This window comes from Lutra lutra, chromosome 18 (assembly GCF_902655055.1).
Source record: "Lutra lutra chromosome 18, mLutLut1.2, whole genome shotgun sequence".
In the NCBI taxonomy this organism is placed as follows: Eukaryota; Metazoa; Chordata; class Mammalia; order Carnivora; family Mustelidae; genus Lutra; species Lutra lutra.
Window position 1 is genome coordinate 28,770,170 of NC_062295.1, and position 72,089 is coordinate 28,842,258.

Genomic DNA, 72,089 nt, shown 5'->3' on the forward strand with positions numbered 1-72,089 from the left:
AATCGCTCATGTCTTCATAATACATGATGCGGCCACAGTCATTGCCATTTTGCAGACCGAAGACAGTGCATGGAGGCTTAAACCAGTCATACCGGTCAGGGGCAGAAGGATGAGAGGTGCAGTCCAGGGACCATGTCAACCAGTGTCAACCATGACATCGACCCTTTCTGGAGGTCAGCTCACAGCAGCAGATCGCCGTCTTGGAACGCTGCTTCTGGAGCACATGGATCCCAGATCCAGAGGAACTTGGTACCTCATGGCTTTAATGCATCCTCCCCTGTCAGGAGGCTGGGCATGGGAAGCCCCAAAGGCAGAGAGTGACTCTCACCCCAAGGTCACAGCAGTATCAAGATCAAAGTAGCACCAGGTCTCAGGAACTCCTACAAAATAATAAGAAAAAGACAACTTTGTAAAAGGAGAAGTCCAAGTAACCAACAGATAGGTCCAAAAGTGCTCACACTTACTAGTAAGCAGTGTGATTTTGCTAGATGCCCCCCCAGAATGGCTAAAATGTAAAGACAAAGTTTTGGCAAGGGTTGGGAGCTACTGAAACATCACATGCATTGCTGGTGGGAATGTAGATTGGTTCAACCCCATTGGGTGTCCGCTTGGCAGTGTGTTCTAATATGATATTGGCACCCTCGATCATTTGGACCTTCCGTGTCTAGGTGTATTTGCAATCGAAATGCGTACCTACATTGGCATGGGCACAAAAATGCAGAACAACTTCCAAAGGTCAGGCAGAGAGAGAGGTGGGTTGTCTGCTCTGAATGGAGTCCCACCGGGCACTTTGAACACAGCAGGGAATGCCACGTGTGAATATGTCATGGCAGAATTGAGTGACAAGGAGCAGAGTCGGAAGAGGAGGGCCTTGAGTAGTGGCTGAGGAAGTCAGTGGGATGTAAGTGCTGGCTCATCCAGGGACAGGACTATGAGCCCCAAGTTCTGTTTCTGTGTGGCCTCTGGATGGTATATGGAGCCCAGTATGGGTCCAGAGCACCTGCGGTAAGAGACAGAGAAGGAGAGGAGGAAGGAGGAACTGAACACTAGACCTTTCCGGTGGGTCGCGGTGTAGGCATTGGGAGGGAAGAAATGTGGTTAGCGGAGACCAGACTCATGACTTTCTCTTTGCAAATACCCAGTACCTTAAGGATATTTCCTAGGTATGAATTTGAAATATGCCCAGTAAAGATAAGCTGAAGCTTTTCAAGAAGGGGAAGAGGAGGGAAGCCGCCAATAGACTGGCTGAAGGAAACCAGGCAGCCTTGCAGGTGACATGGTGACATTGGTCATGGTGGCATCAGGCCTTAGGAAGGCATCAACTCAAGTTCTCAGGATTAGACTTCAGCCCTGGAGACCGTTTTAAGGAGAGATACTAACACAAACAAAGCAACCCCAGAATCTTTGGATGTAACATTGGTATATGGTCCCCTCCCCCATATAGGACTGAACTGATGTTGTTGAAAGTAGAGCTTTTCTGGTCACTTAATCTGTACTTTCTACCAAGCAGTGTGCTCTCTCCTTGGGCGGGGTGGGGGGGGGGGTCTGTCCCCAGTAAGACCTTGTGGTGTATCTAGGAACCAAGGGATCTCTGTGATCTTCCGTCTCCAGCCGTGAGTGGAATTTAGAAGGACGGTATTAGCTCCTGTTCTAAGACCGCAGAATAGTGATAAGATAGCTGTTGTTGCCATCATGGGCTAAATGTTTACAATTTAATCACAAAATGTACAGCTCTAATGTGCTTGTCGGGCATCTTAAAATACTGGAAAATGCAGGGATTGCTAGAAGTAGGCAAAGTGGCTCAGTGGGTTAAGCCACTGCCTTCGGCTCAGGTCATGATGGTGGAGTCCCGGGATCAGGTCTCACATCGGACTCCCTGCTCAGCAGGGAGTCTGCTTCTCCCCCTGACCTCTCTCCTCTCATGCTCTCTCTTTCTCTCAAATAAATTTTATATATATACACACATATATATATATATATATATATATATATACACACACACATATATATATATACATATATATATGTATATATATATATCTGAGCAGGCGTGTGTGTGTGTGTGTGTGTGTGTGTGTGTGTGTGTCTCACGATGACTGGGGAGCATTACTGACACTTCTCGGGTAAGGCTAAGTGAGTCTAAGTGATTTGCAATTCTCTGTATAGTCCAGGAAAATGCAGAGTTTTGTTGTCTAAGTGTCATTCTATTGAGAACGCCGGGCATGACCATAAATTGCAGATATAGCACAGGAATAAGGTACGATGCCCCTTCATGCTGGCCTGATGAACCGACAAAGCAGCAGATAGATGGTCAGGTGGTGGCAGTCCTAATTTTTTGCAGTTTCTCTGCTGAAATCTACTTGATGCCTGAGACCAAGCCGTCCATAACTTTGTGCATCCATAGGGCTTGGTGAACTCTTGAAAAAGAAGTATGCTCACCAGCACATCTCCTGTCAGGTCAGCTGGGCCAATACTGCAGGGGTATAATAGTTTTTATTTCTTATTCGTATTTATTTATTTTTAAAAATATTTTATTTATTTATTTGAGAGAGAGATTGCGCAGAGGGAGGGACAGAGAGAATCCTCAAGCAGTCTCTATGCTGAGTGCAGAGCCCGACCCTGGACTCGATCCCATGACCCATACTACTGGGACAGTTTTTAAAGATTGGATGCATCTGGGGTGCCTGGGTGGTTCAGTCATTAAGCATCTGCCTTCGGCTCAGGTCATGATCTCAGAGTCCTGGGATCGAGCTCCGCATCGGGCTCTCTGCTCAGCGGGGAGTCTGCTTCCCCCTCTCTCTCTCTGCCTGTGTCTCTGCCTACTTGTGACCCCCCCCTTCTCTGTCAAATAAATAAATAAAATCTTTAAAAAAATAAAGATCAGATGCCTCTGCACCACATGGAGGAGAAATGACAATAGTGCATAAAGTGCAAATGGACGGAAGGAGATTTGCAGGGCCTCATAGTCTTAGAATTACCTTGTGTTAGGAAAAATAATGCTTCTTATCCCAGGACCTGCCCATCCTAATCCCTGGAACCCTCTTGTATCTTCTTTACATGGCAGAAGGAACTTTGCTGGTAGGACAAAGCTAGTAGTTTTGAGATGGGAGATTATCTTGGATTATTTGGGAAGGCCTGATGTAATCACAAGGATCCTTATGAGAGGGAGACAGAGAGTCAGAGTCAGAGTCAGAGATGGGAAGATGTTTTGCCGTGAATGTCAAAGATGGAAGAAGGGGCGGTGGGCTGAGGAAGGCAGGCAGCCTCCAGAAGCTGGGAAAGGGAAGGAAGCGGATTGTTTCCTAGAACCTCCAGAGGAAATGCTGCCTTACCAAGCCACGTAGACGTCTGAATTCTAGAAGTGTAAGAAAACACATTTGCATTGTTTAAGCCAGTATGTTTGTGGTCATTTGTTACAGCAGCGATACAGCACTAATACACACACAAAAAACATGAGTTCAAGAAAAGTTGGGTTGCTCAAGGTCATGCAGTGGGTTCAGGGCAACATCAGTGAAAAAAACAGGGTCTGTTGATCATGCCTCAGAGCTCTGATCTCCCACCAAACACTGTTATGTGAAGCTGAGGTTGGAACCCCGGTCACAGCCAACCAGGGCACATCCCGTCATGTCATGCAAGGGAAAGCCAATTCAATGCCTCCCCTCTCCCTGAATTTCTCTTTGCTTTCCCTAAGAGCAGTGACCATCACAAGTGCACCCCAGAACTTGGCACTTGGCGGCATCAGCAAGACAGAGCTGGGGGGACGGTTTGGCTCACAGCTGTAGCCAGCCATCCTACCTCATCTGGGTCTTTCTGGAGCAGGAGTCTGAAGGGAGATACAGCCCCTAGCCCTGCCTGTGCCCTTCGGATCACTACACAGGTCTGTAGGGCATATTCTTGGTTGAATTTCACTTTCAGGGTATTTTATGTTTAGTGTGGATGGCCTGGGAGTGCAGAGAGAGATTTTTCAGGGGAAAGTTTTCTTAGTTTGCCTGATCTGAACCTTTTCTGTTTCCTCTTCTCTGTGCATTGGAAGCTTCAGCTGATTCAGTAGAGCCTGGAAGTTATGTGGCTTAATAACAAATTTGTTTTATTCAATTTTTTAATTTTTTTAATTTTCATTTTTTCGAGAAGTGGAAACCAGGAAGAAGAGAGTCCTGGGTTAGTTGGCCGCTCACTTCATCTTCAGGAAATTGGTTCCTTCTAGTTTCTCTTCCTGTCATCCTTAGCACATGGTTCCTCATCTTCAGAATCACATCACGACCCACAAGGGCCATTAGAGACCCAGCCACCCCCTAGGCTGAGGCTACATTAGAGCAGGGGAGCACACGCGTGCCCCCAGCTGTCCATCCCCATCGAAGGAATGCTCCTGGATATCCTGCTCAGTAATTTCGACTTACTGTCATGATCAGCGCTTAGTGAAGGAGCTGTTCCTTGCTGTGAGCAAAGCTGGAATATTGAGGTTCTGTTACTGAGCAGAAGAGAAGCATGGATGCTGGCTAGGCCACCAAGGAGGGTCCCCTTTTGTGCCTGCATCTGCCCCCAGTGGGTTTAGAGCCCAAACTGTCCCTAAGGCTCTTCGGGTCCCACCCCCCATCCCCAGCCTCCACTCAAGGCCTGAGGGTTTAAATGATCCACTCCTTACCTACAAGGACCCCATGGAAGAGTAGGGTGGGAGAGTTATTCAGATGTTGCTGGTGCAGGGCTACCTTAGCTTATGAACAGACCCCAACCGTGTCTAGTTGTGTCCAATCCCCACGCTCCTGGAACAAAGAGAAGGTTAAAGGCATCTCATCGCCCTTTTGTGTTCTGGAAAACGGCTACTGCAAGGAAACACCCTTGTCTGCATGCCTTGGAGAGGACTCACAGGTGCCCCCATTGTTTACCCACAACGGGGCCAGACACCGACCCTCCAAACCCCCATTCTTTACCTTGTAAATGATTAGCAGAACTGTTCGGTTCCCACCGATCAGTTGGAACAGAATGCTTGTTCCCTGAACTTTAGTTCAGCTTCTCTTCCCAATCCCCGCACCCCCACCCAGGGCCAGCGGATAGGCCCTCCTTGCAAAGAGGCTCACCTCAGGGTCCAACATTCCCAGATTCCCAGATTCACGTCCACAGTCAGGCCATCTCTTGACTCCACTTCCCCACACCTGGTTCTTTCTTGCCCTGCTTACCATCTCTGATCTCTTGCTGCCCCTAATTTGTACATCAAACTTGGTCACAGGTACGTATGCGTAGGAGAAACCACAGTATTGGTAGGGTTCGCATTGGGCAGTCACTGATTTCATCTGCCAGAATCTTCTTCCATACGATGGCCGTGCCCCACCCCCAGTCTGCAGGGGTTCCTCCAGCAGGTGCGTGAGGGTGCTCTGGACAGGGCAGGCAATCCCCAAGCCCCGGAGTAATGCTCCTTTGCTCATGATCACTCCTGTCCCTCTCTAGAGAAGAAAACCCCTTTCTGCCTAACTCTGAGTGGCTTACAAATTTTGTGATCTGTGTCCCCCCATCCCCCGCCACCCTAATATCTGTGCTTTGCAATAATCCTTGTGAGTGACAGGCTCTCTTTACTAAGTCCAGATTTGATTTGATTTGGCAGCCCTAAGCATCGGGGCACCGGACAGGCACCGGACAGGCACCGAGGATGCTCGTGGACGAGAAGGCTGGGGGCTGTCGCCAAGTAAGGGTGACTCCCTGCTCTCCTGAGCAGCTTGGGTTCTGTGCACCTGCTGTCCTTACGGACTCATGGGAGCGGGAGGGGAAGTCAGCAGGAGGACCTTGAAGAGCCCCGTAGTCACCAGTAGCTCTAAGCACACTGCCACTCTGTGGCATAAAGGGTACAATAGGGCTTGTCCTCAGAATGCCTGGGCGCCTCTGGGTTAAGCAGGATAAACAGGTTTCTTCCTCCTCGCAGGGTTTTTCACAGTTGCCTTGCAAGCCTCTCAAGAATAGGATCCGGTGTACACGGCTTGGCCCAATTACTTGACCGTGGAATGCTTTTATTAACCAAGCACCTAGGCACATCATGTGGAACGGTTTGGGAAATGCATTTCAAAGCTTCTCGTACCTTCTTGGGCAGTTGCCTAATGCACCACGCAGAAGACAAGCTTGCCTCTGAGTGATCGCGGGGACGGGGGATTGACGCGTCGGGAGCCGGTGGCCGATGGTGCTGGTCAGGCATTCTCTCTCTTTAAGCGGGAGGTGTGCTAAGTAGCCTTTATCCTGGGGGAAAACACACGATGGGTCAGATTTCCCAACAGGAAGACGCTGTGTTGGAGACACATTTGATTTATGACAGCTTCCGCTGTGACCTTGGCTTTCCCGTTTGCAAAGCAATGTCACCAGGGCATTTTACTAATGCACGGTTGTGAATTTTTCATGGCGAGGCACGTGCTTGTGCTATTGGCCTCCTGGGCAAGGAAGAAAGCATGGCGTGTCAAGAGCAACATAAATTGTTAGGTAAATCTTCATTCCCCCCAGACCGCCCCGCAACGACCCATTATTCGTGTCCCACTCAACCGTTCATTCATTTACAAACACTTATCGAGCAACTTCCATTTCTAAGTACAGTGGGGGATACAAGGATGTATAAAGCAATGTGGGGACATAACTGTTCAGGCAGCAGGTGTGAACGTGGACAGGCTGAAGAGGGTTTCAGGTGGGGGTCCCTCTTTGGAGCAAGTAGGCCGTGTCCCGACAGTGTGCGATCAACACGCTTATCTTGTAAAAATACATATTCTGTGTCCTTGAGGGTCACCCTGAGGGATCCAATACCACATGTCTTGTTGGGTTCAAATCCCAGTTGTGGGATCTGAGGCGAGTTTCCTGAGGCTTTGGGACTTCATCCCCTTTTCTGCAGAAGAGGGAGATTGGAACAGATAGTTCTTCAGGTTTTTCCAGCTCAGAACAATCTAGAGATAAAAATACACCCACACGTTCAAGACAGAAGGTACGCACGTGGTACAATGTGTACATATGTGTACACATACCTACATAGACAGATGCACGTATCTTTATGTGTTTATTTAAAGATTTATTTATTTATTTATTCCAGAGACAGAGCAAGTGGGAGCCAGGGAAGGGGCAGAGGGAGAGGGAGGCAAGCAGACTCCGTGCCGAGTGGAGAGCCCCACACAGGGTTCGATCCCAGGACCCGGACAGGGATCATAAATTGAAGCGAAGACAAGAGTCAGACATGGACTCACGGAGCTCCCAGGCACCCCCACAAATACATACACATTTGAAATGGACATGGTAGGGCACTTGGGTGGCTCAGTCGGTGAAGCGTCTGCCTTCAGCTTAGGTGATGATCCCAGGATCCTGGGTGTGAGCCCCGCATTGGGTTCCCTGCTCAGAGGGGAGCCTGCTTCTCCCTCTCCCTCTGCTGCTCCCCCTGCTTGTGCTCTCTCTCTCAATCTGTGTCAAATAAATAAATAAAATCTTTTTTTTTCTAAGATTTTTTTTAAAATTTATTTGACAGAGAGGGAGACAGTAAGAGCAGGGACCCCTGATACGTACCCCCATACCTCACCGCCACCCCACAGCATTGTGGGAGCAGGTGCCACTGCTCCTTCTGTTTCATGTATGGCGGGGTGGGGGATGGAACTCAGAGAGGTTATCTGTCCAATGGCATGTGGCTTGGGAACCCACTATGCTCTCCGCCTCCCAGTGGCGTATGCAACCAAGGGCCCATGAGGCTAGTTGACCCTGCAATTCCTCTCCACTCACCACCAGTGTAGAGAAGTTAAGACACACTTCATTCGTCAGTAGGGAGAGTGATGATTTCCTCCCCGTCCTCTGGGTGCACTTGTCCCTGTCACCGTTGGGTGCCCTCCAACTCCCGACATGAATTTCAGACAGATTTCTTTCCTGGCTTCTATGAGCATCTGGAAAAGAAGGCTTTTGGCCGGCGTACAGCTAATGCCTAGTGCAGACCTGTTAACTGTCTTCTGGCCCTAACCAGCCCCTGCCAATAATAGCTGTAAGGGATTCAGATGGGGGGAAAGACCCCTGTTGTGGGAGAGGGTCATTTGCCCCTGGGAAACCGCATGGTCTCTCGCCCTCAGGGTTTTTGCCTCAAAAGGTATCTCTCAAAACAATTTTTTTCCCTCTCTGTCTCTGTACTGAGGTGGTGGTGCCATTTGCTTGTTTTGCTTTTCCCCCTTCCCTCAGGAATAGAAACTTGAATTGCTTTGTGTAGAAAACCAAATTATTGAATTAGAGCAAAAAAAAAAAAAAAGAGATCTATTACGCCTTCAGAATGAAGACAGATGTACAGCTTGTGGTATAATGCATCAATTTGAGTAGTAAATACAGAAAACAGAAATGATATTTATATAGAGAAAAGGAATAAAGATATCACATGGCCCCAGAGAAGAACCCACACGAAGAAGGCGAAGAAGGCGGGCTGGGTTGTACAACTGACAGAGTTAATCCTGGGGGCGAGGCCAGGCCCACGCAGGGGTGTGGTGGGTGGATTTCTACACGCTAGGAATGGAGATTGGAGATTGTCCGAGCCCATCAACCACACTGTTGCCTCAGGGCCAGGAATTCAGCTCTGGAAAACTCACTTCTGTGGACAAGTGTTGCTACTTAAAACAAGTAACAAAAATGAAAACAAACAAACAAACAAAACAAACAAAAACAAATAGTAATGCCTAAATTTACCTACCACTTAGGACAGAAGGATTTTGCACATCTTTCATCTAATCTTTACAAGACACTTATGAAGTGCATACTGATATTACCACTGCTATTTTAGAGATGGGGAAAACGCACAGAGAAGTGAAGTAACTTGTCCAAGGTCACACAGAAAATAATGCCATAACCCCAGTGCTGTAATGCTTCTCCTCATTCCTGGGAGGGTCGGCCGGTCGATGGGCATTTGCTTCGCAGAGACAGGAGGGGCCTCTCCAGGTGTGCTGGGAGTGGGGCAGGGTCCCTGAATGCTGTAGGAAAGTGATGATGAGGGCCACTGTGAACTAACTTCTCCAAGTTCACCATATTGTCTGGGGTCGTGTGTTGGGATGCCAGGTCTAGAGGGAAATTGATTTTGGAAGACATTTGGGAGGACGGACAGCTGATCTGTGAAATCATGGCTGCAAAGTAGCCACAGTCTGACCACTGTGTGTCAGGGACAGAACGCCTCGGAGTCTGCAGGCCATGCATTTTCTTTTAGAACTGGGTGTTGTCTGGTGTCCATGAAAGGAAGGGAAGAGCATTGCTGGGATGGGGTGGGGACCCTTGCACTTGGGTCTCAGGTCCTGGGAAGGAAAAGACTTCAAGAGTCTTGGGGCGCCTGGGTGGCTCAGTGGGTTAAGCCTCTGCCTTCAGCTCAGATCATGATCTCAGGGTCCTGGGATCGAGCCCCCTCTCTCTCTGCCTGCCTCTCTGCCTACTTGTGATCTCTCTCTGTCAAATAAATAAATAAAAGCTTTAAAAAAATAGTCTCTGTTGGCCACAGGAACGTGTCATCACACTCAGAACCAACTAGCCTCAGCAGGAAGCCCCAGTGGGCGGAGCGCGGGCTCTGCCTGCAGATGAGGGGGCTTCCTCCTGTGTTCTTGTGCTGACCCTTACCAGCTGCTGTACAGAGGACTCTGCTGCCTTGTCCTGCAAACACCAGATTGCTCAAGACCAGGTTAAATATGAGCCTTTGTCTCATTCCCTTCCTGGATGGTGCCCTGCCCTGCAGAGCTCCTCTGGCCACCTTCTACTGGATGTCATGTTCCGTCTTCCTGAAGCTTCTCTCTCCATAGGGATGGACCAATTCTGTACCACCTCCCCTTGGGGAAATGTATCTTCCAAGTGGACAGTTTCTTCTTCCAAGTGGACAAATGCCTTCCAAGTGGACAATTTCTAAAGGAAAACCAAAGCGGTCTCTGCTGATAGGATAGACCTCAGGATGATTCTACAGTGGCCTTCTGGACACCCCGTGGGTTTGTATCCAGCACCTTATCGGGTTAATTAGTAGGAGTTCTGAGCCTTGTAGGAGGGATGTCATCTACCCATGCACACATTGCTGATAGCACTACAGAGGGTTGATTTCAAGGTTAGCTACTGAGTTGGGTCATCCCATTATGAACTCCTTGGAGGAAGGAATTATGTCTTCAGGTCTTTGCTAGGTAGAGATAATACACTATCTTGCCCTTAGCAGATGTTCCTAATAAGTAATTTCGTGTCAACTTTTCATAAATGTGTCAAGTGCCAGCCAGCAAGGAAAGGGCAGCATGTGACAACATCCTCTGGAGGAAAGGAATGGACCCAAGCATGACCCCAAAGGGAGAGGAGAAGCCAGGATAGACAAGCGTGTCCCAGATGGGAGGAAGTGGAAGGTTCTCCGAGTGTGAAGACAGTGAGCTCTGAGCGGACCACTCTGGCTGGAGAAGAGGCTTTCAGAGGGGATCGCTGGAAATACGCTTGAATATAGAATTTAGGGCTAGGTTTTTCAGGCCCTTTGGTTTACGCTTATCTTAGAGATGATAAGTAATTAATTTTAAGTACGAAAGTGATAAAAGTAGTATCTTTTAGGAAGTCAGGGGGAGAGAGGGATCAATCCTTGGAGAGCCTCTATTTTTTTCCAGATCAAAGCCTTTTCTTGAAAAAATGCCAGCCTGTCTTTGCTCTCTGTGCCTCTGTCTGTCTGTCTGTCTTTCTCTGGAAAGGAAACTGGTGCTGGCAGCCCAAAAAGGGTTTACTGAACAAAACCAAGGGATAGAGCTGAAGGCTGAGCGGGAAGGAGCTTCTGCGAGTGATGGCTCTTGGGGAACTGAGCTCTCCTGCTGTCTGTCATCCTCCTCTGAAGCCCCGTGAGGATGCTCCTAAACTTGACCCTTCACGGGACACGCGATGCCAATGGTCGTCTGGGGTGATGAACCTGCATCCTCTCACTTACTGAGGAGGACAGTCTGATCCTACCTCTTCGGGAGACACAGTCACCCTGTTTCTTTCTGGGAAAGGCGATCACAGAGTCTGGGAAGAGCCACCCTGCTGGGTTGGCTCTTCATGGTTCCCTTGACATTTTTGGGTCATCTCCGGTGATGCGTGTTTTCTGTCTCCAAATGTGTGAGAGCATGGATGGCATTTTGTATAAAGGAGGGCTCTTCGACATAGCTGATTTGCCGCAGGTTCCGGGATGTATACGGCCTTTCCCATATCCCTTACGAATTGGGCTTAGACATCCCCAGGAATGGCGATGTCTCTAAATCGCCCACGTCCCCAATGATCACCATCGCTTTATTTCAGTGGAGCACTTACTCTGTTCTAAGCACCGTGCGAAGCCCCTGCTGTGTTGTACCGCATTTATTTCTCCTGGTCTTGCACTGGGTCTGTAACTGCATTTCTAGAAGGGAAGCTGGGCTCAGGGACACCAGGCCAGTAAGTGGCAAAGTCTGAACTCCAACTCAGATCCCACGGGGATGTTGGGCCATAACTCCCGCCCGCCCGCTGACCACCACCTCCGCCATCCTTGACTGCACCTGTTTTGTTTCTGACTTGGCTCCTTGGCCCCCTCTGTGACCCCACCACATCCCTGAGTCTGAGGACAGCCCTGGAGGGCTGCTGAGATCAGTTAGGATGAGAGAGAATCAAGGCATAGAGCGAGAAGGACTGACATATGCCGAACATAGGAAAAGTGAAATAGTAAGAACCTGCCCTGTTAGTGCCTTCTTGTTCCAACTGCCTCAGATAGTCACCAGGGCACAATGGTAGAATAAAGGTGTACCTCGGAGTAACCGAGGCTCTCAAGGCAGACGTGAACGGGGCTTTTAAATAATGTGCCAAACGAATGACCGCTTTTTTGTTCGCTGTAAAGTGAATTGGTCCCCACGTGCCCGAAGACGCACTCAGCCCTCTCGTTTTCTTGTCGCCGTTGGGAGAGGGTTGCCACCACCTGCTGGGAGCGGGCAGCGGCGTGCCATCTCTCATCTCCCTGACTCCCCTGGCTTGGACAGCGGGGACAGAGGAGCTAAGGACAGGGCCAGCTCAGAGGGAGAAAGGCGTTGATAGACGCCTTCCCTCCTACTGGTTTTCAGTAGCGTGACCACCCCCACCAATTGCCTCTTGTATTGACGTATTTTTGCACATGGTGGCTTCTGTGTCAACAGTGAGTTGTATCTGTCGGGCCAATGTCAGAGAAACGGACTATCTCATCAGTAACGTGTACAGAACCCGGCTCTGGTGCCAGAAAACCCTTTTTATATGTGGGCTCACCAGGAAGCTGTCCAAACACAGTGTGATTAATCTGGGCTGCCAGAGAGAAGAGAGAGGGCTTGAGCCACGGGACATGACACCAGGCAGCGGGACTGTCATCTGACCCATGCCAATGATTGCCCCGTAAGATTCAGATGTGAGTGAAGCCATGCCTGGGCCCTTACCAATGAGGGCATCCTGATGCCCAGCTAGCTTGGAATTCTGGAGAAATCCTGATCAAAAGTCCTTTCCTAGGGAAACGGCAACCTACCTTCTAAGCAGAGGGACTATGTGGGGCCTTCCTGAAAATTTTCCCTGCGGCCCAGAATTTAAAGTCTCGCTGGTACTGAACATAACATTAGACTATGAAGTTATGAGAAGCGCTCCCGCGCCCCAGGCAGAAATCAGTCTGCTTTCATTGCTCTTGTCAGTCCTTGGGGTCTAAAGTGAGTCATTGCTTAAGAACTGAGAAACGAGGGAAATAAGGATGCCTTCTGAGCGTTAAACTTTAATATGGATACATAATAGATCAGAGCAGAACACTGCAAAGTCACCTTAAAGAGACAGGAGGAGTAGACAGCCACCTTATTACGACTCTTCGAGTATGCAAAGAAAGACCTTGGCCATCCACGGAGTCCTGGCAGGAAATGTAAGGTGTCTGCAGGGGAAGGGACCCTCAGCCACGGTCTCTAAGTGTTTCCGGTGCTGGAGGCAGCAGGCGACCATATACAGGGGGTGGACGTGGGATTTGTGGCTCCCCAGCTCCAGACGTTTCCGTCCCATGGCTAAGGTCAACTCTGCTTGATTTGGGGGCTCTCAAACTTCAGTCCAGCTAACGAGTTGTTAGTTCTGAGGATTATATGCTTCTCCAACACTCTTTTTTTTTTTTTCTCACGTGGGAGCTGTACATTTTCTCACTGTGACTTGGGCAACTGTTATGTCTAGTTTTAGACATCAGGCCTGCAAGTTTGATTAACGTGATTCTCCCCCTGATAGCGGAGTCTGCTTTCCATGAGTTGGAAATAACACATTTCTGGGTAGCAGGGAAAGAGGGCAGGAGAAGCAGAGTCGTAGATGGTGGTGTATTAAGTAACGTCAGGATGGGGCCACATTGTAAGGGTAGTTCCTTGAGGAGAGCCGTCTTGACATCTATAGTGTGGAACATGTCCCAGCTTCATTCCATTGAGGCCAAGAGCGGAACATTGTTTTCCTTTTAAGACACTGCGTGATAGGCCTACACCCATAGGTACTCCTTGAAGTGTCAGCTGTGACAAAATGTATATAAAAATGCTAAAGAACAAGGGCACCTGTGTGGCTCAGTCCATTGAGCATCCGACTCTTGATTTTGGCTGAAGTAGTGATCTCAGGGTCCTGAGATCAAGACCCACGTTGTGTTCTATGCTCAATGTGGAGTCTGCTTCTCTTTCTCTCTGCCTCTGCCCCTCCTGCCTCTCTCTCTCTCTCTCTCTCAAATATAAATAAAATCTTTAAAATAATGCCAATGAACATAAATCAATGTGTATATATGAGTTAAGACTGCTCGGTGCCGTCTGGGGGAGTAGATGAAGGCAGACACAGACAGAATTTTCTTTCTTTCTTTCTTTCTTTTTTTTTTTTTAAAGATTTTATTCATTTGAGAGAGAGAGAGAGAGAGTGTGTGTGTGTGTGTGTGTGTGTGTGTGTGTGTACAAGTGCAGGACCAGAGGGAGAGGTAAAAGGAAAGGCAGAAGCAGATTCCCTGTTGAGCAGGGACCCCAAAGTGGAGCTTGATCCCAGGACCCTGGGATCATGATCCAAGCCGAAGGCACATGCTTAATCCACTGAGCCAACCAGTTGCCCCACAGAGAGAATTTTCATCCTGGACTGATGGATGCATTCCTAGAGGCAGTTCTGCCTCATTTAACTTACCCTGGATGGACAAGAGAGATTTAAAAATAAAAACTGCCAAACCTTAAATTCTGTGGTTCAGCGGTTCTGTTCTGTGGCAAACAGTGAAAAGCTCTACACTAGACCAGAATAAAACGGTCCTTCATGTTATGAAAATTAGACCGTTTGCTCTTCCCACAACCATCTTCTTGTTCAAACAGCAGCCGCTTCTGCTGTCCAGGGCTAGCGCCATGGTTTCGTGCGGTCGTCAAGAACCAAGTATTTTTGCCTAGCTCTCTTCCGTGGGTGATCCCCTCTAAGGCTCTGACACGGCCCCTGCATGTCCCCTCCAGATCTACTTTCCCAAGCACGGTCCAGGTAGGAAGAAGGAAGAAGGGTGAGATGAGATTCTGTGTTCTAGCTGAGTGAACCCCTCTAATGAGCTTTCCAGAAAGTTCCCTTCAGCACTTATTTCTTGTTAGCTAGAATGGTGTCACATGGTTATTTTTATCTGCAAGAGGGTCTGAGAAGTGTATGTTTTTATTTTTATTATTATTATTATTTTTTTGAGAGCGAGAGTGCATGAGTGGGGGAGGGGCAGAGGGAGAGGGAGACAGAGAATCTCAAGCAGGCTCAGTATGGCACCTGATGCAGGGCCCGATCTCAGGACCCTCAGATCATGAACTGAGCCGAAATCAAGAGTCAGACCCCCAACCAACTGAGCCACCCAGGCACCCCAAAAGATAAGCACAAAGTAGCTAGTTTCCTGAAGCACGGAAAGAAGGGTTGGCAGGTTGGTAATGGGAAAATGGCCATCAAGTCAGAGACCTGGGACTCCATCTGGACTCCTCCCTCACTCTCTCCATCCAAGAATTCCCACCAACACTCCCAACACGTCACTCACCACCAGTGTCCCCTCCTATCCATTCCCGCCATGCTAACCTTAGCTCAGGCCCCAGTATATTCCCACTGTAGTGCGTAAGGATTTCTACCTATTCCTCTGCACTCAGACTGCTGCTCAGGTCTGCACTCATCTGCTCTTAGCTCTTCCCTGGCTCCCCGTTGCCCTCAGAGAGAAACCCAAGCTTCTCGTGCTCAGGTTTCTTCAAACTCTGTACTTTGTGTCTCTGCCTTCACCTCCTTCTTTTCCTCTCCCTGCTCATGGTGTTTCCACAGCAGTGAAGAAATCATGGGCTCCTGATCATCCTGGACTCTTCTCTTTCTCCCACATCCCATATTGATCCCCCCATATATCCACCACCTTCAAAATACATGCAGAACGGGACCCCGTCTCGTGGTAATTCTTGAATGAATGAGTGGGTAAATGTCAGCATGACGTGTTGATGGACACTTACATGTCCTTTTTTCCTGTGGTTCGATATTTTCCCCTAGAAACATTGAAAGCCTTCGGGATTACTAGAAGTTTAAGACTTGGAAAGGACGGCGCCTGTGTGGCTCAGTCGGTTAGGTATCTGTCTTTGGCTCAGGTCATGATCCCAGGGTCCTGGGATTGAGCCCTGCGTTGGGCTCCCCACGAGGGGGAACCTGCTTCTCCCTCTACCTTTGCCTCCTACTTCCCCTGCTTGTGCGCTCTCTCTCTCTGTACCAAATAAATAAATCTTAAAAAAAAAAAAAAAACTTGGAAAGGAGACAAGGACAGGAGTGAGGATTGTCTTCAATAATAAAAATGTTTGGATGCTTCTTTTCAGGTCATTGTTTTGTTCTGGTCCCCAAAGGAGACAGACAGGGAAACACTGGAGTCAGGCTATCTGCTTTCAAATCCTGGTTCTTTTGTGGTCTTGGACGTGTTCCTTTGTTTATCTGTGCCTCAGTTTCCTCAAATGTGAAGTGCTGGTGACAGCTGTGTTTCTGTCCTAGGGTTGTCCTGAGTCAAAATCATAAGTAAAAAACAAAAAACAAAAACGAAACCCCTCCAAAACAAAACAAAAAAAAACACAACAACAACAACAAAACAATTAAAAAAAGAAAAAAGCAGTCCATAAATGCCAACCAGGAGCAGTGATGGTGGGACTAGCAGCAGCAGGCGCAGCCATGGTAAATAGTACGGACAGTGTGATATTTATTTTTTTTTAATTTTTTAAAGGACTTTATTTATTTATTTGAGGGAGAGAGAGAGTACAAGCAGGAGAACTGCAGAGGCAGACAGAGAAGCAGACTCCCCACTGAGCAGAGAGCCCGATGCGGGGCTCGATCCCAGGACCTTGGGATCACGACCTGAGCCCAAGGCAGAGGCTTAACCGACTGAGCCACCCAGGCACACCCCCCACCCCAGTGCATTTCTAACCCTGCATTTCTAACATTTCTAACCTTGCCCGGTTTGGCCTCAATCAGAAACTGTGTCATTAAATGTTGAGATTAAAATGGATTTTCTTCATTGGCACCACTTGCCAACATCAGAGGAAGAACTTCGGGCACCTGTGGTGTTTTGCTGCTCATTTCAAGAGCATGAATACTTCCTTGAAGATTTATTTATTCATGAGAGAGAGAGAGAGAGAACGAGTGGGAGGTGGTGAATAGCCAGTATTTGTCCCTCGTAATCCGTTCTTTTCTCTTCACAGGAGGGGCCAGAACTTTCTTTGGAAACTTGTTAAAAATGCTGATTTGTAGGTCCCACCCTAGGCCCAGTGTGCCAGATATCCTGGGGGTGCGGCTCTGTCCCAGATGGACTGAATAGGAAGACCCCACTGTAATAGTGTGTCCTGGTGATTCATGGGGGCATTAGCATTCAGAAACACTGATCTGGGCACTGGTTCTCAAGCTTGCCTGAAAACTGGAATTACCTGTGAGCTTGAAAATCCACTGCCAGCTAGGACTCACTCCCAGTGTGGAGCAAATGATCTGGGGGACAGCCTAGGTACTTGGAGGTTCTTAAGTGCCCCTCCTCACCCCCCTTGAAGCGCTGTCTCAGGGAACTCTAGAATGTAGCAAAGTTCGAGAATCACTGAGCTGGGGCAGGGTTCTCCAAGTGTGGTCCCTGGCCCAGGAGCACTGGTCTCAGGAGCGGGGGTAGGAGGGAGGGTAGGAGGGGCTTGCTAGAAATGTAAATTCCTGAGGCCCACCCCAGACCCACAGAATCAGAAACAGAAGGGCTGGAGCCAGCAAGCTGTGATTTACCAAGTCCTCCCAAGTGATCCAGGCTGAGATCTGAGAACCATGATCGAGGGCCCCCAAGCTCTGTCTATAGCTGGCAGGTGACTCTGGGGATCGCTAGGATGATGAACCGTTCCTGTTTGCCAGAGACGGAAAGATTTCCCAGGACACCGTGCTAAAATCCGTACAGTCCTGGCCAGACTGGGGTGGTTGGTCCACCCCAATCAAGGACGAGTCCATTTTTATGGAAGCGGCCCATGGCCCATTCCATTGGCCCAATCTTAGTCGTTGGCCACACCTTGGTCCAATGGAGGCTGTCAGTTATGATGGAGCTGTGTACCCAAGAGGAAGAGGAACATGTTTTGGGGAGGACCTCGCTAGTCTCTCCCGCAGCTCCTGACCATGAAGTAATGGTCTCACCCTTCAACTATGCATGGCTGGGGTTGGGGGATGGGGAGTTGTGCACCAAGTCTAAAGATGCCTCTAAAAAGGGCTCCTTAAGATAGGGTAAATCCTTGCTCTCTGGGGATGCTGGGCTTGTGGCTGACGTTTCTCTGCCACTTCTTGGCTTGTGACCTCAGCATCTGGCATTAACAGTCCACAGGAAGGAAAAAGAAAAACAAAAAACAAAAAACAAAAAAAGCCCAACAACAACCCCAACGCTTCCCCAGCGAGTCTGCTCCCTGATCGCGGGAGGCTGCAGCTGGGATGGGTTGGAGTGAGCATATGGCTTTAGGGAGGCCCATTTGGTTCACTTAGCGGAGTTCTGTGGCGTGTGAATGTTCAACACGTTTTAACATTAAAGTCGTCAAGCAGCTGGCCCAGTTCCTGGTGCCCTGCACTGCCGCTGAGGCCGGCTGTGCAGAAACAGAGGTGTGGGGCAGGCAAGCTCCGGCAAAGCTGACGGCCGGGGACCAGAGCAAGGGGCTTTCTGAATGCATCACCTGCTTCTTATCCCTTGCCCCAGAGCATCTCAATTCAGGCTGTATGCAAGTATCATGTCATTTGCCAGGAAACGGAAGGTTGCATTTGTCTGAATAGGAGAACCAGCCTCCTATGGTCAGGGGGCTTCTTTGAGGCAGAGGGAAATTAGGACACGTGCCAGGCAAGACTTGGCCAGCAAGGAGGGAGAAAAGACACTCTCTGTAATACGTTCTGAGCAGGATTTACAGAGGCAAGTACAGTGGGGTCACTCTGGGGGGCAAGGTTTTAGTTAGGGTCATCTTTTCCCCCTTCCCTAGATAGAGCCTGAGACATCCTGATCTTTCCGACCTGTAGACATCCTGCCTAGTGCCAGGGCCGGAGGCAGAATCTTGAACCAAGATCAAATCTTGAATCCAACAAAGAATCTTAAACCCCACCCCTCCCCCAGCACACTACAGTCTCCTGGAGAAAGGCCCCTTTTCAAGGACAGTGATCCTTACCTGGGTAGACAAGGTTTGATCTCTGGGAAAGACCTTTTCTCTTAGGTATTTTTTAGGTCAGGTATTGCTTACCTTTCCCCAAAGGTTCAGTGAAGACAGCAATATCCTCTTTTCTTTTTCTTTCCCCTTCTTCCTCCCATCTGTATGAGTTTCTTCTGGCGGCCCTAACAGATGGCTACAAACTCCACTGCTCAAAACAATGCATACTTACTACCCCACAGTGATAGAGGCCAGAAGTCCAAAAGAAGTCCAAAACCCACCTCAGGGCTAAAGTCAAGGTGTTGGCAGGGTCAGGATGGGTTCCTTCTGAAGTATTTAGGGGAGGATCTGTGCGAGGGCCTCTTTGCCTTCTGGAGGCTGCCTGGTGGTTCAGGACTCCTTCCTGGAACCTCTCCAGCCTCCTGCTTCTAACCTTATTCCTCCTCTTCTGTCCTTTGACCTCCTGGCCTCCGTCTCTTTTGTAAGGACCTCAAGACTGCCTTGGACTCCCCTGGATAATGCAGAGAATCTCCTCATCGCAAAAGCCTCAACTTAATCCCATCTGCAAGTCCCCATTTGCCCTATAAGATAACATTCACAAGTTCTGGGGGTAAGGATGTGGATAATTTTGGGGGGGGGAACCTAATATCCAGTCCCCTATACCATCCTTCTTTCTTTTCCTTCACAAATACTTACTGAGGACTCTCTTACGTGTCAGGTCCTCTGCTTAATGCTGTGGCTTGGATGAGTATAGACAGGCATGGTCTCTGAGCTCACACTCTACAGTGAAGGCAGACTTCTATCAGAGTTGCACACAAGCATGTGAAATTACAAGACCATCGTAAGGGTACATGGGACTATGAGACCGTGTCCTTAAGGGATATGCTTGATCTAGTCTGGGGAGGGCAAGTAAGGGACAGTTAAGTGGTTTCCAAAGTATTACTGGAAGGCCACAAAGGTCATGTTAGGAATTTTGGTCTTTGTCCCGAGAACAAAGGGGAGGCATTGGAATGTTTCAAGTAGGAGAGTGTTGGGATCAGATTTACATTCCGAGACTCCCAGCAGATCCTGCATGGAGAATCCGCTGGAAGCAGGCTGTGGCAGTGGTCTAGTGAGAGCTGAGGGTGGTGGAGACAAGCTATGGGCACCAAGCAGGCAGGCTGCTGAGGCCTCAGAAATATTAGTCTCTCTCTTTTGCTCGCTTTCTCTCAGTGATGGATGGTCTCAAGCTGGTGTTGTAGAAGGACGTTGTAAGATTGAACACATTTCTATCAATGCACTTTGAATATTAACTAAGACCTCGACGGCAAGTGAGAGGGTGGCTGGGCATGGGGAACTCAATCCCAAATGGAGGGGGACGTTAGGATCTGTAGCTCGAGCCTAGGAATGCGATGATGCAGGGCTGGTCTGGAGGGAAGGTGGTCTACATTCTTCCAAAGAGCTGAAGACCTCATGCGGGTGCAGGGCCCATAGAAGAATGACATTATCTGAAGTGATTTCCAAGAGAACATGACAACAGTTGGGCATATCTGACTACCTAGGAATCATGTTCTATGTCAGGCGTGATTTGAATGGGAAGTCCAGTAGATGTAGAGGGTAGGTTTTCGGAATGGGCGCTCCTTGAATGGGATGATGGGCATTACGGAGAGCCCAAAATATAGAAGGAATGATTGAGAGAAAAGGAGATGCAGGCACAACCTACTACCTCTATTCAAATATCTCAAGGGTTGCCAAGTAGAAGAAGGAATAGAATTATTCTGTGTAACTTGAGAGGAAGACCTAAGGCAAATGGATGGACCTAAGGCAAATGGATGACATGATAAGATTTTAGGTCAAAAGAAGGAAGCACACTCCAAAAAATAACGCTACCTAACAATAAGATGATTTAGGGGAAAGTCTGAAGAGAGATATGGGCCCTACCAAGATACCATGATACCAACACTGTTGCAGCTAGAGGTCAGGAAGTCATGATTCCTGTATTTTGCTATGTCATTTTGGAAGTCAGGCAAGACCCAGGATATAATAAAATTAGAGTATTTTGCGTGAAAAAGGGGGCCTGAATGTGGCATGGGAGGGGCTTGGGTCAACCCATCTCATCCCATCCCCATGTCCTTGCCAGGCCCGCCTTCTGTAAATGGCAGCTTCTGGCCGCTGAGTCACTGTAGCAACACAGAAAGGGGAAAGCTGTGATGAGTCTTCTGGAAGAGGCAGACTGTCTCCCAGGCCAGATTAAGATGTGATTGATTGTGTTAGCCTATCTAAATAAAGAGTTTCCCATTAGCCAGCCATGAAAGCATGACGGATAAAGTCCCTGAGCAAACACCAGCTGTGCTCCTGTAGGTACAGTTCCGTGGAGACGGGCCTTGACCCAAAGATGAGGTGGATCTGGTTTTGATGGCATGTGTGGCCTCGCTAGGGACCCTACGGGATCCTGATGCCTGAAAACATATTGATCATAAAAGAGGTTCCCTCCACCGGTCCTGCTTCCCTGCTCCAAAGAACCTGCAGGTGATTTGGATTTCCTAGCAGTTTTCCTACGGGAAAATCATGTTCAGGCCTCTCAAATGTCCCATCTGCTAGAGATTTACTCTGGTTTTTGACGCATCACCTTTCCCGATGAATGTCATTGGAGTGAATGTTTCCATGAGACAGTTACTGGGGGTCAGAGAGTGACTCTGGGTCATGACCCTGAGGACCAGATCCTATACTGTAATGAACTCACTGAGGCTCTGTCACTCTTGTTGGCCTCTTGGGGGCCACCTGGATGGACTCTTTCTAATAGGAACAATATCCTTTAATGGCCATCTATGGCAGTCATTTGCTTATTTGCCCTCAGACCTATCACTAGCTCTTACTTCTGTAACATGCAACAAGACTACAATTCCCAGGCCCCTTTGCCACTGGCTCCTAGCAGGGCTATGCCAGTGGGAGATTGGAGGGCAGAGGAAGAGAAGCCTTGGGAGCTACATTCACTCCTCTAACACCCCAGCTCATCCATCTCCCCCACAGACCCACTGTGACTCAAATTTCTATGGGATGGACCTCAGCTCCTGAGTTCTAGTAACCCTGCCCTTTCCCTTGGTCTCTGGCCCTGGGAGGAGGCAATGGGGAGCTTAGCAGCTTCCTGCTCTGGAGACATCTTAGTAGTCTTACCTTCCCCTCTTTGATGTCTTCATTCTTCTGTCCCCTTTTTAATTAATCCTCTGTATAAAATTCCCTCTTTTTAGATTACCCGGAGTGACTTCTCTTCTGTCTGGGCCCCAACTAAATCAATGTCCATTCAGTTTCTAGGTTGTTCCTAGCACGGACCCTCAGACGCTAGCCTGAAAGGTTTAGGACTGAACCCATGACCCCATCTTTCTTGTTTTGGAACACAAAATAATTGTTGTACGTTTTCTTGGGGCATGAATTTTATCCATAGATTTGGGACAAGCAACATAGCTGTGGTTTTTATAGTAAGACACACAGAAATAGTGGAAAAGTCACAGGATTTTTAATATTAAACCAGAAAACATCAGGCTTTTGGCACTTGTGAGAAGCCCACAGATAACCCTTTTCCTTTTGAACTGCTTTTGATGAAAGCTGTGAAAAATGCCGCCATAGATCATGGATTGGAAACCTTTTTCTCCAGGAGGGCCAGAGAGTAGTTATGCTTCATGAGCAAGTGATCCCTGTAGTCACCTCTTAGCTTGGTCACTGAAGCACCAAAGCAGCCAGGGACCCGGCATATATGAATGACAATGGCCCCTGTGCCAATAAAACTTTATTACAAAAACGGGCAGCAGGCTTGACATCCCCCTGACCTTTATGAAAGGTAATGTAAGTGGTGGGTTCAGAGGGTGTTAGAGGCTCCCAGCAGATAATTACCTGATTGAAAGTGTGGTATGGGGAGATCCACAGCTGTGCACACATTTATTTGGAGAAGGGAAAGTCTAGGGGTAGGAGGTCAGTTGAACAACCGTCCTGGTGTGCACATCGAGAGGCCTGGCAATCCTAAACCAGGTGTGGACAGGCAAGTTGGGATAGACCTTGACTCATCATTAACTCCCATGGAGAGTGATCCAATTTCCTCTCCTTGCTATGAATTTCGGGAGCCCTCAGGCCACCATTACTCCATTCTTTTACCCTTGGTTCCCGCAACACGGTGTTGACCCACCGTGTTCTCTGGGACACTGCGTAGAAGAAAGCAGAGCTCTGAGCCACTGACCTTCCTATTTGATTGATGGAGTGACTCGGGGCTTCTCTACCCCACTCCGGTGCCCACCACATTCCTCACTGGGCCTCCCTGAACGAATGCAACTAATTAGTATTTGCAAAATGATTCCTGTGGCTGAGGTGAGAGCCACCGAGAAGGGCTAGGTATAATCACTGTTATATCCGTGGCTTACATAATTCCTGGTCCACCCCGGAATGATTTTTTAAGCCTTGGTAATTGGCCAATTACAGTGTGAGTGCTGAGAACCAGCTGTGGTTATAAGGGTCTTGAACATTTCTATAGGTGGTAAGGAGCTGGGCATCAATGTTGACGGATGGTTTAGGGAAATTACAGCTCAGGTTCCTGCGCAGCTGCTTCGAAAGAATCCTGGACAAAGGACATGTCTAAGCAGATGTGCCATTAGCAATTAGATGATTTAAAAAGCCGTCTGATCAATATTTATGGCTGGATAAAGAAAAGATATTTATTGTATTTCTGCGATTGGAGTCAAGGCAGAACACCGATCTGGACTGCCTTGTATCAGCTTTGGGGCTGGAAGAGGAAGGACCCAAAAGGAACAAACTGGGAGTCGCCTGTCTTGGAGCCAGGCTGGTGATGCATAAGGGTCTGTGAATGAATGAGTGAGACAGCTGGGCCCCTCTCTATTCCCAAGCTCTCTTCTTTAAGAAGGAATTTTTTCACCGAGGGCAGTTAAGGAGGATCCTTCTCTGACCAGAGGCTCCTGGATTTCCTTCTCCAACAGCTCGATGCATGCAGGAAAGTTTGTTTTCCCAAGCCTTGTCCACCTCTGAACCTTCTGTCCAGCCCCAGAAGGTATCTGAACTCACAGCTCCCATGGAAAAGGGCAGGGAGGCTCCTCCTTTTCCCTTAGTGAGTCACATATCTCTTGTGCCGTGTCTGGAGCACTTCTTCTGTCCTCCTGTCCCCCGTCTGTCCCCTTCTCATGCTTCTCTCAGAGGCCCGCATGGCTCACAGCGCCACGAGCAGTGGGCAGGAACCCTACCCGTCTCCACTGCCTGTCTGCACAAAGAAAGTGATTGCCCCTCCGATCCCGTGGGCTGGGGTGCTGTCCCCTGTGTGACGGGGCTGCAGTGCCAAGATATCCATCAAGGCGAGAAAGAAAACCTTTGTTGGAGGAAAGCGGGCCCATCTGGGGGGGTAGGGAGGGGTGGGCTGGGGGCGGAGATGGGGGCAGGGAACCTGACAGGGTGAAGAAGGGGTGTTGACGGTTCTGATGTGAAAACAGAGGAGAAGCCATGAGCCCGAGCGTCCAGCTGGGCCGTGCCAGACAGCTGGGCCGCTGACAGCAAGTCGCCTGCCCTCTCCCTCCGCCCTCTGCTGGGACAGGGAGGTTGGCGCCCAGGGTTCTGACAGGTGCAGGGGGAGGGGGAGCGATGCGGGAGCTGAAGGAGAGAGCGCGTACCTTCGACGTGGCTTGCCCATAGCCAACACGTGATACTGCGTGGATTCCGTGAATCAGGCAGGCTGACGCCTCTCAAGGAACCCAAGGCCCTTCATGGGTTCCCTCTTTTTGAAGGGAACCATCAAGAGGAAGCAAAGGGCCATGGGCACAAGTGGACAGTGTCCTCGGAGGCACTGGTGGCTTCTAGTCCTTTGGCTGTTTCTTCCCCCTAGGGGAGGCCCGGCCCTGCCTTGTTTACCTGCATTCCTGACAGGCCTAGAATAAAGCCATTGTCAGCTAATCAGCTTTGTTCTCTATGCAGACATTCTGGCTTAGGGCTGAACATGGACTGATGCCCATAGGGGGACAGAACAATGATGACATTCATGAGTCAGCATTAGGTCAGTCCTGCTTCGGTCAAAGCTCATTATTTGTTGCTTTTAAGAAGGGTGCATTTTGCCTGCAGCCAAGACACCAACACCCACAGCTAAAGGAAAATTCATGCGGATTTGCCCTGGTGGGTCAGAATTTTACATCCTACGTATCATGGCAGCCCAGGCAATCAGACCAGAAGGACTCCACCACAAAGCAGCCATCTTCTGGAAAGGAGGGAACCAAGCCTGCCTCTCCGCTCTTTCTTCGACACACCCGGGGGCTGCCCAGGGCTGGGCCGGACAAGAAACTTGGTCTGGAGTCCCCATGGCTCTTGGTGCTAAGAGGAGCCATTGAGGAACCAGCCAACAGCCTCGACAGGGAGAGTCACTCTTGACCTTGCAAAAGAGTTTTTTCAGGGCCATTGTTCCAAGATCGCATTTGCAAAGTATGTCAGGTCCACCGACAACGTCGTGACACTTGGACCCTTCAGTCTTAGGTCTGTGTGGTGGAACAAAGGCGTGGTATGCTACTACCAACCACGAGGGCCCCCACCTTTTAACTCCTCCTGCTGAACCTAGGGACAGAGGCTGGATGAGACTCAGAGTCCTTCTTGGCCAATCTGTACTCTTGCTCCCCAGAATTGGCAGCTGCCGGCAGCTCAGCCAACCCCTGGATGTGGGAGCTGCACATGGACCTCCCTTAGCAAAAACTAAAAATAACTGTCCACGGTGGGCTTCGAAGAGAACTCTACCCCTTTGATCTTATAATTGTTCTTCGTGATTATGGACCCTCTCTGGTGTGAAACTCACACGTTCAACAGATGAAATGAGCTAAGTATTCAGGAAAAACGCTTTTTTTCTTTTTTTCAGAGTTCTGTTCGAGCTCGAGAAACAAAACCCACAGCAAAAATCAATAGAGCTCGTGCCGATTCGATACCTGACCCCAAACGGCATGTTCATCAGCGCGCGCACATGCGGTCGGCTTTGTTCTCGAGCCTTCTCCCTTTTGCAGAGTGAAATACTGAAGCAGAAGGATGTCAGGCCATTCCCCGGGGCGCCGGGACCCAGCAAGATTGCAGTCGAGGCCTCTTCTGCTCCGTCTCCTGGCAAACAGCTGCTTGTCAGGTGTTTACATTCCTCCAGGCCAGGAGAAACTGGAGCAATTAAAAACAAAAGACTTCTATCCATCCGTAGTGCTCCCCGAGCCTAGCTGGGTTTGCAGCTTGTAATGTGTTATTTATTTTTGGTTTTAATTGCTGGCAGTCCCAGAAACATTAGCGTTATATATAGTGCTAGGCTCAGCAGGAGTAATTAAAAGGCGGGGGCCCTCGTGGTCGGTAGTAACATACTGAGTGCTGGCTGTTTAGAAAAACGTGCCATTGATTTGCCATCAGCAGAACGCAGGGTGGGAAGGGAAGAACATGCCAGGCAGAAAAATCTCACCGAACGGGAAAGGTTTCTGCGTCCACCAACATTACTGAGTTTTAGGGGGAAAAATGTGACTGATGAGGATCAACCTTTTCAGCAGGTTGGGAGCCATGGCTGGGAAGAAGAACTGAGGTTTATTGAATACAGTGCTGGGCACCTACAGTTGCATAATCTCATTTAAAACTCAGGAGACCCGGGATGCCTGGGTGTCTCAGTTGGTTAAACATCTGCCTTCAGCTCAGATCATGATCCTGGGGTTCTGGGATTGAGTCCCACGTTGGGCTCCCTGCTCAGCAAGGAGCCTGCTTCTCCCTGTACCTACTGTTCCCTCTGCTTGTGCTCTCTCTCTCTCTCTCTGGCAAATAAATAAATAAAATCTTAAAAAAAATAAAACCCAGGAGACCACTTCCAGGCTGGTGTTGGCATTCTTCCCAGGATCTGTTACACTGGGGACAAAACCAGAGTGCAAACATTTCTACCTTGTTTGAAAAGAAAATATGGCACACAGTGTTTCCTGGCCCTCTCCAGGAGGCAGATCATGGGGGAGTTTTTATTTTGTGCTACTTTTGGCTCTGACGCTTTAGGGGAGAGATGGGCAGAGGGAAGATAAGCAAGAGGGTGGGGGGTATGAAGAACAGGAGTTGGTATAAAGACATAGAAAGAGGAGAGCGAAGGAACGGGTGGAGTCATGAAATGTATCATCCTCTTGTCATTATTGCTCATTTCACAAATATGGAGTGTCAGGCTCCAAGAGTTGAAAAGAAGCTTTCCGTAGCAGGTAAAATGTGGTCCCATATTTGTGCCCATAATACATCCAGTAGCATACACATGGATGAGGGGGCAACATTTATCAGGGCTCCACCTCCGGTACTAATGCTAAGTAGAAAGGGCTGACCCCTGTCCCTCCCTTAGAATTATTCTGTGTTTCCCAGATCCTTATTTTGAGCAATTTTCAACCACACAGGAATATTAAGGGCATGTCATAGAATACAGCAAGTGTTAAGTATTGCACAGAACAGTTACCACTAGAAGGGCTTTCCATGTGCTACCTCAATTAATCCTCCCCCAAATGCTGCAACATTATCACTGTTACTGCTAAGATTACCATCTTCGCTTTAAAGGGAATGTGACTGAAGCACACGCTGCTTAAGAAACTGGCTCAAAACACTGTGTTTGAATCCTTTGAATAAATACCCAGTAGTGCAATTGCTGGGTCGTAGGGTAATTCTATTTTAAACTTTTTGAGGAACCTCCATACTGTTTTCCAGAGCGGCTGCACCAGCTTGCATTCCTACCAACAGTGCCAGAGGATTCCCTTCTCTCTGCATCCTCGCCAACCCCTGTCATTTCCCGACTGGTTAATTTTAGCCATTCTGACTGGTGTGATGTAGTGTCTCATTGTGGTTTTGATTTGTTTTTCCCTGATGCAAGTGATATTGAATGTTTTTTCATATGTCTGCTGGCCATCTGGATGTCTTCTTTGTTGAAATGTCTGTTCATGTCTTTTGCCCATTTCTTGACTGGATTGTTTGGTTTTTTGAGTGTTGAGTTTGATAAGTTCTTTATAGATTTTGCATACTAGCCCTTTATCTGATGAGACATTTGCAAATATCTTTTCCCATTGTGTAGGTTGCCTTTTAGCATAGTGATTCAAAAGAGGGGCAACTGCACCCCAGTGTTTATAGCAACAATGTCCATAATGGCCAAATTGTGGAAAGAGTTCAGATGAACGGATAAAAAAGATATGGCATATATGAATATTACTCAGCCATCAGAAAGAATGAAATCTTAACACTGCAACAATGTGGATGGAACTAGAGAGTATTAGTCTAAGCTAAATAAGTCAGAGAAAGACAAGTATCACATGATTTCACTCACATGTGGAATTTAAGAAACAAAACAGAATCCGAGAGGAAGGGAGAAAAAATAAAGTAAGACGAAATCAGAGAGAGAGAGACAAATCTTAAGAGACCCTTAACTCTAGGAAACAGAGTTTCCTAGCTGGACAGATGGTGGGTGGGGAGATGGGGTAACTGGGTGATGGGCATTAAGGATGGCATGTGATGTAATGAGTACTGGGTGTTCTATGCAACTGACGAATTACTGAACTCTAGCTCTGAAACTAAAAAAAAAAAAAAGAGAGAGAGAGAGGAAGAAGGAAAGAAAAGAAAGAAAGGAAGGAAACTGACTCAAGCTTATGCACCTAAGAGCAGAAGGAGTTTGTCTCACAACATAGACAGCCTAGTTGCAGAGCAAGGTTCTTGACCACTGCACTGTTTTGGTTCTGAACAATTATTAACAATCTTTCCAGGAGCCTAAATATTAGCATCTCAGGAGATTGGAAGCAAGGCAGCATGGTAGGCTTGCTCCAGCATGACAGTGTTCTCCAGGGAAGTCCGGGTAGGCATGTCCTAGGGAAGGCAATGGGTTACTGAGGAGTAGAGGCCCAGGTCATTTTGGAGGCCAGAGGCATCCTGCCAATGGCCATCCCCAGAGAAAGTCCCAGAAAAAAAGTCTTTAGCAAGGAGCCAAGAAGCGTAGCCATTCCCTGAAACAGGACCACAGGTTACAGCTGAACTGGCTGTGACCCATGCAAGGGCATTTGACTGAGGGCTGAGTGGAGCTGGAGTCAGTCCAGGCTCTGCTTGCCAAGATGTGTTCTTGTGTGTCTATCCTAAGGAAGCCCAAAGAACCAGAGTTGCCCAAGCTGTGGACCTTTGGAGCTCTGTCTGCGCTGAGAGGCACTGATCTAATTTACACAGTGGAATGTTACAGGCTAGCTCTCAGTCCAGATGTACCAACAGAGTTTGGGTGTTCCCCTTCAACCCACAAAGATGCCCAAGACCTAGGCATTCTCTTTCCTTGATCTCAGCTCTTTGGATCAGTCTGTCCCTATTGGTGGCTTATGTGGCTAGTCTGGGGCCAATGATGGGCTCCTAACTACAGCTATTGAAATAATGGGAGAAGTAAAGGAAAAGAGACTTGGACTTTGCCTGGAATTTTAAAATCTCCCTAGCATATGTTGAGTCTCTCTAAATTTTGATGACCTGTGGAAAAGCCCATATAGGAAGCTGAGAGTCTAGTCTGCCCAGGTTTGGTCAATGCCAAGATATGGAAGGAGGTAAGACACTAGCACCAACTTAGTGCACCAAGAAAACATGGATCAAGTGCATGGTCTGCCACATATCAGGGAACAGTTGTCCCCAAGAAGCCCTAGAAATTCCTGGGGTACATACTGATAGTCAGGGCATCTATGGGAGTATGGGAGGGAGAATGAGGCTTCCAACGTCAGAGTCCTGCTTCTCAAAGGTCAATCCTCCAAAGAACTTGAGGGAATGGAAACCCAGCTTTTAGAAGGCTAGGGTACCACTTACTCCTGGCCCGTGAGATCTGGGTCTCTTTCCTTTCTTTTTCTTTTTAAGGTTCATTTATTTCTTAGAGAGAGAGAGAGAAAGCATGAGCAGGGGGAGCGGTAGAGGCAGAGGGAGAGAGAATCCCAAGCAGATTCCCAATTGAGCACCAAGCCCAAAGTGGGACTCGATCCCATGGCCCCGATATCATGACCTGAGCTGAAACCAAGAGTTGGATGTTCAACCAATGGAGCCACCTAGGCGCCCCTCTTTCATTCCTGTATCCTTTTCTCCTCTTCTTCCTCCAGCCAGTGGTTAGCACTGTGGCTGGCACAGACAGGCATCTCTTGTTCTTTGCTGCCTGGGTCGTTTGTGCTTTGTTGGTCCGCAGCAGTTCTGAAAGGCTCCATTGTGCTTGGGCCTTCCTGGTACCAGCCCCGGCAAATGAGAGAATTGAACACAAACAGCATTGCCCACAATTGAGTGTTTGAGGCTTGTCTATCTGGGGCCCTTCACAACCCAGTGGGGAAAAGCAAATGTAATTTCTCCTCTTGGTTTTGCCTCAAATGCATCACAAATTGGAATCACTTCATGTCCGAAGGCTCATTAGAAATGTTCCTGAAAGGCAACGCAGCCCATTAAGGCTCATTCTGAAGAGTGATTTTTATGTGCTTCACATTTGTGTCTATATTTGTTAAAGATCAAGTTCAATTTTTGAAATCTCCAGATGTCTTGGCTCAGCTACAGATCTGAGTCAGAACTCTTGGGGGATACCCCACTTGGTAATAATAAAGTTTCCCTCCCCTTCTAAAGGCCCAGCATTTTAACCCAGGGGATCGTTATTGCCGCTTTAAGCCCAGAATTGCAGATTGAATTCGCTTCATCAGAATCATTTTCTGTAAAATGACTGATCTCGAATTTCAGTGAACGTAACTGATCTCAGCTGCCTCGTTTGGTGCCTGTGGTAAAGGGTAACTTTGCGGATGTGCTAATTCTGGAATCCTCATCTCCCTTCCTCTTCTTTATCACGCTGGATCACTGGCATCTGGGTCCTGAGTTGTCAATTTTGGAGATTGAATTGTTATGCCAAACTAACACGGTGTATTGTGATCTCTGCTTTTCTTTTTCTTTTTTTTTTTCTTTTTAAGATTTTATCCATTTATTTGACAGACAGAGATCACAAGTAGGCAGAGAGGCAGGCAGAGGGGTGGGGGGAAGCAGGCTCCCCACCGAGCAGAGAGCCTGACACGGGGCTCGATCCCCGGACCCTGGGATCATGACCTGAGCCGAAGGCAGAGGCCTTAACCCACTGTGCCACCCAGGCGCCCCAGTGATCTCTGCTTTTCTATGAAGAAATGAAACCAAAGTTACGAAATAAGACTAAGCCTTTTGACATCAAGTAACTCCACACTTCTCTTATAATGGGCCAGGTTGGATGCCACATAGCATTAAGGTGGGTGGGTGGCTCCTCAGAGTGGCCAGAAACAGATGAAGCCAAGAGGAAATTGACTCCAGAAAGAATCCCGGGGGTCAGAACTATAGAACCTAACATATGCTTAGGACCAATGGCAAGGAAGGCCTGGGGAGGGTTTACTGAGCCGGGACATTCCAGAAGACCAAAACAGCCTGAGAAGGAGAAGGGTCGCTAAGAACAAGGGAAGATTGTTGCTGTCTGCGGGCAGATGTTGGGTAGACTTGTGGGAGAGTGTCACTGGCTCTTTTTCTGTGTCCTGGCCCTGCTGATGGGGCTTCCTGGTTTAACTCTCTTGTTAGATGGGATGGCATCACCGTTACATAATATTTATGACAGAAACAAGACTTGCAGGCCCTTGGAGTTTAGGAGCAGTCATGGGATAAGTGACATGTTACTTGTTCTCCAGTATTTCTGTTGGTAGATATCTACTATTGTTCTTAGGAGTTGATCATAGAAATGTCCCAGGAGGGTAAGCCCAGAAGACTTTGGGTCCAACCAACCAAATAAATGAACAAACAAACCCACAAACGAATCAGCAAATATTGCAAGGTCTATGAGACTTCCGTAGGCGATAGATATTCTAAGGATGGTAGAGCTTAATTAGGCCTTCAGCAATTACTTCCTCCAGTTAAGCCCATTTCAATGCATGCGGGTAGCAAGCCCCAGAGACCCAGTGACACCAGCCGGTCGGTGGTGCTTCCTGGACCCAAGACCAGCTCTCCTGCCTAATGTGGATTTCTGTATTGCTGTCTCTCTTAGCAAAGTTTTGGGTTTTTTAAAAAATTTTTATTTTATTTAAACTCAATTAATGAACATATAGTGTATTAGTTTCAGAGGTAATTTAGTGATTCATCAGTTGCATATAACACCCAGTGCTAATTCCATCACGTGCCTCCTTAATGCCCATCACCCAGTTACCCATTCCCCATTCCCCTCCCCTCAGCAACCCTCAGTTTGTTTCCTTATGCTCAATAGTCTCTTATGGTTTGCCTCCCTCTCTGATTTTGTCTTATTTTAATTTTCCCTCCCTTCCTCTCTGATTCTCTGTTTTGTTTTTTAAATTCCACATGTGAGTAAAATCATGTGATACTTGTCTTTCTTTGGTTGCCTCATTTTTCTTAGCATAATACCCTCTAGTTCCATCCACGTTGTTGCAAATGTTAAGACTTCATTCTTTTTAATGGCTGAGTAATATTCCATTGTGTGTGTACAATCTTCTTTATTCATTCATCTGTCAATGGACTTCTGGGCTCTTTCCATAGTTTGTCTACTGTGGACATTTCTGCTCTCTTAACAAAGTTTTAACCCTTCCCATCTTTACATTCTGATGATGTCAATGTTCAAAGAAGCTTCAGATTCTCAGTGGGAGCACTGATGAAAAGCCCTGTCCACCTGGGGGACTGTATTTAGCAACTCCTGTGATGTAGGCGTAAGGACTCAGTACACCTTTTCAGAGGCATGGTCTTCAAGAAGGCTCATCTCCTTCTCCACGTACTTTCTTCCAAATCCAGATCTGAAGCTGGAAATGTTTGCCTCATGGTTAAATAAAGAAGAAGGGCACACTGGTTAATGGTCTTGGAGACAGCTGTTTCTGGATTAGAAATGTGGCTGTACCTTTGCTAGATACTTGTGAGCAATTTTCTTAACCTTTACCTCACTGCAAAGTAAGGACACAGTGCCCACATTTTAAGCATTTGGGGGAGATTTAGACGTAAGACATGCAGAAGTCCTCAGCATTCTATCCGGTATATAATAGTGTAAGGACATCAGGTGGTTCCTGTTACTGTTTGTTCATTGGGGAAATTTAAGTCTCGTAAGGATATAAAAAAATTGTCTCAAAGTGGTTTCCGTAAGACAAAGACTCAGCAACAGCTCATTTGCTTGTGGCTTGCCACTTGCATTAACTCTAAGCAAATTCCAGATTCTGTCTGAAACTCAGCTTTCTCATCTGTGTAATAAGGAAGACGTTTCCTGCAGTATGAGAAATTTCAGTGAGGTCAGTATGTACTCTGGATATTCATAACCCCCCCTCCCTCTCTTGCCTCTTTAAACTCCTAAAGTGACTCCCCAAGTGATTTTTTTCTTTGCGATTTATGATCTTGAAAGATCCCCTCCTGGCAATTTGTCTTCCTTGCCCCCATACATGGTGTGATTCCAGGATCACCCCATTGGCTTATCCTATGACTCCTTGCAATGTGGACTGGCCTATGTGGTTCTCCTCTGGTCTGGCCCAGGGCACTCTGTCTTTTGGGACAGGGCCCCAGAAAGCACTGCCATCCCAGTCCTGATTGGGGTTTGGCCATGGAACTCAGGCAGAAGGGGTTGGCAGGACTGGCCTCCGGGGCATGTGACACAAACAATTTCACAGAGCCTGGAAAGGGCTTCTGCTTGGTTTAATGCTCTGCTGATGCTTTCTTGAAATGTCTAACAGTTTTTAACTTGTATTAAATCCTTAATAATTTTCAAACAAGGAGGCCCCCCATTTTCATCATGCACTGGGCCCCACAAGCTACATCGCTGATCCTGAGCGAAGGTGTGATGCAAAGATTTGGTGAACCTGAATTCATCGATCACTCCTGGATGAATGGCTTATGCACGGGGGAGGGATTTGGTTCTGGCAGGGGACATAGCATGCTTTGGAACCTGTAGTGAGGCAGAAACTTGATAGCCATAGTAGGGAACACTTCAGGGCAGAGACCCATGAGATCGGAGTTCCTCTTGGAAAGGCTTGTGGAAAACAAGGAAGGAGGCAGATTTCTCAACCACTAGACAACCTGGTGTTCATAATGCCTGATCCCATGTTCTTTGGGGCCACTTGAAAGATTTCTCTTAGGAAGACTTAAGTGAGTTCAGGCCAGGCCCAAAGACCTTCCTGGATTAGGGCTTGCACAGTTTCCTGAGCCCAGACAGATTACAGAGCCAACGCTTATCACAGAAGCCAAGGGAGGTTGGCCATTTGGATAGGAGGTGGGCTCATTGATGCTGATGGGACCCTAGGCATCTTGGGATACTATGGCCCTTGATACTCTATGTTACTGTTGCATATGGGTCTCTGTGACCTTGAGAGGACTCCCTGGGCCCATTGGGCAAATCGAGGATCATCAAGTTATCTCTGAGGACTCTGAGAGCCTGACTTTATTGAATACTCCCTGTTAGAATGGCCCAAGGAGACCACAGGCTCCTGCCTTACTCAACAAGGCAGCCCCTAGAAAGCAGGCTCTCCCTCCTTGAGGTGATTTGCACACCACTGATCTCATTCCTGCAGGAACTATCTGCAGTCAAACCATCCATCTTGTCCTCCTGTTCAGGATTCTTAGTCTCCAGAACAAGATGATGATACAAGAGAGGGACTGTAGAGATGGATTCTACGTGTCTGAAAGCATGGCGTGCTTAAGGACAATCAGCTATGCCTAGTGATAGATCTCTCAAATCAGATGTGTTGGGGGAGGGGGTGTGCGCACGTCACGTGGCATTCACTTGACAAGTGCCTTTCGCAAAGTTTCTTTATTGAGTTATTTCACCTAGCGTATTTAAAATGTAGTTTCATTTGCAAGAAAAATGAATTTATGTTCCCTTCCTTGAGAAACCTCTTGCGACTGTGTGGGATAAAAGCTGTGTATAACAAAATGCAATGACAAAGAACTCTTTACCAGGATGTCTTAAGAACTGGACTTCCAAATGAGGTTAGGATAAAAAACAATACTGATTAGGGGCGCCTGGGTGGCTCAGTTGGTTGAGCGTCTGACTCTTGGTTTCGGCTCAGAACGTGATCTTAGGGTCCTTGCGATCAAGCCCCATGTTGGGGCTCCCTGCTCAGTGTGGAGAGTGCTTGTCCCCCTCCCTACCCCTCTCTCCCAACCAAGCTCATGTCTTCTCTCTAAATAAATAAATAAATAAATAAATGATTTTTTTGTGGAAAATACTCAAAATACACAGACAGGGTCAAGCAGTTTGGACTTGACTCTTTTAGGCCATTGATATGCATTTTCCTGTCTGTTGAGCATAAATCTAGCCACACTAATTCAGACGTTCAAGAAATAGCAAGTTTTTCATTTTCTGTTAACTTGGTATGATGTTTGATCGCAACCCTCCACTCTCTCAAGCTGGCAGGAAATTTAATTGCAGACATTTTGGAGATTGGCCATTACATTGGGTCAAATGGCGGGTCTTTGGCAGTACCAAAGGTTTTGGTCATTGGTCCTTAAAGGTTATTCCTCAGATGTCCCTTGTCCCCACACTTATGGTCTTCCAAAATTATGGTTCTCTGCTTCCCCCTACTCTGAGCAGGGCAAGAAGAGTCCTCAAAGCCTGCAGACCCAGATCCTAAAGACTGGTCTACCTGGATGCTTCTCCAGGTTTCTGCTGCATCCCTAGCAGGACAAGAGTGGTACCTGGTTCCTGATCTGGAGACCTCAGACTCCTCCCTTCCTACTCACAGGGGAGATGTCCTTTCTCTAGCTCATTATCCTCAAGTGACTTTTCTTGTTCTCCTGCTCAAAGTCCCCACTGCATTCCCTCAGTGAGGTTCGAAGAGTCTTTCACACAGTAAGAATTCGTGGGCTTGGAGGCCACTTCTGTTTCTGCCCTACTCAAATCCCTGGCTCTGGGAATCACAGAGCTTAGCTACCGGTTTGGTATGCAAAAGAGAGAGATGAGGGCGAGCAGGGGAAATGCATCCAAATTATCCACACACTTATGTTCTCAGTTTATCTACTCATACACTCCCCTAAACCCGTTTCTCCTGTAGTTGTCCCCATCTCTGTTAATGGCCATTTTGTTTTTTCATTTGCTTTGGAAAAAAGTAAACAACTTCTTTGGTCATGTCCCACATTCACTCCTTTGCTAGATCTTGTTAGCTCTACCTTCAAAATGCAATGGGAAGGGTGCTTGGGTGGCTTAGACGGTTAGGCGTCTGCCGTTGGTGCAGGTCATGGTCTTGTGTCCTGGGTTTGAGCCCTGTTCATCAGGGATTTTTCTACGCCCTCTCTCTCTGTGCATTCTCTCTCTCTCTCTCAAATAAGTAAAATCTTAAAAAAAAAAAATGCAATGGGAACTCATCCAGTTCTCCCCAGTTCCTTGCTGTCATTCCGTCCCAGGCACCACTATTTCCTCATCTCATTAGCCTCCTCAGTGATGTCCTTACCTCCACTCCTGGAAGGCCCCCGACCATCTCTTCTCAACACAGCAGCCAGGGTGGCCCAGGTTGAATCAGCACTTAGATCATGTCTGGTCTCTGCCCAAGACCCTGGTGGCTCGTCTCATTCAGGGTAAAAGCTGGAGTCTTCAGGCTGGGCTCTGGAGCTCTCTATAAAGTGGCCTTCCTACTTCTTTGACAGATAATCCTTTTACCACCCCCCCCCATCCTTTGCTCGTTCTGCCCCATCCCGGCCACTGGACACTCACACCGGCTAGTGCCTTTGCCCGGAATGCTCGGTCCCTAGACAGTCTCAGCACCCTCAGCTCCTCTAGGTCTCTGCTCTCCCTGTCACCCTATCCAGAGAGCAGTGTTCCCACCCCAGTGCTCCCGGTCTCACACTGCCACTCCCTGCCACTCCCTGTCATCTGATCCAAGCTTACTTCCTTCTTGGCTTCATGTCGTCTCATCCCATTATAAGGGAAACTCTAGAAGTGCAGGGAATTTGGTATTTCTTCATTGATGATTCTCTAACCATCAGGACATTGCCTGGTGCATAATAGGAGCCCAAAAGATAACTGTTGAATGATTGATGAATGAATGTATGAGTGAATGCATGTACAGAGAAATGGTATTTTCTTCCTCCATGGTTTCTTTTTTTTTTAAGATTTTATCTGAGAGAGAGAGAGAGAGCATGAATAGAGAGTGGGGAGAGGGAGAAGAGGGCTCCCCACTGATCAGGGACCCTGAAGCGAGGCTCAATCCCAGGACCCCAGGATCACAACCTGAGTTGAAGGCAGACACTTAACCGACCTACCCAGGCACTCCTGACTCCATGTGTTCTATAAACTCATTCATATTATAGCAATGTTTCTACACTTGGCTATTGTTTTCCGTTTAATAATAGACTGTGATGGTCCTCCCATGACAGTACATAAAGAAAAAAACACACCATTCCCTCTTAATGGCTGCCTTAGGAGGACGGCTACAGCAAAAGGGACTCTACCCGTTTCCTACAGATGGACTCGTTTGCAATTTTTCTCCATTACTAACAACACCAGCTTGTTGTGCATTCAGGAAGTCTTTCTCTCGGATAAACACCCACAAGTGGAATTGCTTGGCGAAAGAGGTGAAGCAAATTTTGACAACCTCGTTTGCATTTCTACTCTGCATCCCCTCCTAGGTAAGCATGTCTGTAATCTGGTACTTTCTTCCCCTCCTGCTTTTCTTCTCCCTTCCCCTTGCTGGGGAGAAAATTTCAATGGTTTGCTGGTGGCAGAACAATTGGTAAGCGTGTACTATTTTCAGCTGCTGGGTACATGTGAGCCATGAGCTGGAGTGTTTGCAGATTCAGCTGTGCCGGATTTTCTCCTTCTCTCAACTCCTTTGGCATTTAAAATCTGCACTGCCCAAATTGGGGCTTGATTGTACATTCTCTCATATTGTTCCATGGAATTAATCTCGCTCTGCGACTCGACGGTTAACTCCTTGATGGCGGAAGCACTGGCTGTTAGTCCCACGGGTAGTTGCAATCCTGTCTGGGTGGAACTCAGCGTTGGCAGTGTTCGCTGGACACTTCAACCATTATATCTTGAATGCGAATAAATCTGTGTTTAACAGCATAGAGGGGGGTTTCAGAATGATCACAGAGTCTGGGCGGAGCCTTGAGGGAACAATTGGTGGTTTCCAGATAGAGAAGCCGGGGGAGAATGTTCCAGACAGAGGAAAAGGGAATCCACAAACGTAGGGAGTTGTGAACAGACATGGCGGGGTTGGGGAACCCACAGTAAAAGTTCTCCATGATGAGAGTCCAAGTGGCAGGGGAGCTCTGGTCTTAAATGAGTTGAGAAGACTAGATCCAGGCCCCTTCTGAAGAATCAGGCCCCCATGACATATGAGCGATCACATGGGCCAGAAGCACAGTGCACCTGGCTGAATTTCCCAGCTTTATTATCACTCACATTAAAGCACGGTAGCTTCTCAGACTCAGGTACATGAATCACACGGCAAAAATTAACCTTGGGACTACTCCCTTTGGCCATCCTAAGGGCACTGGGGTCATGGAACTTTTATCTTGAGCCCCACATTTTGTTGGAGGAAGACGTCGTCCCTTAACATGGACGAAAAATGCACCCCATATATAGCACCCTGATTTTGTATCGGCTACACTTGATGGAAAGGTCTGGCTCTCCTTCAGTGCTTGGAGATGAAGACGCAGAAGATGCTGAGTTCTTACTGCTCCCCGGTGGGTCCGAACAGCTCTACACACCAGTTGTGGGCAGTGATGGAAGCCATTCATTAAAGAGAAGCTCCCTTGCTTTCCAAATCACTAAAACTGAAACCCACTCCATGTTGTAGAATTATGAAGAACTTTCTGCCCCCAGGATGGAGCCACAGTCTTTTCTCCTTCAAGCAGGTCCCAGAGCAAGTCTTCTTATGGAATAGCCTGGTACCACTGTCTTCTTGAGAGCTGAGTGAGGGGCAGAACACCTGCTCTATACTTCCTTGGTCTCTTCTCTCAGGGACCTAGTTTTGTCAACGCGAGGATGACTGAGAGCCTGCCTGTCCTGAGAAAAACACAAGACTGCTCCCAGGAAAGATTCTCAATTACTTGATCTTGAGTTATTTAAAAAAAAAAAAAAATCTGCCGACAGGGAGGTGTGCAAGTCAGCCTTCAATAATTAATATAACCTTTCAGTTTGGAAAGCCCGTTAGAGTGCTTGGATATCTTTGAATGCCATAATCTCATTTCATCCTAGAAAAATCTGGGATGGGAAGCGGGGAGGCTCGTGTCCACATTCTATAAATAAGGTGGTCTCAGAATGGTCACCTTGCAGATCAATTGTCCCATCACTTACCCCCCCCACTTTTTAAAATTTGACTCAAAATTATCTCAAATGCTAACTAAATGCCCCCAAATGTCCCTACTGGCAAAATCAGTGTGGGACCCCGGCTGGGCTTCCTGCCCCCACATCCGAGCACTGCACACAGAGCACCACTCCCTTGTCAATGTCTCAAGCATTAGGAGTCAGTACAGGATGGAGGACCCCTGGGCTCCCAGGGTACACACGGGCACAGGGAGGCAGGAGGGGGTAAGGGTAGCAACATAGCTGCCAGCCACTGAGTAAGGATAAAAACCAAAAATGAAATAAGAGAAGTGACAGCACAGAACATAATGAAGTAAATAAACCGGGAGAAGGCAGCACGATGGGCAATAAAAAGTGAAATAGGGCAGAGGGGGCCCATGGATTGCGGGCACACATCACCCATCGGTCGAGTGGAAGAGACAGAGAGGGAGGCCCGTGGAACCAGCAGGAACCTCCTTGCAGAACTCATTAAAGGAGCTTGGATGAGGGGTGGCTCCGTGGGTTAAGCATCTGCCTTCAGCTCAGATCATGATCCCAGGGTCCTGGGATGCAGCCCTGCGTGGGGCTCCCTGCACCATGGGAAGTCTGCTTCTCCCTCTCCCATGCCCCCTGCTTGTGTTCCTTCTCACTGTGTCTCTCCATATCAAATAAATTAAAAAAATCTTTAAAAAAAATGAGCTTCCAGTGCTCACGGACTCTGGTTCAAGGCTTGGTCTGGGGGTCTTTCTGCTGTTCTCACAAACCTCTGCTCTCTCAGACCTGGGACTAACCGCCCATTCCAGACTAAGTGTTTTGTAGACACGATGCAATGTCAAGGTTCCTGCCAATGCGACTGAGATCACTGCACCTCCCAGGCAGGCAGACCTCGTGGTACCCCTGCCCTGGGGAACCTGCCTGGAACCCCAGGCATTTCCTGTGACATTCATAAGCACCAGCAACACGGGGCTCAAATATCCACGATGCCTCGAATTTGGTACCACAAGGAGTTCAACCAAAGGGCCATTCTTCCATAGTTATTTTTAATGGTTTTTTGGGGGAAATAATCTTTAACCGGGAGACAAAGAGCTGGCACATAAATCTTTCTAAGCAAACCCGTGTAAAGTACTGATGCACTTTATAAGCTGTAAACTAGGCTTTTATTAGCCATTTATGAGCCATTTTTTATGATGCAAGTTTAATATTAAACTATAAAGTTCACAATGCACTTATAAAGACAGATAGACTCATTCACTTTATAATTCTTGACTTGGATGCCTGGCAAAAGCCGAGCGTGTCATGTCATTTCAGCAAACTGGGCCGGTTGGGACACTGGAAACTGGCGGAGGATTAGGTCTGGGAATTGACGGGCACTGGGGTATACTGCAGGCAGGGGTGGGAGGGAATAATCAACTGGCAGCCGTAAAAATAAATGCACAAGCTGGGAGGTAATTTTTCTTCTGACTTTTCTGGAGCGTGGGGTCTTTATAGCCATTTAGGAAAGGACGATTCTCTAGAGTAACAATTCTTTTTTAGAGCAGTAGCAATATATTGCCGTTTGATTTTGTGCACCCTACCTTCCTCCTAATAGATCAGCGTGGCTGGGGCTCTGTTGTTCGATGTGATGAAAACCGAGTTTGTTTGGAGAGCTCAAGGCCATGTAATTGAAATAATAGGAGATAACGGGGAGCGGGATCCATTTAGGCTTGCAAATTCGACTTTTCCTAGGAAAGAAATGCTTGGCATGTGGAACGCGGATGGCCCCTCGTGGGCCTTATGCTGAATATGTGAATTTTCAGTGGAGGATTATTCTAATGGCAAGCCGCGCACCCTGTGAACTCTCAAGCTTTCTGTCTTTGAACCACACTTTGGAATACTGGACGTTCTTTTGGGTTTTGTCTTCCAAAGGACTGAAGACTCAAAATAACACCAAGTGAGTCAACAGTAATAACAACACTTGCACAGCTAGACAACCACGCTATCCCTTCGGGATCAAAAAGCATCCAAGATGGCCACCATACGCTTGGTGGCCCTTCCCCGCTGGGTGACTCTGGGACAAGAGTTCACTCCTCCAGCCTCTCTGTGGAGGCCAAGTCCTCCCACCTTCCAGGGCCTCTGTGATCTTTTTCATTAAGTAATCTGTTCCTTCTTGAGTCTCTAATATGCACGGGACTCTTTTCTAGACACTGGAGCTCTAATAAGGGACTTCAGTGTTGTCTTTGTCAACCATTTACTAGAAACTTCTTAGAGGATGTGCCTGTCTCTGCCCAGTGTCCAGCTTCCCCATCAGCTCCATCTTCCCTCTGAGAGATTACTGTCATGGTCACCTGTGGGAAAACGAAATTTCTTCTAGGAATATGGCAGCATGTGTAGACTTCTCTTGGTAGATGGCCCTCAGAACTCTGGAATCTGGTCTGTACTGGTTGCCTCCAGCTTTAAGGAGCCCCGAGGACCACTCTTATCCCTGAAGTCCTTGGAAATCCAAGCTTCCCTGACATCCGTCAGCTCCTGGCTCTTATTTCCAGATTACTCTATACTACTCAATTTCACGCATTTCCCCAGGCTTCCCAAACCTTTCTGAAGAATTCTCTGGAACCGCATTCAAGCAGAGGCTCTGATCTCTCCTGTCCTGCAGGGTAGACTCCGTCTCCTACCATTTCTGCAGGGAAGCTCCTGGAATCCGACCAGACCCCGTCCAGCCAAGCTCTACTCACTACTTCCAACCCCCAGTTCCTCTTGGTCAGTGATTCTCGAAGATCTGTCTCACCATGTTCCTCTCATTCCTATCCTTGCCCTCGTTATCTGGGGCCTCAACATGCCCCTGGATGGTGGGTGGTCTAACTACTTGGAATTTGGGGATGTGATTTTTCTCACCAACAACGACCCTTTCCTCACCATGCTGGGGCCACTGTCCACTGTGTTTATTTCTTTCTCAGTAACAACACACCACCTAGGAAATCTCAGTTTCAAGAATCCTTCCCTCTAAACGCCACTTCCTGTCTTACACTTTATTTGGTTTACTCATTCTGGTAACTATAGCATTGAGAATGCCAACTCAAGAACTCTAAAACTCCTTCGTTCCCCTAACTCTTGCTCCCTGGAACCTTCACTTCTCTACCAACCAAGTCTACATCTTAAAATCTAGCAAATACCCTTATGCTTCTTACCTGGTTTTCTCTCTCCATTAGACTTAACTCAGTGAACCCCATACTTGGTTACCCCAGTGATCTTCATCCTCCTCATTTGCTCTTGAGCCCTGCAGGGAAAAATCACTCTCCAGATATTAAACCATTATTGTTGCTCTCCTACACAGTGAAACTTATTAAAATATCTGTGTTTTATATCATCTCCTTAACTGTCCTCATTCACTCCACTGAAACCATCATTGTCAATGTTCCCATTGACACACACGTTGCCAAGTCCAGTGGCTGCCTTTTTGTCCCCATACACTTAATTCCTCCAAAGCCTTTGCTACTCATGACCCTTTCCTCCTCCTTGGTATACCTTCTTTTCTTGGCTGGTATAATTCTATTGGTTTTCTTCCTATTTCTCGGGCCATTATTCTCACTCTCCTAAAACTTAAATTACCCAAGGTTTTGCCCTAAGACCTACACTCAATCTATACTTATTCCTTTTATCATCTCATCCAGTTTCATAGCTATAAATATTATCTGCTGGCACATGACTGTATCCCATATTAATTTGTTCACTCTCAAGTTCTCCAACGAACATCAGTCATGTAACTGTCTTATGTATTCATTAAGATGTCACCTTACACCAGCTAGAATGGCAAAAATTAACAGGAATAACAAATGCTGGTGAGGATATGGAAAAGAGGGAACCTTCTTACACTGTTGGTGGGAATGCAAGCTGGTGCAGCCACTCTGGAAAACGGTATGAAAATTCCTCGATATGTTAAAAATAGAGCTACCTTATGACCCAGCAATTGCACTGCTGGATATTTACCCCAGAGATAAAGATGTAGTGGAAGGAAGGGGCACATGCACCCCAATGTTCATAACATCAATGTCCACAATAGCCAAACTGTGGAAGGAGCTGAGATGTCCTTCAACAGACAAATGGATAAAGAAGATGTAGTTCATATATCTAATGGAATATTGCTGAATTTTGTGTGTGTGCTTAGTTCTCTAAAATTTGAGCACATGTGTTTGTCTGTGTATCCACTGCCACAATCAAGAGTAGCTGTACTATTTTACATTCCCATAGCAATGTCTACATTTTCCTGTTTGTCCACATCTGCACCAGCATTTGGTGTTGTCACTATTTTTATTTTATTTTAACTATTCTTATAGATGTATGTTGATATCTAATCATGCTGTAGTTTGAATTCCTCTAATGGATAATTATATAGGACTAATTTTCATATATTTACTTACTGTCTTTGATGAAATGTCTTTTCATTTGCCCATTTTCTAATTGCCTTGTTGGATTTTTTTTAGTTTTGAGAGTTTTTTTTATTGTAACCCTCTGTTAGATATGTGTTTAGAAACACATGATCTCAGGACCCTAGATTCAAGCCTCAGATTGGGCTCCCTGCTCAGCTGAGAACCTGCTTCTCCCTCTTCCACTGCAGCTCCCCCTGCTTGTGCTCTCTTGATCTCTCTCACTCTATCTCTCAAATAAACAAATAAAATCTTAAAAAAAGAAAATATTTTCTCCCAGACTGTAGCTTGTCTTTTTATCCTCTTGAGAGGATCTTTTGCAGAGCAGAAAGTTTTAATTTATGAAGTTCAATTTATTATTATTTTTCTTTTATGGATCATGCTTTTGGTGTCAAGTCTGAGAACTCTTTGCCTACCCTTAGATCCCTAATATTTTCTCTTATGGTTTTTTATAGAAGTTTTATAATTTTGAATTTAAGCCCAAGATTCCATTTTAATTTTTGTATTATACAATGAAGTTTTGAGTAGTATTTGTTGACTGAGTAACTAAATGAAATAATAATGCATGGTACACTGAGAACCATCATAAACTCAAGCAAACTTAGCAAGTTATACTTCAACAATCATGCTTTATTAATATCAGTAATGAATCTTGAGTAGAGTAGGATGTATTAGCCTTGAACTTGACTTAAGACTCGACATAATGTTTGTGTAAATTTTAGGCATTTGGGCTGTGCGCTCATTGGCTTAAGTGCTTCATAGAAGGAGATACCCTCTTTGATAGGGGAAGTCTCAGCAAGCTAATATTCTTTTGTATTTTAGTAATATAGGATCAGGGTGGTTCTTTTTGTTACTAGATAACATTTGTAATCATAAAGCGTGCCTGAAAGCCATGAGGAATAAGTCCCATAAGTAGAATCCCATTCATGATGAAGAAATATTCTGTGAGCCAGAAACATGGGACTCCCAGGAATGCCCATGACTCCTATAATTCCGAACTGAAAGATATGATAGATATTGAGTTATATCCTAGGAAAAATATAATGAGAAAATCAGAGTTTGAGCTCAGTTTCTAAGGTCAGCCTTTTTCTACTCTCCCTGTTTTCAGCATTTGATTTCTCCCGATTATAGACAAGGTAGAAGAGATGGAAGGTGAACTCTTCTGAAGCTGTCCAATAGCTATTCTGGGGCTCCAGCCTCTCATAACTCTGCCTGCATCTAGTAAGAATGTTAACGCAACATTCTTCCTAAGAGTGAGATCTGTTACAAAGCCAAGGTACAACAATGTGTTTAATACAAGAACAGATAACACACTCAGGGCTGGGCTCTTAGATTCAGAGATTTGTTGAAGTGAATCAGACAAGACAACTGTTTCCAAGGGCATCAGAGTTTACGAAGGAGACAGACATGTACACTCTTCTCAAATCGTAAGCAGATTCTGATGATTGTCATGATCAGAATGCTATAGCCAGAACAAGATACTCAAGAAATGTGAGAAATTGGTGTTAGATTCTTTAATTTCAATAAGTTGTATCTAGTCTCCAGACAATTCTACTTAGACCTGCTTGATTTTTAAAAACAGCCTTAATAAGATCTAATTCAGATACCATACAATTCATTGATTTTTGAGTACACAGTTGAGTCATTCTATTATATTCAAAATTTTGCGCAGTCATCGCCAAAAGTCAATTTTAGAACTTTTTAATCTTCTCCAGAAAGAATCCCTAAACTCCTTTGCTGTCTCCCTCCTTTTTATCCCAAGTCCCCCAGCCCCTGGCCAACCACTAATCTATTTTCTGTCTTTATAGAATTGCTTACTCTGGAAATTTTCTATGAATGCAATGTGTGGATTTTTTGTGACTGCCTTTTCTTACTTGGCATGGTGTCTTCAAGTTTCACCCATGTTTTAGCAGGTGTCCGTCCTTCATTCCTTGGTATGGCCAAGTAATATTCCATTGGATGGACCATATTTTATATATCTGCTCATTAAATGTTGGACATTTGGGTTGTTTGCTCTCTTGACTGTTGGGAATAATACTGCTATGGATATGCATGCACATGCTATTATATGGATATATGTTCTTGTTTGAGTGTGTACCTAGGAGTGGTCTTATGATACCACTATGCTTACACTTTTGAGAAACTGCCAGTCTGTTTTCCAGTGCCTGCATTTTTTGCATTCCCACCAGCAGTGTTTCCTCAAACGCTAATTCCAATCTCACCATGTCCTCACCAACACTTGTTATTATCTGTGTTTTTTATTATAGCCAGCCTAGTGGGTATGGATTGGTATCTTGTTGTGGTTTTGATTTACATTTCCTTGAAGGTGAATGCCTGTTACATATTTTTCATGCACTTTTGATTATTTTTGTATCTTCTTTGAAGAAATGTTAATTCAAGTTTTGGCCTATTTTTCAGTGGGGTTTCTTGTTTCATTATTATTGAATTGTAGCAGTTCTTTATATGTTCCAAATAAATTTCTTATCAGATATACAATTTGCAAATAGTTCTCACACCAACGGTTGTCTTTTCACTTTCTAGATGGTATCCTTTGTAGCATGTAAGTTTTAATTCTGATGATGTCCCACTTGGTTGTGTCATATAATTATTTTAGTAAGTTCAATGTGTGAAGATTTTGTTGAGGATTTTCACATCTAAGTTCACAGTGGATATTGGTCAGTGGTTTTCTTTTCATGTACTGTTACTGTCTGGTTTTGCTATCAGGGTGATCATGCCGGCCTCATAGATTACGTTAGGAGTACTCCCTTCTCTTCTATTTTTTGAAAGAGTTTGTGAAGGTTTGGGTGTCAATTCTTTTTTAAACATTTGGTAGAATCCGTTGGGGAATTTGGACTTTCTTTGTGGGAAGTTAATTACTCAATTCTCTTTACTCATTCTAAGACTGTTAAGATTTTCTTTTTTCTTGAGTTAGTTTTGTTAGTTTATGTCTTTCTAGGCATCCTCCCCTTTCATCTAGGCATAAACAAATTCACATTTTATTTCTGTAAGGTAAGTAATTAGGACTCCTCCTTCATTCCTGACCTTTGTCTTCTCACTTTTGTCTTGGTCACTCTAGCTAAAAACTTTAATTTTGTTGATCTTTTAAGAATCAACTTTTGGTTTTATTTATTTTCTCTCTGGTTTTCTGTTTTCCATTTAAAAAATTTCCATTCCTTCCTTATTATTTCCTTCTTTCTGCCTGCTTTGGGTTTGATTTGCCTTTTGTTTTTGTTTTTGTTTTTGTTTCGTTTTGTTTTGTTTTGTTTTTGGTCCTGTGTTATAGTTTAGATCAGGTTCTTTATTTGAGATTTTTACTACTTTGTAATGTGCACATTTATAGCTCCACATCTCCTAGTTAAGCACTGCTTTGGCTTCATCCAATAAATATTGGCATGTTGTGTCTTTATTTTCATTTATCTCAAAGTATTCTGTGATTTCTTCTTTAACCCATTTAGTGTTGTTTAATTTCCACATATTTATAAACTCCTCAGATTTCTTTAGGTTATTAATTTGTAATTCAATTTTGATTAGGGAACATACTTTAAACAATTTCAACCCTTCTAAGTTGATTGAAGTTTGACTTATGGCCCAGCATATGGTCTATATTGGAGCATGTTACATGTGCACTTAAGAAGAATGTATATTCTGCAGTTGATGGTTAGAATGTTCTCCATATGTCTATTAGGTCTAGTTGGTTTCTCATGTTGCCCAAGTCTTTCTCTTTTCATGATCTTCTGCCCAGTTGTAATAGCCAATGGGAAAATGAGAATATTAATATCTCTAACTTTAATGTTGAGTTGTCTCTCTCTCCAACTCTGTCAGTTTCGCTTCATGTATTTGGGGGCTCAGTTGTTAGGTACATATGTATTTATGATCCTTATATCATATATATATATATATATATATATGGATTAACTTTTGTCTTATATTACAATAGCTTCTCCAGCTATGTATGGTTGTTGTTTGAATGGTGTATCTTTTTTTCCATCCTTTAACTTGCAACCTTTTTGTATCTTTGTCTCAAACTCTTTAGCCTATAGGTAGCATATCATTGGACCTTGTTCGTTCAGTCACTCTGATAATCTCTGCCTTTATATTGGGTTGTTTAACTCAATCATGCTTAGTGTTATTATTGATATAGTTTGATTTATCTCTGCCCTTATAGTTTTTGCTTTCTGTATGTCTCATGTCTCTTTTTCATTCCTCTCTTCCTTCTTTGCTGCTTTCATTTCCATTAAGTGTATATCTCCTTCTGTTCCATTTTAATCCCTTCAATAATTTTTTAAGTGATGTATTTTCTGTAGCAGCTCTTAGCTGCTCTAATAGTAAACATTTTAACTTACCAGAATGTATTTCATCTTTATACTAATAATTCCAGTACTATATAGAAATGTTACTCCTGTAGAGCTCTATTTGCTCTTCTGTTTTTTGTACAATTATAGTACAAAGTCAAGACTTTCTCTTTGTGTTTGTCTTCCAAAGTTTTTACTACGATAATATCTGAGTATAGATCACTTTGGCATTATCCTATTTGGAGTACATTGAGCTTCTTAAATAGGTAGAGTAATGACTTCTTTCAATGTTTGAAGTTTTCATCCATTACTTCTGTAAAACTTTTTTCTATTTCTTTATTGACATTTTCTATTTGATGAGGTCTTGCCATCATACCTTCTTTACTCATGTAAGCATGGCTTCTTTTAGTTCTTTGAACATGTTTATAACAGCTGCTTTAAATCTTGGTCTACTAACCCAACATCTGGGACCTTTCAAAGACTACTTCTGTTACCTGCTTTCCCCACCCCCAGTGTATGGGTCACACTTTCCTTTTTCTTTGCAAGTTGCAAATTTTTTTTGTTATTGAACACTGGACAGTTTAGATAATATATTATAGCAACTTTAGATACATCTATCCCCACCTACTCTTCAGGGTTTGTTATTTTTGTTCTTTGTGTGCTTATTTGCTTTTGTGACATGACTGGACTATTTCAGGGAAATCTATTCCCCCTTCAGTGTGCAACCTCTGAGCTAGTCTCAGTTACTAAAAATTTGTTAAATAAGTGAATGCATAAAATAGGGTTTTAAGTTTCTTATTTTTAATTGCTTTTTAGGAGAAACATCTCTCCTAGATTGCATAAATTTTATTTTTACCCAAGTTGGAGAATTTCTTAGTTTAATATAAATTAACTATTATTTTGAAGAGAGTATCTGTGTGCAAGTAAGAGATTGAATAAATGACACCAGTATGTCCTGTTCCACTTCTAAGAGCATCTGTCTTCCATTTAACATTAAGTTTTCATTAAACATTTCCTTTCCTCAAGGTGCATGTGGTTCAGCATTTTTCAATGCATTATACTACCAGATGGAAAACCTGCTTTAAATTCTGTCTCTTGAATTCATTCTGTGCCTGGGGCCCTAGTTGATTGATCAGCAATATAGGCATAATAATATTTTCCCTTCCCTACTTAAAAGAATTTTAGGTGTTAAAAATGATGTCACAAGTGTATTTTGAAAGTATTACAAAGATGTTCCCTGGTGAGGCACTGTTGCTGTGGTTATTATTAATTAGGAAGGGTTATTTGTTAAAACGGTGGTAATCATGCTCCTGTATCCAAATGTAAACAAATACATTTTGGAAAAAATATCTGTCAGGAAAGATCATGACTTCCATCTACAATTTGAATTCATGCCCATGCCTCTCCAGGGCCTAAATAAGCCATCCTTTAGGAATTAGAGTTTCCTGTGACTTGGATGTGTGAAACTGTAGTGGAAGAACACATGCTTTGGAAGTAGTTAATTTGAAACTGAATCTCAATCCTCTCAATTTCTTCTGTCTAATCTTGCCCAAATCTGCTTTATGCCAAAGAGTCTTGGTTTCATCCCCAGCTACGTGGGCATCGCAGGGAAGGTTAGGTGAAAAAATCCCCATCATCCTGGAACATAGTCTGTGCTCTGTGTTAATGTAAATACTCACCTCCTGAGCATTTTCCTTGGGCCTTCCTCATGAGATGATCCATTAATTTTATTTTCATGGCCCCTGGCATGGTTTGCCTAGGAATGGTTCAGGAGGGATATCTGATCTGAGAGAGTGGTTGGATTTTATTGCATTCTCCTGATATCTGCATTGTGTCTATGAGAAAAAGTAGCAGAGCACAGGACTTGGCGGGGGGGGTGGTGGCACTCTGGAATGGTAAGAATTAAAGAGAAGAATAGATACAGAGGAGGCAACGATCAGGTCGGGCCTACTGTGAGAAGTCCCCTTGATTGTTGGAGATGACCTAGCTATATTGGGCACTTGGAAATAAGTTGGGGATGAATAGGAAGGATGGGACCTTAAAGGAGCAAGATAAGGATCTGGGAAAGTTTTTTGTTGTTGTTGTTGTTGTTTTGTTTTGTTTTGTTTGTTTGTTTGTTTTAAGTGAGTTTTCAGATTCATTGTCCTGGCATTGAAAGTGAGCTCAGAGATCTGTACCAGTGCTCCCTATTCGGCATGCCATCAAGAGTACGATTCTGTGATTTTCTGCTGTGGAAATCATGTCTTGAAAAATTTTATCTACTAAGCACAGTGCATTTAAGTAATTTATTAAGTAATTTATTTTCTCATTTTTTACTCTTCTAAGATATATCCATCTGCCAAAGAGAATTTCTGGGGTTTTTGAGATAAAAAGCAAGTGACTTCTCCATAAATGCACTTGTCTTTTCTTCCTTGCTACGACACCTACCCCCTCCTCTTTTTGAGATGGACCCCTTTTAGTTGATCCCCATCAAGGCTGTATTTACAGATGCGCGGTGCCGGTGACCAACATTAAATTCCATTCCATCCTGCTTGCCTGCCCCTGGTGAGTGATATGTGGTCTGTATCCACAGTGCAGTCAGTTAGCTGTGTTACTGCACCCATGAGGCTTGTGTTGTCTGTCCTAGCCGGGGACTGCTCACTGCTGGCTGCTCAGTGGAGATGATGAATTCTACATGCATTAAATAATTATCGACACTGTCATGGAAATGGCAATTTTATGTTGTTCGGAGAAGAAAAAGAGTGTGCATGTATTTGGAAAGCAGTGTGCCTTCTTTTCCATAACTCATTACATGGGGGAGATAGAGCCTTTATAAACACAAGTGGCAATTTAGGAACGCCTGGGTGGCTCAGTTGGTTGGGTGGCCAGTTCGTGATTCCAGCTCAGGTCATGATCTCAGGGTCCCGGGATGGAGCCCTGCAGTGGGCTCTGCACTCAGCGGGCCATCTGTTCTAGAATTCTCTTTCTCCCTCTCCCTCTGTTCTTCCCCCAGCTCTCATGGGCTCTCTCTCTATCTTAAAAAAAATCTTTAAAAAAAAGAAGTTGCAATTTATTTTGCAGCTCTCCAAATGGAGTTGTACAAAATCATGTAGTCTTTGGCTGAGGCCCTAGTCTCAGCTAATATTTGTCCACTAAAAAAGAAAAAAAAATCACTACAGAAAAAAATGGTCATTACTTTCACTAGCTTCTGGCAAGTGGAGTCAAAATCTCTTATGAGTGGCTTCAAGTTTGTCCCATCTTGGAGTTGTTTTTGACCAGGATGCAGAAAATCCTAGATAGTGGGGCCTGGTGTAAAGATTATTTAGGCTCTTGAGACAGGATTGAGTCTCTAGTTCTTCTTATTACTGCTTTCCTCACCATGTAATTCTTATTATTCATGGTAATAATGGTAATACGTATCACAGAGTGACTAAAGGAGTCAATGAAATTCCCATGCTTAGGAAAAGGAAGAGCTGAAAGTAACCCAAAGTCTTCTTGATTTCAAAGCCCATATGCTACCATTTCTGCCCTTTCTCCTAACACTCTCTTCTGCCTTAGTTTCTCTATCTATCCAAGTTCCTAGAGCCTGCTGCCCTATCTCCTTGACCGCTCAGCTGGGATGATAATGCTCAAAGTCACAGCTGGCAGTCCCATCCCCACTGTTTCCTGGACATAGGACATGGCTCACTTGGCTCAAATGGCTTTAGTTCTTCAGCCTCATTTTCCCCTGTAAATACGTGATTATAGCTACCGATGATTAAATGGATACTAACTCTATGAGGCATGATATCAGGCATCCTCTAACAGTCCATTTTCTTTAGCAAAGCATTCCTTCGTCATTCCCTCAGGGCCTGGTAGACCGGTTGGTCATGTTACTCCATTCATGCGGCCAAGGGTTTGGCACAAATTGAGACATTGGAATGGTATCACCTAGCAACACCAAGAGTTCCCATCCTGAAGTCCCCTGAACCACCATGGTTCTTGCCTTTTCTAAGGCCTGATTTGTCTATTGTTTGATTTTGTGACCCCAACTACCCCAGTTCCTCCTCATAAATTCCCTTTATTACCTAAATTCACCAGGGTAGATCTGAGGTTCTTCACTGAGCGATACAGAAGTTGGCTGAGGTTTGAGTTTGGCTCATGACAGGACTTGTGAGGATGCCCCAATGGTCTCTGAGCTGAGGAAACTGCCATCTTGGAGAAGATATTGAACACCACCTCCACTCCCTGTGTGTTCAGTATCTTTTCGATTGAGGTGTGAATAACATTTTGCAAAAAAGTTGTTTTCACATTCTGAGCACAAGACCTTTTGTTTGCTCATGGTTCTGTGTGGAGAGGCAGAGGACCCAAGTGATCTGAAAACTCAAGAGCATGAAGTTCAGAAATAAAAGGCATCAAGGGCATGGGTCTTCTTTCAGAATGATGAAAATGTTCTGGAACTATTTAGTTGTGATGATTCACAACAGTGCCTGTACTAAATGCCACTGAATTTTAAACGTAAAATGGCTCAAATAATAAAGGAAAAAAAGAAGCATGCCATTTTGATTCAAGCACTTTTCTGAACCAACTCTTAGTTTCATTGGGGAATTCACATCAACAATAGAGATTCTTGCTTCCTACATGTTTTCACAGTCAAGCCCCCACAGAAAATGATCATAATTGCTCAGAACACTTAGGTAAACTGGAGGGATCTGAGGATGCCTCTAGGAGGCTAAGCGAAAATTCATTTTATTTTCTTTACATTGTGTGATTAGGAGAAAAAAATGGAAAATATTAGGGGAGATATTAAATATCAAATTTCTATGAAACTTTTCAAACACAATCTTCTCACTTTTTTTTTTTTTTAAAGATTTCATTTACTTGAGAGAGAGGGTTAGAGCAAGCATGAGAGAGAGAGAACCTGCACCAGTGGGTAGAGAGGCAGAGGGAGAGGGAGAAGCAGGCTCCCCACTGATTCAGGAGCCCAACATGGGGCTCGATCCCAGGGCTCCAGGATCATGACCTGAGCTGAAGGCAGACCCTTAACTGACTGAGCCACACAGGCGCCCCTCACATTTTTTTATGAGATACTTGAACAAGCTTCTGTCCATAGAACATTTCACATAATCCCCAGCTTTATGGAAGACATAACTTATATACAGTAAATTTCACCTATTTTAAATGAATAAATGAGGTTTAGCAATTTTCTACACAACCAGTACAGTCAAGGCATGGGCATCTTCCTGTCCACAAGTGCAGCATGAAGTTTTCCATTCTTTTGCAGTTGATTTCCTAATCTGACTCCTGGCATGAGGCCACCGCTGATCTGACTTCTGTCACTATAGTGCTATGTTTACCACAATTCCATGTAAATTGTATCATATAATGGCATTTTGTTTGACTTTTTCTTTTTTAAAAAAGATTATTTATTTGAGGAGAGAGAGAAAGAACACATGGTGGGGAGGGGCAGAGGGAGAGAAAGAGAGAGAGGGAGAGAAGCAGGCTCCCTGCTGAGCAGGAAGCCTGACATGGGGCTCAATCCCAGGACCCAGAGACCATGACCTGAGCTGAAGGCAGATGCTTAACTGACTGAGCCAGCCAGGTGCCTCCAACTTTTTCTTATTTAGCCTAATGTTTTTAAAGATTTTTTTTTTTTATTTGACAGATAGAGATCACAGGTAGGCAGCGAGGCAGGCAGAGAGAGAGAGGAGGAAGCGGGCTCCCTGCCGAGCAGAGAGCCCGATGCGGGGCTCGATCCCAGGACCCTGGGATCATGACCTGGGCTGAAGGCAGAGGCTTAACCCACTGAATGTTTTTTCTTGGGTTTTATTAACTTGTAAGTTTCCTTTAATAATTTGGATATATGATGCTGTCATATATATATATATATATATACACATATTTATATAAAAATGTATTTATATAAAGATATAGTATATATGTATATATAAAGATAGACATAAAAAGATATATATAAAGATGTACATATATAAAGATATACAGATAGATAATATAAATATATCTTTGTCAGATGTATTAAATATCTCTTATGTTAAATGTGTATATTTGTGCTTTTAACTGTGTCTTTTTAAAGAGCAAAAGTTCTTAATTTTGATGGTGCCCATTTTATCAGTTTTTTCATGCTTTTGAATCTTTTTAAAGAAATTTTTGCTCCACTCAGTCATAGAAATTTCATTCTGTGCTCTCCTCCTAGAAATTATGTAGTTTTGTGTCTAATGTTTTTCTCTATGATCCAGTCTGAATCAAGTAAATTGTATGATGTGATGGGTTCATTTTTTTCTATACTAATATCCAATTGTTTTAGCACATTTATTTGAAAGACTGAATAGTTCCCACTGACTGATCTTAGTGCCTTTATCAGAGATCAACTGGCCATGTCTGTGTGGGTCTGTTTCTTGACTTTGTCCTGTTAATCTTCTTTTTTTAAATTTATTTTATTTATTTATTTGAGAGAAAGTAAGAGTGGGGGAAAGGGCAGAAGGTGAGAATATCAAATAGACTCTGTGTTTAACAGAGAGCCAGATGTGGGACTCAAACTCAGAACCCTGAGATCATGACCTGAGCCGAAATCAAGAGTCCGATGCTTAACCAAGTGAGCCACCCATGTGCCCCAGTCTTCTTCTTCCTTCTCTTCTTCTTTTTCCTCCTCCTCCTTCCTCTCCTTCCTCTCCTTTTTAAAGATTGATTTATTTATTTTAGTGAGAGAGAGATAGAGTGTGGTGGGCGGAGGGGCAGAGGGAGAGAGAGAGAATCTCAAGCAGATTCCCTGTTGAGCATGGATCTTGCTGCAGGGCTTGATCGCAAGACCCTGAGATCATGACCTGAGCTGAAATCAAGAGTCAGACACTCAACCAACTGACCCACTCAGGTGTCCCCTGTCCTGTTAATCTTGATATCTACCTCCTTGCTAGTTCTACATCATTGTGATGACAATAAATTTTTAAAAATTATTAAAATTAGGAAATGTGGGTCAAATTCTTTTTTTTAAAAGTTTTTATTTAAGTAATCTCTATACTCAATGGGGGGGTTGGGGGGCTCAAACTCGTGACTCCAAGATCAAGACCCACATGGTCTTCCAGCTGAGCCAGCCAGGTGCTCCATGTAAGTCAAATTCTTTTGACTACTGTAAGCCTTTGGCCTTTCCATATAATTTTTTGAATCAAACTTGTTAATTCTTCATCGAGCCTATTATTTTGATTAAGATAATTTTGAATATGTAGACTCATTTGGGAAGAATTGTGGTATCAACAATACTTGAACCCTTGGAGCCATTCATGGCATCTGTTCCTCCATTATTTAGGTTATGTAGGCGTTCTTTAATTTCCCTCAACATTTTTTTAAGTTTTTGGTGTAAATTCATACTTTTCATAAAACTTATTGATAAGTATTGACTTTCCCTCTCATTGTAAATTGACATTTACTTCATTTTCCAATTGTTCATCAATAGTATATAGAAATACAATTAACATTTGTATTTCATCTTGGAAACTTCATGAATTCACTTATTAGTTCTTAGCAGCTTTTTTGATGATCATTTAAGATTTTTAAGGCACATGTCACGTCGTTTCCAATACAGATTTGCTTCTTGCCTTCCAAACTGAGTGCTTGACAAATGTTTTCCTTGCCTACATCAGTAGTTAAAACATTTAGCACAATGTAGAGAAGAAGTAATGATAATGTCCTTGCCTCATTGCTGCTTTTCAAGTAGAAACTGTTCGGTCCTTCACCACTGAGTATGAGGCTAGCTTTTGAGCTTTCACAGATGCCCTTTGACAGATTAAGGAAATTTCCATGAATTTATAGCTTTCTGAGAGTTTTTCTTTTTCAAACATTTTCTCTGCATCTGTTGACATGCTCATGTGTTTTTTCCTCCTTTATTCCACTGATACTGTGAATCATGTTGATTCATTTTCAGATGTCACACCAACCTTACATTCCGGTATAAACCCTTCTTGTTCAAAATTTATTATCCTTTTATATATTGCCAGACTCCATTTGCTAAAATATTGTGGGGTTTTCCCATCTATGTTATGACAGATGAATGTAGATGTACATTGTTTCCTTGTGGTGCATTTGTCTGGTTTTGTTGTTGTAACACTGGCTTAGAAAATAAGTTGGGAAGTAATATCACTCTTTTCTGAAACATTCTAAGAATTAGAATCATTTCTTTCTTATATATGTGTTAGTGAACACAGCTAGTCCTTGAATTTTCCTTGCAGAAAGCTATCAATTATAAGGTACATTTCTTTAATATATATAATGCTATTCAAGTTCACAGTTCCTCTCAGGGTCAGTTTTGGTAATTTTTATTTGTCAAAAAATTTGTCTATATAGCCCTAAGTGGTTAAATTTATTGCCATACAGTTGTTCATAATATTCCTTTGTTTTCATTTTAATGTTGCAAAATTTATAGTGACATCTCTCTTGTCCCTGACATTGGTAATTTGTGTTCTCCCTCCCTCCCTCTCTCTCTCTCTCTCTCTTTCTCTCAACAACCAGTAGAGGCTTTTCAATTTCCTTAAAGTTCTCAAAGAATCAACTTTGGGTTTCATTGATTTTCTTATTGTTTGTCCTTTAAAAATGTTGCTGATTTCTTCTCTCTCATCTTTATTAATTCTTTCCTTCTACTTATCTTGGGTATTATTTTCTCTGCATTTATTTAATTTTAATTTTAATTTTTTTAAAGATTTATTTATTTATTTGACAGACAGAGATCACAAGTAGGCAGAGAGGCAGGCAGAGAGAGAGATGGAAGAAGACTTCTCGAGGGGGAGGAGTCAAGATGGCGGCAAAGTAGCAGCTGAGACGACTTCAGGTAGCGGGAGATCAGCTAGATAGCTTATCTAAAGATTACAAACACCTACAAATCCAACAGGAGAGCGAAGAGAAGAAGAACAGCAACTCTAGAAACAGAAAATCAACCACTTTCTGCAAGGTAGGACTGGCGGAGAAGTGAATCCAAAGCGACGGGAAGATAGACCGCGGGGGGAGGGGCCGGCTCCGGGAGAGCAGCGGAGCAACAGAGCACAAAATCGGGACTTTTAAAAGTCTGTTCCGCTGAGGGACATCGCTCCAGAGGCTTAACCGGGGTGAAGCCCAGGCAGGGTCAGCGTGGCCTCAGGTCCCGCAGGGTCACAGAAGGATCGGGGTTGTCTGAGTGTCGCAGAGCTTACAGGTATTAGAACGGGGAAGCCGGCTACAGAGACAGAGCCGAGGAGTGACTCTCAGCTTGGGGTTGCCTTGAACCGGTCGCAGGCTCGGTCAGCTCAGAGCGCGGCCGGAGGCAGGGTGGCGGGAGTCATTGGGCGCTGTTCTCTGAGGGCGCACTGAGGAGTGGGGCCCCGGGCTCTCGGCTCCTCCGGGCTGGAGACCGGGAGGCCGCCATCTTCATTCTAGTCCTCCGGACTCTACGGAAAGCGCTCAGGGAACAAAAGCTCCCAAAAGCAAACCCGAGCGGATGACTCAGCCCGGCCCCGGGTAAGGGCGGTGCAACTCCGCCTGGGGCAAAGACGCTTGAGAATCACTACAACAGGCCCCTCCCCCAGAAGATCAACGAGAAACCCAGCCAGGACCAAGTTCACCTACCAAGTAGTGCAGTTTCAATACCAAGGAGAGCAGCGGAATTCCAGAGGAGGAGAAAGCAAAGCACGGAACTCATGGCTTTCTCCCCATGATTCTTTAGCCTTGCAGTTAAGTTAACTTTTTTTTTCTTTTCTTTTTCAATTTTTTTTTCTTCTTCTGCTAAATTTTTTAAATTTTACCCTTTTCTTTTTAAACATTTTTTAACTAGTTTATCTAATATATATATATATATATTTTTCCTTTTTATACTTTTTCTTTATTGGTTTTCTTTTTTAAATTTTTTTTTTCTTTCTTTCTGAACCTCTTTTTATCCCCTTCCCCGCCCCCCCCACGATTTGGGATCTCTTCTGATTTGGCTAAAGCATATTTTCCTGGGGTTGTTGCCACCCTCTTAGTATTTTACTTGCTCCTTCATATACTCTTGACAAAATGACAAGGTGGAAAAATTCACGACAAAAAAAAAAAAGAACAAGAGGCAGTACCAAAGGCTAGGGACCTAATCAATACAGACATTGGCAATATGTCAGATCCAGAGTTCAGAATGATGATTCTCAAGGTTCTAGCCAGGCTCGAAAAAGGCATGGAAGATATTAAAGCAACCCTCTCGGGAGATATAAAAGCCCTTTCTGGAGAAATAAAAGAACTAAAATCTAACCAAGTTGAAATCAAAAAAGCTATTAATGAGGTGCAAACAAAAATGGAGGCTTTCACTGCTAGGATAAATGAGGCAGAAGAAAGAATTAGCGATATAGAAGACCAAATGACAGAGAATAAAGAAGCTGAGCAAAAGAGGGACAAACAGCTACTGGACCACGAGGGGAGAATTCGAGAGATAAGTGACACCATACGACGAAACAACATTAGAATAATTGGGATTCCAGAAGAAGAGGAAACAGAGAGGGGAGCAGAAGGTATATTGGAGAGAATTATTGGAGAGAATTTCCCCAATATGGCAAAGGGAACAAGCATCAAAATCCAGGAGGTTCAGAGAACCCCCCTCAAGATCAATAAGAATAGGTCCACACCCCGTCACCTAATAGTAAAATTGACAAGTCTTAGTGACAAAGAGAAGATCCTGAAAGCAGCCCGGGAAAAGAAGTCTGTAACGTACAATGGTAAAAATATTAGATTGGCAGCAGACTTATCCACAGAGACCTGGCAGGCCAGAAAGAGCTGGCATGATATATTCAGAGTACTAAATGAGAAAAACATGCAGCCAAGAATACTATATCCAGCTAGGCTATCACTGAAAATAGAAGGAGAGATTAAAAGCTTCTAGGACAAACAAAAATTGAAAGAATTTGCAAATACCAAACCATCTCTACAGGAAATATTGAAAGGGGTCCTCTAAGCAAAGAGAGACCCTAAAAGAATTAGATCAGAAAGAAACAGAGACAATATACAATAACAGTCACCTTACAGGCAATACAATGGCACTAAATTCATATCTCTCAATACTTACCCTGAATGTTAATGGGCTAAATGCCCCAATCAAAAGACACAGGGTATCAGAATGGATAAAAAAACAAAACCCATCTATATGTTGCCTACAAGAAACTCATCTTAAACCTGAAGGCACCTCCAGATTTAAAGTGAGGGGGTGGAAAAGAATTTACCGTGCTAATGGACATCAGAAGAAAGCAGGAGTGGCAATCCTTATATCAGATCAATTAGATTTTAAGCCAAAGACTACAATAAGAGATGAGGAAGGACACTACATCATACTCAAAGGAACTATCCAACAAGAAGATCTAACAATTTTAAATATCTATGCCCCTAACATGGGAGCAGCCAACTATATAAACCAATTAATAACAAAATCAAAGAAACATATCGACAATAATACAGTAATAGTAGGAGACTTTAACACTCCCCTCACTGAAATGGACAGATCATCCAAGCAAAAGATCAACAAGGAAATAAAGGCCTTAAATGACACACTGGACCAGATGGACATCACAGATATATTCAGAACTTTTCATCCCAAAGCAACAGAATACACATTCTTCTCTAGTGCACATGGAACATTCTCCAGAATAGATCACATTCTTGGTCCTAAATCAAGTCTCAACCATTATCAAAAGATTGGAATCATTCCCTGCATATTTTCAGACCACAATGCTCTGAAGCTAGAACTCAATCACAAGAGGAAATTTGGAAAGAACCCAAATACATGGAGACTAAACAGCATCCTTCTAAAGAATGAATGGGTCAACCAGGAAATTAAAGAAGAATTGAAAAAATTCATGGAAACAAATGATAATGAGAAGACTACTCGCTGAGCAGAGAGCCTGATGCGGGACTTGGTCGCGGGATCTTGAGATCATGACCTGAACTGAAGTCAGATGCTTAACTGACTGAGCCACCCAATTACCGCCCCCCTTTTTAAAAATTTTACACTGGATGCTTAAAGAATTGACTCTAGGGCTTTCTTCTTTTCTAGGAATTTGAAGTTATATTCTTTGTAAACACTACTTTACCTATATCTCTCAAAATTTCATACATTGAATTATTATTTAGTTCCAAGCATTTCTAGTTTCTTTTTAAGTTTTTTGAGACATGGATTATTTAAAAGTTTGTTGTTTGGTTTTCCTAATATTTGGAACTCTCTAGATACTTTATTGTTACTGATTTAATTTAATTCCACTTTGGTCAGACAACCTATCTGTATGATTTCAGCATTTTAAAAATTATTTAGGCTTGTCTCATGGCCTGGTATGTATTCTGGCTACCAAGTCATATGCCTTGTAAAGACTGTGTCTTCTCTAGTTGTTGGGTGTAGTGCCCTGTTAATATCAATTAAGTCCAAGTAATTGATAATTTAATTATTGATATGGTTAAGTATGGGTTTGCCTTTATTTTTTTTTTTAAAGAAAGAGAGAGAGAGAGCAGGAGCAGTGGGGGAGGGACAGAGGGAGAGGGAGAGAGAGAGAGAGAATCTCAAGCAGATGCCATGCCCAGCACAGAGCCTGATGTGGGGCTTGATTCTGAGTTCATGACCTTAGCAGAAATCAAGAGTCAGTTGCCCAAGTGACTGAGCCATTCAGGGGCCCATGGTTTTGCCCTTTTAGTTTCAACTTTTTTTTTCCTTTGGCTTTTTGTTGGTTTGATTATTTCTTTCCTGTCTTTTTTGTGGGGAGACATAAAATTTGGTTATTTTTATAATTCCACTTTTGTTTTCCTAGAAAAGCTTTCCTTCTTACATTATATTGTGGCGATCCATTTAGGGATTGCAATGTAAATTCTTAAGTTTTAACATTTATTTATGGTTAATATTGCACCATTTCATGAAAAAATATATCAAGTGTGGCACCAAAAATATATCAAGTGTGGCCCCATAAAGGACTATGTGGATCTCTGTGTTTATGTGATCCACATGTATTACAAATCCACGAGTTTGTAATTTTGTCTTTAGAGTCATATTCATTGTAATGAAATTATATGGAAAAAAAGGTGAAAATAGTTTGACATTTTTAAAATTAATTATTTATGTTTTTTACTAACATATAGTGTATTATTAGCCCCAGGGGTACAGGTCTGTGAATTGCCAGGTTTATACACTTTACAGCACTCACCATAGCACATACCTTCCCCAATGTCCATAACCCAACCACCCAATAGTTTGACATTTAACCAAGACTTTTACCATTGCTGAAGCTCTTCAGATCTGTTTTCAACAAATTCTCTTGGTCTACATTTATCTTATTTTGTCTTTACTTTCCCTTAATTTTTAGAGAAAAATTTCACCAGATCTAAAATTCTCTCCAGAAAAATTTTTCTTTCAGCACCCTGAAAAAATGCTGTTCTGCTCTCCTCCAACCTGTGTCGTTTCTGATAAGGAGTCAGTTATTAATTGAGTAAAGAGGTGGTGTTTTTCTTCTTCTTTTATTGTTTGCTTTTATCATCGGCTTTCAATGATTTGACTATAATGTGTGTCTTTCTTTTGTCTTGCTTCCTGTTGAGCATTTCGAATCTGTGACGCACATCATTCATTAAATTTGGAATATTTGACCATCATTTCTTCAAAAATTTTTTAATTTTATTTATTTTTTTAATTTCAGTTGTTCCAGAATTCATTGTTTATACACCACAAAAAATTTTTTTTAACCCCATTTGTTATTTGCGCTTCAATTACAAATATGTTGGACTGGTTTACATTATTAGGTCATGAAGCTCTACTCCCTTTTTTGTTTTCAATACCTTTTTCCTTTGTTCTTACCATTGGATAAATTTGATCTTTCTGCAAGTTCACTTACTCTTTTCTGTGTCTTTGGCATTCTGTTAAATTCATCCAATGATTGAAAAGTTCAGATATCATACTTTTCACTTAGGGACTTTCCATTTGGTTCTTTTTTTATTATTTCCATTTGGTTACTGTCACTTCCTGGGTTTTTTGTTGTTGTTTTTGATCACTGGCATATTTTCTTCTACTTCAAGGAGTATAGTAGTCATAATGGCTGTTTGAAAATTCATTTTGGCTGATTCTAACATCTGGGTTATCCTGGAGCTGGCTACAGGTCGCTTTTCTGTTGTGAATGATTCCAGTTTCCTGTTTCCTTGTATTTCAGATACATTTCTATTATATCTTCAACACTGTGAATATGCAGATGTAGAGATGTTGGATTCTTTTATTTTCCTCTAATGAGTGTTGGTTTTGTTTGGCTGGGCAATTAAGTTGGTTGGACTTGAACTGCAATCTCTGCTTCTTGGCGGGTAACTCTAATTTCAGCGTCAATCTTGGTATTCAACTGAGCTGATTTGACTCATTTCCATGCCCACATGTCTTAGGGGTTAGCCAAGGTTATAGAAAGACAGAATTTGGGGATTCCATCTCTGGTGTTCTGCTTCTTTCTCTAGGGGGTACAGTTGACCCAGATTTAACTGGTCTCTTGGACAGAAATCTATGGTTTCTCCATCAGTACTCACACTGCTCCGTGCCAACCAGGTTTGACCTCAGGCTAAAAGATGTGAAAATAACAACTCAATATTACTGTCCTGTGGTCATGGACTGTCCAGTGGACCATGTCTCCTCAGTGTGCTCAGGTGACCATTTGTTTCGTCTGATATTCGCAGTTGATAGTTACTACCTGCCGATGGGTAGGACTGGTTGGCTCTTACTCAGCCATTACCCGTCATTTTTCACATCAGCTTAATGCTTGACAAGGCTATCCTCAATTCCTGATAATGACTTTTTGATGGTGATCCTTTCAAATTCTGGATAGTCACCGCTGGCAGAATTGATTTATACGGGTAGGTGCTAAAACACTGAAAACCACTTTCACAACTACTCAAAATTTTCAGTTGTTAAAAGTGTATTTAAAGCAGCTAACAGCTTCTCTCTCTCTCTCTTTTTTTTTTTTTTGCCCTGACAAATGTAATGCTGAAATTTCTTGTGATCATGCAAATAGCTTTCAAATCCAACAGAATGTTTTCATATCAAGTATTTCAAAATAATGATGATGCTCTAATTAGTAGAAAACACATGCATTGTTAGAGCAGTTACCCTGTGGTTAGCCCGGATGTCACTGAAAGGGCATATTAGCTGCAAAAGTGTCTGATATGTGCGAAGGCAGAGATTCAGGGCCCCCTGGCGCTCTTTTCCCGGGAACACCTGCTGACATCTCAGCCCTCACGACTCCAGCTCCTGTTCCTTCACCTGTGCACCTGACGGCTTAGGTATTTGGAACACGAACTACGCTAGCGGGTCTGAGGGCCTGTTGCTTAGGGCAGGTTGGGGTATGCCACACAACTGGCTGAAATAAAGAGGTTCAAGGTATCTAGGAGTTCCTTCCAGCCCTTAGGGAAGTGTGCCAGACACAGGCAGGACTCACACTCAGTGCTTACTGAGATATTAGGATCTGCTGTCACACCCACCTCTGCCCAGCTCACTGTCTTAGGAATCCTACATGTGTTTCCATGTATGGGCTTTGGGTCTCCAAGCCCCACTTGGATGCTAAAAAGGCTAAGGGGGGGGGCGGTCAACATGTAACACACTTATAAGCGATTCATGGCACTTTAGTACATGCAGAGGCTAATCTACGATGGATGGTAAGCACTTACAAATAATACAGACACTGGAAAACCAAATACTTTCATGGTAGATAGTAAAAAGCCGTGGTTTTGTTCACCCAACATTCGCCCCTACTCTGACTTCCCAGCCCCTCCCTCGGGCTCCTCCTTATGACTACCACAATTTGTCAAATCATTCAGTGTCTCTCAACTTTGCTGAGCATTCTAATTACTTGAAAGCTTTTTAAAATGCGGATTCTGATGGTGGGGTACGTGGAGGCAGGCAGAGAGCAGATTTGGTACTTTTAACAAGCTCCTTGGAAGGCTGAGGCTGCTGGACTGTGGGCCACACTGAGTAACAGGGACGTATTTTGAATACTACCTCTGAACGGATTATTTTAAGACATCAGTGAGAAAGTTTTGAAATAGCCTAGATGTTACAGCGTGTGGTAAGAGGTTTGACTGCATGAAGTTCAAATCTGAGCTCATCTGCTAACTAGCTTTGTAATACAGGGCAATCTGTGAAACCCCTCTGGGCCTCACTATCTTTAGGAGTAAGTGGAGATAATAGCACTTCTCTCCTAAGGAGGGTGCTCTGATGATCAGTGCCACAACACATGGGAGAGTTTAGAACAGGGCACAGCACCTAATAAGGTTTCAGTAAATATCAGCTTTCATGTATTATTGTGTGTCCTCTTAAATGGCTTATAAATTAATTATAGAGAGACACAAGTTCACCATCAAGGGAGAACACAAACATCTCATTGCACAAACTTAATCAAATCCCCAAATGTCTGGTAGAACAAATGTGTTCTCTTGGTGTTGGGAAATTTTCTTAAAGGAGGTAGCTCTTGAGGGGCACGTGGGTGGCTTAGCTGGTTGAGTGACCTGCCCTTGGTTTCAGCTCATGGTCGTGAGACTGAGCCCTGCACCAGGCTCTGCGCTCAGCTCGTAGTTTGCTTCAGATTATTTTCCCTCTTGTCTCCTCTTCCTCTCCCTGCTCTCCCCTTCTCTCTCCTTCTCTCTCAAATGAAAAAAAATTTTTTTTAAAGAGGTAGCCTTTGGAGGTTGAATGGGATGTAGAGAAGCTGAGAGATTCACCCACATGGCACAGAGCCTTCAGTGTGGATGCTGTCTTTGAACTTGATCTAATAATTCATAAGCAGAGTCTATGGATGCCTAGGGAGGAGAGAAAAAATGATTATTCTAGTTATGGATGTTTTGGTGGTGGGAAATCTGGCTCAGTCAAATTACCACAGGGATAGGAGGCTTATTCATAGGCTCTCCATGCAGGGAATCACAGGAAAAGCTGGAAAAATAATGATTCAGGGAAGGGCAGAAATAAAAGTCCTTCTGGACTTCAGTCGCACATCCACTCAATATTCTTGGCTTCTTTGTTTCCCACTCTCCATCCTGACCAGCTATTTCTATTTACTCATGTAATTAAATCAGCTAATATCCGTGGAATTCCTAGCAAAGCTGGCCACAGTTCTAGACATTGGCATTAGATAGCTTGTAAACCAAAAAGATAAATTTCCTGTCCTTGTGCAGCTTTCATTTTAGCAAGGGGAGAAAGACAATGTGCAGTGAGCATCGTAAATTACCTACATCCTATAGCACAGTGGAAGTGGGAAAATAAGGAGCAGGGAGAGAGAGAGCAGGAATGCTGCAGTTAGGTAGTGGGTTGTATTTTGAGTAGGGGCTCAGCATAGACCTCGTTGAAAAGGTGACATTTGAGCAAAAGCTATAAGCAGGTGGAGAAGGGGTATTGGGAATAGGCTGAAGAGCAATCAAGTGGAAGAGCCTTCTAGACAAAGGTAGACGAAGGCATGGCCTTGAGCACCTTGGAGATGTTTGAGAAACAGAAAAGAGGCCCATGGAGGTGGATGGGAGTTAGGAATGGAGAACAATGGAGAAAGAGGGCAGAGAGGTGTGGTGATGCCCCATGTCAAGCAGACACTGGAAGGACTTTGGTTTCTCTTCTCATGAAATGGAAGCCACTGGAAAGTCTGGATTAGAGTATGAACACAGTATGATAGACATTTGAAAAGGATATGTCTAGCGCTGTTTGGGGAAAATAAAATGAAGGGGCAAGGTTGGAAGCAGGAAGACCAGTTACAACGCAGAGATGGTGGTGGCTCAGACGAGGTGGGGAGAACGTAATGAAGAGGAAGATGGGAGGGGATTCGTGGATGGACTGATTTGGGATGGGAGAAAAATCGAATGTGTGAATGCTATCAGGTGACATGGAGAAGACTGCAGGCAGGAGGGTTGGGTGAGAGAATCAGAAGTCCCTAGGAACATGTGACCATGTCCAAGCAGAATTGTTGAGTAACAGCTGTGTGGACACCTATGGAGTTGGCATATGGATAGCATTTGAAGCTTCGAGGGCTGGAAAGCGTTTGGAGAAAAGAAACTGAACACCAAGACTTGGACACTCCAATGTTAAAGAGTTTGGGAAGAAATGGAATCCAACAAAAGAACCTGAAAAGGCAACATGTCAGGACACCTCGGAAATCTCGTGTCTTGGAACCCAAGTGAAGAAAGTGCTTTGAGGGAGAGGAAGCGAGTAACCGTTGTAAGTGCCGTTGACTCATGAAGTATGATCTGGATTGGGGGTGCACCATTGGATTCAGCAACAAGGAGGTTGTCAATGGCTTTGACAAGAACAGTTTCTGCAGAATGAAGGAGGTGAGGTGAGGAATTGGAGATCTGGAGTGCGTTCAGCTTGTTAGGGGATAATTTCTGGGAGGGAGCTTTATGGTTGTGTGCATAACCCTTGGAGGCTGGCTTCTCTCCCTGGCTGTCCTGGGTCACACCTAGGCCCCTGAGCACCATTTAACCAGGTCCAAGGAAAGTCTGTGGGGCTCGCTAAGCTCCTGGTCCCCTGGAGCCAGGATCTCATAGGTATTTCTTCTCTGGGATCTTGCTATCTCTCAATCTGTACTAGAAACCCTTCTGAAGACTTGAGAGGAAGGAGGCTTGCAGAATGTCTCTGTCCAGAGAGAAAGCCCTTGAAGTAAACAGCAGCCTGCTAGGTAAATTCCTGCCCTCACCCTCCATGATTGACGGATCCTGGACAAACATATTAGTAACCACTGTGGAGTCCACCATCAAATGTATCACAATCCTTCTGGAAACTCTTAATGCATCTGTTCCAGACAGCTTTTCAGAGAAACAAGTTGCATCTTGTTATTATCAACACTATAAAGAAACGCTCTATTTGAGCTTCCCTATGACCCTGCAATTGCACTACTGGGTATTTACCCCAAAGATACAGATGTAGTGAAAAGAAGGGCCATCTGTACCCCAATGTTTATAGCAGCAATGGTCACGGTCGCCAAACTATGGAAAGAACCAAGATGCCCTTCCACGGACGAATGGATAAGGACGATGTGGTCCATATACACTATGGAGTATGATGCCTCCATCAGAAAGGATGAATACCCAACTTTTGTAGCAACATGGACGGGACTGGAAGAGACTATGCTGAGTAAAATAAGTCAAGCAGAGAGAGTCAATTATCATATGGTTTCACTTATTTGTGGAGCATAACAAATAACATGAGGACATGGGGAGATGGAGAGGAGAAGGGAGTTGAGGGAAATTGGAAGGGGAGGTAAACCATGAGAGACTATGGACTCTGAAAGACAATCTGAGGGTTTTGAAGGGGCGGGGGGTGGGAGGTTGGGGGAACCAGGTGGTGGGTATTGGAGAGGGCACGGATTGCATGGAGCCCTGGGTGTGGTGCAGAAACAATGAATACTGTGACGCTGAAAAAAAAAAAGAAAAGAAAAAAAAAGAAACGCTCTATTTTTTTTTTATATATATACTGAGATTATCTTGCTCACATTTGAAAAGGGGAAGAAGGGGTAGTGAGAGCTGATTTTACACTCGGGTGAACCTCTCGTCACGTCCTCCGTAAAGCAGAGATACAGAGATTGGGGGAAGCTCCCAGCTCTTTGTTCTGTGGTGCATTGTGGTGGGAAGTGTTTGTTTTCTTCCAACAGAACCTGCTTGTAACATGGTCTGTCTACTTCCGCTCTGTCTTTGGATACAGGTCATACAAGACGTGGGTGGCGAGACTATCGGTTTTTCCAATGCGGCCAATGAGGTTTGTGACAAATGCTGAGGTCTCAGTAGATTTGTTAAGATCTGTGCTTCTGGTTTTACTCTTTGGGTTTAGATAGTGAGGTGGCATCTTCCCGACACCCATTCTTCCGATGGCGAATGAGGGCTGCACACAGTAGGTCTCGCTGATTTGGTTGTAGTGAGATCTGAGGTTGCTGTTTCCCTGTTTCGGCTGTTTATTGTATGTTTCTGAGTCTGGTTCTACGTGAAGAAGCTCACTGCTCAGTAGTCTGACTCTGTGTGCCCTCAGCTCAGGGTCACCATTCCACGGAGGGTGGATGCTTTGTTTCAGTGTCTGTCTCTAACCTCTGGACTGTGAACTCTGGGAGGTCAAGGTAGATGACGTCATTTTTCCTTATAGCATTCAGCATATTGTCCCCACGAGGCTCTGTACTTCAACTGTATCGACACATGAATAGTAATGGCCACAATTACCTTATTATGGACAGGCAGAGACTTTTTAAAGAATACAGTGAATGTCCAGGTGGATATTTTGATTGCTCGCTTTAGTATAACTCCTTTTTTTTTTTTTAAAGATTTTATTTATTTATTTGACACAGAGAAAGAGATCACAAGTAGGCAGAGAGGCAGGCAGAGGGGGAGGGAGAAGCAGGCTCCCCACCAAGCAGAGAGCCCGATGCGGGGCTCAATCCCAGGACCCTGAGATCATGACCTGAGCTGAAGGCAGAAGCTCAACCCACTGATCCACCCAGGCGCCCTTCAGAATAACTTTTATGTTCTGTCTGCCACATGTTGCCTGTTATTCATGAGGACTTATTCATGAGGAATATTCATGAGGACTTCTGACCGTGTCTGAGTAGGGTTCATCCAAAAAAAATGCCAGTTTCTGGGAGGAGGGTGGAGGAAACATGGTTTATTCGGGAGCTGCAGAGACATGGTATGGTAATGGGGAGGGCAAAAGGGGTATTAAACAACAAAAACAATAGCCAAACCCTCAGCTATCACTGTGGGCAGCTAAAGCTTAAGCCTGCAGAGAAACTTCAGGAAATGCTATAAAAAGCAACTTCAGAATGATCCTAGCCAAGGGGTAAAGGAGCACGATGTTTATATTCCCTCACCCATCAGTCATGAGTTAAGGGACGTGAACAGCCTGGGAAGGCGTCCATCTCCAGCTGCTTCTACCCCACCGTAGGCACTGGCTGAGCGGGTTTTGGCAGCCCAAGGCCAACCAGCCCACAAAGAGGCAGTTCCTGGCTCTCTCTAGTCAGACTGGCGTGCACAGAAATGGTGATGGAATCGGACAGGATGCGGGCCCGGCACACTTCCACTAAGACCATAAAGTGCTAATGCGTAAGCCATCATCCGCTTCGTTTATCCTTCTTCCTCTCAGGATCACTCTCTGTTAATGTAAGAAAATGCCCTTTAATATAGGAGGGAATACGTGTGAAAGCGTCTTGGAATGCATTTTCTAAACCGCGAAGTGAGATACACGTGTATTGTTGTCATCATTACTGTAGTGACGGTGATGATGATGGCTTGATTAGAGTTATCAGCCCTTGAGGGTGTTAGTACAATGTATTTTTGAGAACAGACGTGAGATGCGAGATTTCAATACTCCGATTACATGTAATCAATAATTGTCCAGACCGAGGCCCGGGGCTGTACTTGAATCAATTTAGAAATGGAAGAAGGAAGACCCATCATACATCTGTTGATTATTTCTCTCTTGGGGGAGAGGGGCCAATGAGGTCTTCATCAGGGGCCTGTGGGTATATAAAATACCTTAAATGGCGTATTTTGGGGGAAGAGACTGTTTGATCAGAGTCTGGCCTCTAGCTCTTCTATTTCTTTGATGTTAAAACTGCCTGGTCCTGCTTGGCATATCTAATCTTATTTGAACCCAAACCGAGGACTTGTGAAGCCATACTTCTGACTTCTACTTAATGTTGGATGTGACTCCTATCCAGGGTCTTGCCTTCTTTTTTGGCCCAATCCCCTTGAATCAGACCATAAGTACTATGGTTTGGATTCATTTATCTTGCATCTGTGACATTTAGTGACTTAAACTAGCTAGTGGCCACCTCTGCAAAGTTTCACCTCCATCATCTTCCAAAGCTACAACCCCACTGCCCTCAATTTGTTCTCTGCTCTCCACTGGCCACTCCCAGAATGCCTTTCTGCTGGAGCCACCTGCCATGATGGTTCCTACTTGCATAGAAGAAATGCAGGGTGAAGGGCGGGAAGAGGTGGAGATGGAATTATCAGGATTTGTGGCTGGTTGGACACGGATGGGAGAGGGAGCTGTCGAAGATGATGGATTACATGAGTGTTCATGCCTTCAAGAGAGAAAGGACATACCACAGCTACTGTCGACTGCATTTTACTCAATGGGAAAAAAGATACAAAGATACTGATAGATCTTTTTTCCCATAGAGTAAAATGCAGCCAACGGTAGCTGTGGGTAAAAGCAAACCTTCCTGTTAAATTGTTTAAATTGATTGACAGCACAATAATGGACGAGAGATGATTATTTTCCTGGTCATCCTGCTAATAGAGCTTGAATTCACTACCATTCAGATAACTAATAGAGTACATTTCCTATTGATGACATGTCTAGAGTCTTAAGAGGATTCTCATTTGGTGAAAGGCACAGGGGAACCATTTTTTCTGGTTGTGAATCAACCCTATTTAATCAGAAACAATAAAACTCCATTGTATTTGACCAGGAAGATACCTGGAAGTATGAGGTTGGGTATAATCCAGTCTCATTTCCAATACCTGAGCCAGGAGACCTGGGGAAGATGTCCGGGGGTACATACTCTCTGTACTAATGGTGCTGGCATCGCTCAGTCAATTAGATTTAATTTGGTTTCTTGTTTGATCCTCTGGCTGGCCTATAACTGAAAACCTGAATATTTTCTCGTACTACTATTGTCCTCAGACAAAGACCTCTTGAATTCACAGAGCAATCTATAATGTAACTATCCATTTCCCATCTGCTCTGTGTGTACCTTAACTGATAGCTATTGAGACATTTATTTTAGATAGCAGTGCCTGTCATGAACTGAGGGTTCCTTTGAATCTGGGCTTTTGAGATCCAAATTGGTAGCCTTGGAAATTTATTCTCCAACAAAGGTCTGTTGAGGGCCCTTCTCATCTTGAAGAAGAAGGAAACAGAAAAGAAAAAGAAAGGTTCACAAAACCTTCATAATCCTCTTTCATCTACGGAATTACCGAGAATGATTTTGGAAGAATGGCCTGTGCAGACCTCCCTGACATTTCACTAGTCTAAGTAATTTCCGATTATTTCTAGTTTCCTCTGTTTGAATCTGTGTGTGACCCAACAGAATCATTTTCTGGGGAGTGGATCTGATATGATTGCAAATAAGATAGCAAAGGGGGGAAATGAGTCCATCTGCTCAGGGCTACAGAGAAGCAACGATTTTGGTTTTGGAGGGGACAGCCCAAGATGAGGGCCCTGGTAGGAGAGAGACAACCTTTAGCTATAAATGGCCGTAAACTTTATGCACCAGAGCTTGGAGCCTCATAGCTGTGGATATGTACAGAGGCATTAATGAGTGCAACTCATTGTTGGGAGTACCCTTACTATATTGTACACTCAATGATTTCGTCCTATTATCCCAAATTTATAGAAAGTGATATAGGTGGGTTTCTTCAGAGAAATGAAACTAATAGTTAGCATTCTCCAGGGAAACAAAACCTTATACATGATAAGGAACATTTAAAAAAAAAAAACCCAAAACCAAGAAATAAACCCAAGATCTATGGTTGGCAAGCCAGAGGCTCAAGGCAGCTGATTATATACATTCAATCTGAGTCTGAGTCTGGAGGCAGGAGACTGATGTCTCAGCTTGAAAGACAATGAGACAGAAGGGGAGTGAATTCTCCCGGACTCAGCCTTTTGTTCTAGGCAGCGAGGCCTTCAACTGATTAGATGAGGCCCACCCAAACTGGGGAGGACAATTAGCTTTACTCCCTCTACCCTATCAAATGTTAATTTTTTTCCAGAAACATCCTGACTGACACTCCCAGAATAATGTACTGTGTGGCACTCTGGCACCCAGACAAGTTGATACATAAAATTAACCATTGCCATTTAGGGAAATTGAGGCAGAGGGTGATAAGTACCTTGACTAAGGTCACACAGCAAGCACATATCCACAGATTTGAACCCAGGCTGTTTGACTTGAGGACCAGCTCTGCAACTATAAGACATTGTCTGTCTATGCCATGGTCTAGAATGTATGTCTGAGACATACCAGACAGTCCAGTTTCCTCAACCCTATAAAGGGAAATCTCCTTCATGTAGGGCATAGAATTGGATACAAAACCATTTAGAAAAACAATAAAGGGGACTTTATTAATGCCACAAAATATGAAGTGTAAACACAAGGAAGAATTAATCTAGTGTTTAACCATAGTAAAGTGTTTAATCAATATTTGTTGAATTAATCAATAGTGTTTGAATGAGTGGATTTAATTATTGGTCATTTGTTAAAGTTTATTGTGAATATGTCCAGTCTCCACAGATGGATGATAATGGGCCAGAAATGTATCTTATACAATACTCTATCTACCACACGACCTTACATGGTTTACGGGGTCATGGGGGGAGCTCGATAAATAGTGTTCGATGTGGTTAGATTGACAATTAAAGATGTTAATCAATGAAAAAATCATTACATATGCTGATAAGTATACACCGTTAACCCTTGAGCAATGCAGGGGTTAGGAACACTGAACCCCTGTGCAGTCAAAACTCCGTGACTAACTTTTAACTGCCCCCAAACTTAAGTGCCAATAGCCCACTGTTGACCAGAGCCTTACCAATGACAGACAGGTGATTAGCATGTTATATAATGTCATATGGCATATACTTTATATATATTACATACTGTGTATATCCTATATACTGTAGTCTTAA